The 69,635-nt window shown below is 44.7% G+C and overlaps 3 protein-coding genes across 15 annotated transcripts; all 3 read left to right on the plus strand.

The window, feature by feature from the left end:
• The first annotated feature begins 6,806 nt into the window (after positions 1–6,806).
• On the plus strand, positions 6,807–41,631 carry IREB2 (iron responsive element binding protein 2). The gene is made up of 22 exons (XM_074296467.1): positions 6,807–7,002; positions 8,683–8,772; positions 13,342–13,507; positions 14,808–14,945; positions 15,770–15,991; positions 19,495–19,564; positions 19,862–20,045; positions 20,489–20,628; positions 22,098–22,269; positions 24,659–24,759; positions 26,894–27,010; positions 27,497–27,656; positions 28,858–28,993; positions 30,859–30,943; positions 32,048–32,204; positions 32,481–32,605; positions 33,609–33,713; positions 33,813–33,955; positions 35,313–35,460; positions 35,545–35,667; positions 36,665–36,850; positions 38,433–41,631. Exons 1-22 carry the CDS (start codon positions 6,984–6,986, stop codon positions 38,541–38,543), a joined length of 2,898 nt encoding a protein of 965 aa, XP_074152568.1. The 5' UTR covers positions 6,807–6,983; the 3' UTR covers positions 38,544–41,631.
• A 4,838-nt stretch (positions 41,632–46,469) lies between these two features.
• On the plus strand, positions 46,470–56,963 carry HYKK (hydroxylysine kinase). The gene is made up of 5 exons (XM_074296468.1): positions 46,470–46,806; positions 49,107–49,442; positions 52,033–52,172; positions 54,035–54,218; positions 55,734–56,963. The coding sequence occupies exons 2-5, from the start codon at positions 49,112–49,114 to the stop codon at positions 56,189–56,191; spliced, it is 1,113 nt and encodes a 370-aa protein (XP_074152569.1). The 5' UTR covers positions 46,470–46,806; positions 49,107–49,111; the 3' UTR covers positions 56,192–56,963.
• Positions 56,964–57,611: 648 nt separating this feature from the next.
• On the plus strand, positions 57,612–66,039 carry PSMA4 (proteasome 20S subunit alpha 4). Of its 13 annotated transcripts, none has more exons than XM_074296471.1 (10): positions 57,612–57,881; positions 58,415–58,786; positions 60,339–60,364; positions 60,612–60,654; positions 60,914–61,076; positions 61,916–61,993; positions 62,807–62,895; positions 63,265–63,395; positions 63,659–63,782; positions 65,630–66,039. In XM_074296471.1, exons 3-10 carry the CDS (start codon positions 60,362–60,364, stop codon positions 65,782–65,784), a joined length of 786 nt encoding a protein of 261 aa, XP_074152572.1. In that variant the 5' UTR covers positions 57,612–57,881; positions 58,415–58,786; positions 60,339–60,361; the 3' UTR covers positions 65,785–66,039. The 13 variants fall into 13 exon arrangements, with proteins under 13 accessions (XP_074152572.1, XP_074152574.1, XP_074152579.1 ...); XM_074296473.1 differs by having other exon boundaries at positions 57,633–57,881; positions 58,443–58,786; XM_074296474.1 differs by lacking the exon at positions 57,612–57,881 and adding an exon at positions 58,148–58,208 and having other exon boundaries at positions 58,443–58,786.
• The last annotated feature ends 3,596 nt before the right edge of the window (positions 66,040–69,635 follow it).

Raw genomic sequence — 69,635 nt, forward strand, 5'->3', positions numbered from 1 at the left:
TTGTGTGTGTGTACATATTTGTTCAGTTATTTCAATCATGTCTGACTCGTCATGATCTCATTTGAGGTTTTCTTGGCAAAGATACTGGAGTGGTTTGCCATTTTCTTCTTTAACTCTTTTTTACAGATGAGGAAATTGAGGCAAACATGAGAGGCTAAAGAAGATTTTTAAAAAATAAAAGGAAAAATCTTCAGAGAGAGCAGAAACAAAAAAGAAATATGGAGGTTTTCTTCCCCACCAAAGTATGACTAGAAAGTAATAGGATTTCTTAGCAGATGTACCAGAACTTGTGCATGGACACAAAGGATATCTTTAAAAGCTGATTTCCTTGAGAGACTAGGCACTTATTCTATTAGTATTACCACTGCTCAAAATATTTGTAGAACTCCTCCCTTGGAACTTCATTGAGAGCCAGTAAATGAGCTGCTACCCAAAATAATCCACCTCATTACTGTAATCATGCCACACTTAACCTGAAACAATACACCCCAATTTGATCACCCATCTGCTTCCTCAAACTTGGCTCTGAATAAACTTTTGGTTTCTTCCAAAAATTAATTCCACCTTCTGAGGATGACTGCCAACTACTACAGCTTTTCAACAAAATGTGCTATAGATCCTGGACATGATTACCAAAAAGGAGTTTCAGCTTTTGAATTGACAAATGTTTATTAAGGTCCTACCATAAGCAAAACGTGTTTTCTTGAGGAAGATGCCAAAATTTAAGCGTAGCAATCCCACTCAAAAAAAATTCATGGCATATTAATATCACAAACTATCATGCAAAATAATACATAAGTGCTTGAAGAATATACAAAAAGGAAAAATGCTAAAAGTGATAGTAGTAGCAAGGTTGAAATAGGTGCACGTGACTTTCTGAGGTAACCATGAAAGAGATTATAAAGTTGAATGTTTTGGTCCTAGTATATTCATAAAGAAATCAGTTTCATCATTTTATAATTACATCTCATGTATCTACAAAGTTAAATCTGGGCCACTGTTTCTAATGTCATTAACAATGTTATTAACCGAGCAGAACCAGGAGATCATTATATACTTCAAGAATAGTATATGATGATCAATTCTGATGGACATGGCCCTATTCAACAATGAGAGGAATAAAATCAGTTCCAATTGTGCAATAATGAATAGAACCAGCTACACCCAGAGAAAGAACTCTGGGAAATGAGTGTGAACCACTACATAGAATTCCCAATCCCTCTATTTTTGTCTGCCTGCATTTTTGATTTCCTTCACAGGTTAATTGTACATTATTTCAAAGTCCGATTCTTCTTGTGCAGCAAAATAACTGTATGAATATGTATACATGTATTGTATTTAACATATACTTTAACATACTTAACATGTATTGGTCTACCTGCCATTTGGGGGAAAGGGTTAGGGGGAGGGGAAAAATTGGAACAAAAGGTTTTGCAATTGTCAATGCTGAAAAATTACCCATGCATATATCTTGTAAATAAAAAGCTATAATTTTTAAAAAATGTTATTAACCACTGATATTCAGTGCCTGTCCCTGGTTCACATATCTCATTTATAGTTTACATTTCCTGAAGGTACAATACCATGTTTTGCTGCCACATAGAGGCTGACATGGCAAACAACACACAAAAAACATAATATTGTATCCACTCTCATTTATCCTGGGATCTTTTTTTCTTGACTGTCATTTTTTTTTAAAAAAAACACAAAATTTTTCCCCACTATCCCTCTCCCTTTCTTCCCCGAGAGTCTTCCCTTACAACAAGTATTTTTAAAGACAAAAATAAAAAAGGGGAGGAACCCTAGCAAAATATCAATACATTGAAAAAACTTGAAAATGTTTAATGTCCTATATTCATGGACAATCTACTTTGGTAAAGAGATAGGGAGGGGGTGTCTTTTCACATTTCTTCAGATTAATGTTTATTCCTTGTAACTTTGCAACTTTCACTTTGGGGTTTTTTGTGGTAGTTCTGCTTCTCTGTATCCATAATTTCTTATAAGATGTTAATTTTCTATTGCACACATTCATGGAGCACCATTTTTTTTAGCCATTCCCCAATAAATGGATATGCACTTTACTTCCAACTCTTTGCCTTCACAAAAAGTACTGTTATTCTGGTATGTGCATGAGGACTCTCATCAGTGTCCTCCTAGGGAGCATTAGACTAGCAGTAGAATCTAGGTCAAAGAATATGATTTTTTTAGCCTTGCATGCTACTGATACAAGTTTAGATTAGCATGGTGCTTGGCATATAGTAAGTGCTTAATAAATGCTTGTTAAAATGAAGCTTTCTTTTATTTTCTTTTATTAAAGTCTTTTATTAAGATTGGTCTTCATAATTATATGGGAAGAACCCTTAGAAAACAGTGTTTCTTAAATGTTATTTTATCTAAACTCAAATCTACTCCTTAGTATTGTTCTTTGAGGGTTCAGGGTCCTATTGGCTCTGCCCTCCTTAGGCATGGACTCTTGGATTCCTGTGTTGGAGGCAGAACCATTGTGGTGGAGTAGAGGCCGCAACCCAGCTGGACTCTCCCAATATTCCCCTCCACACAACCGTAAAATAACACCTCAAATCAAATTTTGGAGCAGCAGAGCCAACAAAAGAGATCAGTGGGACCTTTTTTCCAGCCTAAGACACCCTGTAGGGTGGGGCTGGCTTGTGTGCAGTGGGAGCATCTGTGGTGGGCCTTGGAAGCATGGTGACAGCAGCTTCAGCTTTCAGCCGGGAGACAGAAAGAGTTGGACATCTGGCCAGAGACAGTATAGCACTGTCCCTGTGGGCATCAGACCCAGCTTGGGGTCTCTATTCCAAGAAGGAGAGGAGGAAGGAGGGTGGTTTGGGGGAAGCAGTTCTCCTGCTCCAAGAGGAGCACTAGCACTTGCCACTGCAGAACAGAGGACCTGATCACAGTTCCAAGTCTGGGAGAAGCACTAGTACTTGTGACTGCAGGGAAGGAGGAGCCATTCACAGTTAAAGGAGTACAGCCCAGAAAAAAGAGAGTGACTACATCATGTCCTTTGGGAAGCATCAAAAACTTAAGATTCCCCCAGAACTAACTTTGAAAACAGCAGCACACAAAAAAAAAAATTTAAAAAAATGCCTGAAGCTTAGAACAGTGCTTTCTCTCACTCAGGTGAGCAGAAGCCAAGAATTATAGATGGAAAAATGAGTAAACATCAAAAACCTGATCATAAAAAGCCACTATGGAGATAGGGCAGACAACTCGAAAGACAGCTCAACTTAAAAGACAACACTATGGAAAGTTACAAGCAAAGCATCAAAAAAAGTACAAATTTGATACAAGCCAAAAATATAATTTTTAGAAGAGCTAACGAAAGGAAAATGGTAGACGAAAAAATGGAGAAAGAACTGACGATGATACAAAAAAAATTATTAAAAGAGAATTAAACAGCTTTGTTAAAAAAAAAAAAGCATATTTAGTACCTTAAAAAACAGAATTGGTCAAATGGTAAAAGAGACACAGAAAATAATTGAAGAAAAGAACTATTTAAAAAGCTGAATTGGCAAGTTGGCCAAATTCCTTAAAAATCAGACCTGGACAAAGTGGAAGCTAGTGACTCCATGAGACATTAATAAAATAAAGTCAAAAGCCTGAAATAATATAAATTGTGAGTTATCTCATTGGAAAAACTGGCATGGAAAATAAATTGAAAAGAGATAGTTAAAATTATTGAACTATTTAAAAGCCATGTTTAAAAAAGGAGCTTTGATACTACAGTATGGACCTGTATCCCAAATAGATCATAAAAAAGGGAAAAGGACTCACATGTCATCCTTTTTGTAGAAAGAAAGAACTGGAAAGTGAGAGGATGCCCATCTGTTAGAGGATGAGTGAACAAGTTATAGTATAGGAATGTTATGGAATATTATTGTTCTATAAGAAATGGTCAGCAGGAGGATTTCAGAGAGGCCTGGAGAGACTGACGTGAACTGATACTAAATAAAGTGAGCAGAACCAGGAGATTGTTGTGCACGGCAATAAGATTACACAATGCTCAATTCTGGCAGACAAGGCTCTTTTCAACATTGAGCTGATTCTGGCCAGTTCCAATGGACTTGTGATGGAGAGAGTCACCTGCCCCTAGAGAGAGGCCTGTGGAGACTGAATGTGCATCACAACGTACATTTCCATTTTTTGTTATTTTCTTTCTCATTTTTTTCCTTTTTGATCCAATTTCTCTTATGTAGCAAGATAATTGTGGAACTAGGTATAGAAGAATTGTGCATGTTAAACCATTATTGGATTATTTACCATCTGGGTAAGAGGGTAGGGTGAAGAGAGGGAGGAAAACGCTTGGAACAAAATTTTTGAAAGGGCGAATTTTAAAAATTAAGCATATATTTTGAAAATAGTTTTTTAAAGAGGCTAATATATTTCAAAAAATTATTAAGGAAACATCTCCAATATCTTAGATCCAGAGGGCAAATTAAGATATTGAAAGAATTCATCAATCACCTCCTAAAAGAGATCCCATAACAACAACTTCTAGGAATATCATAAATTCCAGAGCTTCCAGGTCAAGGAGAAAATATTTTAAGCAGCTTGGAAAAAAGTCATTTAAATGTCATGAAGCCACAGTCAAGCAACTTTCATGTTAAAGAAGCTGACGGCTTGGGTGTAAAAATCTATTTTATCCAACTAGGAAGTATGAGTGGGAAAGAGTAAGATAAAGAGGGTGGGGAGGGAAGATGATAAGACAGATTCAGAAAGGCGGTGGTCAGAAGTGAATTCGTGTATCATTTTGCTTGACTGTCCTATTACTAAAAAGTAACTTACTACAAATGCTTAGCTCTCGGCTAAAAAAAAAAAAAATCTCATGACATGAAATGTGCCCCATTTTGGTTCCGTGATTCCGGTAATACGCATTTCCTCTCCCCTCACACGCCACCTGTATTCCACCGGGTCTTTTCATTTGGAGTCCACAGCCTTTCAAACTTCCCCAAAGAAGATCTATCCCGGCCAGTAAAACTCAGTGCGGATTGCGGACACTTCATGCTAACCAGTCGGTTTTGTTAGTTGCAGTAGCCGTGAAAGTTCACCCCCTAGTGGTCAATCTTGTGGTGGCGTCACTAGATAAACTAAATAATCAGAAGTTCAATTTAGGTGTTTTTGCTGTTCTGGGGGAGGGGAGGAAAGTCAAAACCGACGGGCAGAGGAAGCTCATAAGCTAATAACAGGGACAACAAATAATTCCATTTTAGGCTTCAGTGAGAGGCAGTGTCCGTAACTTGGTCATGTGCCACGGCAGGTGTTAGGAAAGGTGGAGCGTGTTCAAAAGCTAATCCAGGAACAAATAGCCAAATTCCCGAGCTCCCAGGTCAAGGAGAGAATACTTCAAGCAGCCAGAAACAAACCCATTCGGATGGCATGAAGCCACAGGGAAAGGAGCTGAGGGCTTGGAATACGATATGCAGGAAAGCCACAGAGCTAGGGTTAGGTAACCGAGGAGCGGTAACCATGCCCGCGGGGGTGTTAGGAAAGGTAGAGCATGGTCCAAGGGAGGGACTAGAACCGTGGGGAAGCAGAGGCTTCTCTAGGAAGACTTAAGGAATCCCATGGGGAGAAGGAAGCTGTCCAAGGTATCACTCCCGGCCGCCTCCAATGCGGTCTCCGCATTCCCACTCTCCGAATCAGCTTTCCCATGGATACAGTTCTAACCCTCTAGATCCTTCTCCTCCTCGGCTCAGTTCGGCGGGACGACTTCCCATCCCGCGTGGCCCAACGCCGGGTCCGTGCAGGAGGTTCTGTCTACACCTGTTTCCCCATTCTCCCGGTTGCTGAAATGACGAATCGGTTCCAGGTGCACATTCCCATCCACGCGGGGCACTTCCCACCCGGAAGGGGCAGGCGTCCTTCCAGTTTTGTTTTTCCGCCCCCCCCCCCCAGAACAGCACGCACAAAGCAGGCTTGTGGTAAATGTCTCAGATTTGGGGGAGGGTCTCTCCCCTATTTCACCAGAATTGAGCTCAGCTAATGTGAGCAGGGAGCAAGAGCCGATGGGCGGGGTTTCTTATCTGGTTCTCGGACCCCTGCCCAGTCATCCTTTCTGTCTGGAACTAGAGACGCCCCCTTTCTTCGAGCCGACCCCTCCCCCCCTCAGGTCCTGGCTCCCACTGCCTCCAGGCCGAAATGACGACCCTCCCAGGGATATGAAGGCCTTTCCTAAGTTAGCAACGCCGCGCAGTGGGCTGCGCCTCCTAAGCCCGAGCTTTAGCCTGCACGGGGCCAAGTCCGCACTGCACCCCCTCCCATCTTCTCTCAGTGCCCCTCCCCCGGGCCAGCCAGTACCCACGGGGGTCAGCGAGTCCTCCCGCCCCTGCTTAGGGTTTTCTCGAGGACAGCCACAGTTTGGGGTTTGTCTGTTTTCCCAGCATTTAGCTCGGGGCCTGGCGCACAGAAGGCGCTTAATTAAGTGGCGGCCTTCGGCCTCCGAAGGGAGCTTGGGGGATGAGTAGGAGTCCCGTTACCGCTCCGCCCCTCAAGGCCGCCATTTCACCAGCTGAAAAGAGGCAGGGCCCCAGGTGGCAACGCCCTTAGCGGCCCCTGAGGGGATGGCAACTAGCCCGCCCCTACGGGGCACTGCCTTCGGCGCCGCCGGGGAGGGACGAGGGACTTCGCTACGGGTCGCTCCCGGAGCCACGCTTCCTCGAAAGAGCGCATGCGTGCTCGATCCCAGCCTCTTAGATCGCTCGCGAGATTACAGCCGCGGCACTTCTCGCGAGCTTTCCCCTCCTCCTTCGCTCGCCCGCTCGCTTCTCTTTCTTTGTTCCCACGTCTGGAGGGTCTCGCGGGAGCCTAGCGCGGGGGGGAGCGCGAGGGGGCCGTGGCCGTGGCTGTAGCCGTGGCGGCAGCTCTCGCGGTGTTTGCGCGGCCCTCCCCCTGCCCTCCGGGATCCCCCCTCCCCCCAGCTCCGCTCGCTTCCCCTCCCCGCAGGGAGAATATGGTCGCCGGCGATGGACACCCCCAGTGCAGGTCAGTCCGCGCCGGCCCCGGCCCCGGCCCCGCGTCCTTCGGCGGGCCCTGCCCGGCGCGGGCCCCGCCTCGAGCCGCCCCCGGGCCCCGGCCTCGGGCCGCGCTCCCCTCTGCGAGCCGGGCTGGGGCCGGAGTCATGTCCGTCTCCGGGCCCCGGGGCCTCGCAGGCCGCGCTGGGCCCGACTCTTCCTGCCCGGGCCGAGGACCCTCAGGGAGGTAACCCGGGCCTTGCCTTCGGGCGGCGCATAGGTCACCGAGCAAGCTCCGGTCTTCCTCCGCTCCTCCCCCTCCAAGCACTTAGACAGCACCGGGGGTTTGCCCGGACCTGCCTGCCCGGGGGAGGGGGGGAGTGCCCAGAGAGGAGCGACCTTCCTTCACCCCGCAGCCCGTGTTTGGGCCCTTCTTTATCTTGGGCCTCGGGGCACCAGGGGCATCTCGCCATCCTTAGCCCATTGAACAGATGGGGAAACTGAGACTGGGAGCAGCGCCCTCCTCCCCATTCCTCTGACTTCCTTGTTGCTCCCTGTGGAGGGTGAGCTTCCCTGGGCCCCTTGTCCCTGCACACAGTAGTCGATTAATAAATGCAGGTTCTGAATCGCCACCATGACAGCTCCCTCTGTCTCTTTTTCCAGCCACCAAAAAAGCGCCCCTTCATTTCGGGCCTTAGCCACACACACTAATTAAGCACCGACTGCTGCGGAGCGGGGTACCAGGAACAGCCCGCCCCGTCTGCGGCCTGCCCCCAGCATTCCTTAAGCCCTTGCGGCTTCCCCCCAAGGGCCCTCACCTACGAAGGCGGGGTCGTGCATGTAGTAGGCGCCTAATGTTGGTGGATCTGAACCTCTGCCCCCTTCAGTGGCTCCGGTGAGCCTCAGCCCTGGGCGGAGTGACCCAGCGGTGGGGGGTGGGGGTCCGGAGAGCCGAGCTCTGGCCTGGGGGATCGGGCTGGTCGGGGAGCATCCTCCGCACCGGTCTGGAGAAAGCTGCGGGTCCTGGGGCAGCTGGTGCGTCCTAGGAGGTGAGGTGGGCCAGGAGCACCGCCTGAGCGTGGGACCCCCGTGGTGGATGGGGGCTTGGGAGGACGGCTCTGTCCCGGGGAGTCCGGTACTGCCCTGGGGGCCACCCTGCGCTGGGTCTGTGGAAGGCTAAGGGGCCCGGGTGGGACCCCCACGGGCTGTCTGCCTGAGCTCTGGGGGGCCGCCCTGCGCTGGTCTGCAGGGGCCTGGGTGGGCCCCCCACGGGGCTGTCTGCCTGAGCTCGGGGGGCCGCCCTGGGGCCTGGGTGGGACCCCCACGGGGCTGTCTGCCTGAGCTCTGGGGGCCACCCTGGGGCCTGGGTGGGGACCCCCACGGGGCTGTCTGCCTGAGCTCTGGGGGCCGCCCTGGGGCCTGGGTGGGACCCCCACGGGGCTGTCTGCCTGAGCTCTGGGGGCCGCCCTGGGGCCTGGGTGGGGACCCCCACGGGGCTGTCTGCCTGAGCTCTGGGGGCCGCCCTGCGCTGGGCTGCAGGGGCCTGGGTACAGAACCCCCGAGCGGTGATGGTAGGTCAGGGGTCCCAGAGCCCCGGCCTGAGCTCTGGGGGAGGGGGCGTTGGCCTGTGCTGCCCCACTCCCCCGCTGGCCTGGGGGGCGGGGCCCAGACCTGTACCTGTACGGAGTTGCTGACTTTTCCTCTCCCCCAGGAAGCGCCTTTGAGGACTTTCTCGAAGCCCTGCCCGAGCGCCCCGCCGGCCGGTTCTTCAACCTCCCCAAGCTCGGAGGCACCCAGTATGGTAATGTCTCCGGGGCCGGGGGGCGCCACGGGTCTCTTGCTTGATGTTCGGGTGCCACTTTTGAAGTCTGAATGGGCCCGTGGGATGTTGTGTTATTAGAGGAATGTTTTCGGTTTTTTCAGGGACAAGTATTTTAACACTTTGTCCTTTGGTGCTTTCTGTGTGAAGGTGACACTAGTGGCTCCTCATGACTCCCCCTCCCCCCCATTTCTGGGTCTTTCAAAGCCTGGTTCAGATGCCGCCTCCTCCTGAAAGCCTTCCTGCCCTCCTCTCCCCTGGAGCCAGTGTTCATGTTCCCAGGGCCTAATGTAATCCTTTGTACACAGCAGGCACTTAATAAATGGCTGCTAATTGAAGACTGCCTTCTCTTTCCCCAGTGGGTCATGGCTTTGGGATGATGTCGCCTCTCCTTTCCTCAATCCCCCTGGCACCAGTGGGCCACACTCGCAGGGCACCTGGGGGGGGTGACAGGTATCATCTGTGGCCACAGAACTCCGGGAGGCTAAGTGGGTCACCGGAGCCCGGTAGTTTCCTAGGCAGGGGACAGAAGTCCTAGAGGGGGAGGATTTCCATGCCCGGGCTGGTGTGGAGCCGGAGGAGACAGTGGCCGGCGGCCTGATTTCTGGTGCGTTGGCAGGTGGCCACCGAGGGATGCCCCTCCCCTTTGTTCTTGTGATTAACTAAATTAACAGAATTGTTTGTGTGATCTGTGGAGGTTATATTGGGTTTAAATCCCCGACTCTGATTGATTCACTTATGCGGCATCATCCTGGCAGAGGGACTCTGGCGCTTTATGAGAGGATTTAAATATTGAGGCATTTTGTGAGATCTCCCATTTGGAGAGAAGATCAAAGGGAGGGTTCAGCGCGGGGTCTCGCACAAGGCTGTCCTGGGCCGTGGTTTCCTCCGCCGCAAATTGAAGGAGTTGTTCTACGGTCCTTTCAGCTCCACATCTGTGACCTTTGCTCAGTCTGTCATTTTAACAGGATCCATTGTAAAGTGTTGCACCCAACAAACAGGATCTCACCTCGCATCTTAATAGCACCGATTTGTGTATGATGTTCATCGTCATCATCTGTAGTGAAGGGACACGAGCGCATTTCACACAAAAAGTCTGTAGCAGTCACATCATCTGAAGTTTTTTGTTTTTTCTGCTTTGCTGTGAACAATTTAATTTGTGCCAGAAAGTGGAAGAAGGGTTTTCTTTCAAAATATTCTAATTGACTGGAAACACAAAAGACTTTTGATTCCCCTGTACATGAGCAGCTGAACAAAGTATGAAAGCTGGGTTTTTGTTTGTTTGTTTTTTAACCAAAATTGTCTAACCTAACAGGTATTTTAAAACTGCCCATGTATCGAATTAAACGAGGATCATTTGAGTCATTTGGTTCTTCTCTATGTTAAAAGCTTCAGTCTCTTGCAGTTTTGTGAAGATGTGCCCATTGACGGGCTGTCTTTGCACATTCCTGAGATTATTCGGTGTCATTGAAAACCAACAGACATGGCAACATACTCAGTAACTATCTATTCAATCAGTAAGAGTGTTCAAATCCCCCCAAAAGGCGCCTAGACATGTTTAAAAAATGTGAGAAATGGTGGCTTAGTTTACCTGCCCAAAATCACAATGAAAAAGATGGACTCTCACAAAATACTGCTTTTGTCCTTCTGTGGATAGCTTAGTTTTTCTTAATGACAAGGGAATGTTCAGTTTAATATAGCATGGAATGGGGAGTCTGTGTCTAGAAGTTAATGTCAGAAGAACAAGGTATCAACAAAACTTATAAAATGTAAATGTAGAAATTTTTTTTTTTTACAAATAAAGTAAATATTTTTTAGTAAGTAATGATTAAAATGCAGACTTTTACCTAACTGGAATTGTAGTTTCTGTAATAGAGTTTATATTAGATTAAGACAAAAAGATTATTTAGACGCCTTTAAGGAGGAGAAAATTTCCAAATACAAAGCTAAGCTGTAAGGAAGACTTTATTAGATCTTGCTATGTAATAGCATGAAGAAACGGAGAGATGAATGAGGGGAACAGTATTTGGCAGGGAAATTAGATAAGTGCGAAGAAAGAATAGGGCAGCCAGGAGGAAGCTGGGGAGAGGAACACCTTGGTTAGAAGTGAGGACTAGTAAGACTAGGAATCAGATTGATTATTTAAAAAACAAAACAAAACAAACAAACAAAAAAACTGTAAGCTGAAAGCCATCATATAAAAGTGAATTATTGCTTTTTTTTTTTTTCTAAATTAGAAAATCCATGTAAAGTTAAATTGGAAAAAATTGTACACCGCTGACTTTAAAAATCATAAATGAATGGTATTTGTGTTCTATATTTATTTTGTTAAAACGTTTTTCATTGCATTTTAATTTGGTTTGAACTTGGGAATTTTGCAGCTGAGAGTCTGGCGCCTCAGCACACTATTTCGGAACCCCCTTTCAGAAGAGGATACAGAACTGGTAAAATGACTTACTTGCCTGAGATGGAACATTATCATTAGGCAGAATTGTGCTTAGATTTGAGCCCCCTTTTCATCCATCAGCCATGATGATGTGTGTCATGTGTCTGTATCACGGTTTGAAATGTTATGTGGAAAAGGATGAAAGCCTGTGGCATTGGGGGAGAGGCTGGACTTTGAGTCAAGGAGAGATCTGGGTGCAAATCTTACTTTCCAGTACTTGCAAGCTGGAAGCATTTATATTAGACACTTCTTAAGTTTTTTGAGCCAGTTTTCATATAAAATGAGATAATATTACCTTTAACATCTACTTCCCAGTGATAAGTAGATAGTCTAGGGCTTTAAGATACTAAATAGATACCAGTTATTCTTGTGGTAATAGATTAAGTATGGTAGGGAAGTGATAAGATCTTTGACTGTCCTTGCCTGGTTTTTTTTTTTGTTTGTTTGTTTGGTTTGGTTTTTTGGGTTTTTTTAGTGCTGTCTTGAGGGGAGTAAAGAAAGGAAGGGCAGCCTAGGAGTAGAATGACATCATTTGTCATCAGTGCTCTCTAGATAGCCATCCTTCCCTGAAAATCAAACATGTTAAAGTTGGTTGAGAACCTGGCCGCATCTTCCTATGTATATTGGCCTTGATTAGTCTTGAGTCTTTGACTTGACAGTCAGCTGGGAGTTGGAACCAGATATTGAAGGTGGAATGAGGAAGGAAGGGAATTTAAGAAAGGGCTAAAAGAATACCTCTCAGGTTGATGGAAGACAGAAAATGGGGGGAAAAAATGACATGGAAGAAAAATGGGAGAGCAGAGGGAAAAAATGTTTAAAGGTAGTATTTTACAATATTCATTGCAATCAGACCTTTAGCATTCACTGTATTAAGAAATGAAATAAGGTTGTAGCATTAGTCCATTTAGTAAGCTTTAGTATTAAACTCCCTCATTAGCATATTGTAATTAGTTCTTTCTCAATGAAAATATCTCAACTTAAAAGCATTGTATCTCTCCGTATGCTTCAAAAACCTGAAGAAAAGAGCTATGCTGTTTTATATATTCCCTTTTTTGTTTTTTGTTTAAATATAATAATTTATTCTTCCTCTTTTAACCTCCTCTGTGCTCAAAATCTACTCTTAGGATTTTTCTTCCTAGAGCACTGAGTGTCTGGCTTCCATCAGGGTCTCCCTAAATCCTTATTAAAATTTATACACAGATTGAGATTTAAGGGAAAATAGCAGACTCTATTATAAAAATAAATCAAATTTGAAGGGTTTTTTTTTTTTTTCTGAGACTGGGGTTAAGTGACTTGCCCAGGGTCACACAGCTAGGAAGTGTTAAGTGTCTGAGACCAGATTTGAACTTGGGTCCTCCTGACTTAAGGGCTGGTGCTCTACCCACTGTGCCACCTAGCTGCCCCAAATTTGAGCTAATTTTTGAAAATAGTGAAACTTCTTATAGAAGCATTTCTTGGATTGCTAGTGACTAAGGTGTTCTACCTAAGTGATTTGTTCAGCTAATTGAAGCTTACCTTTAGAAAATTTTTAAAAATTTGATCAATTTGGGAGTGTTGATCTTTAAAAAATTTTTTTTTAACTTATACTATTCCTTGACAAAATGCTGAATGTAAAAATTGATTTTTTTTTTTAAAGAACTGTTCTATGCCATTTTTAAGAACATGTATTATACACCATTAATTGTATTCTTTAGTAATAAGGTTCTCTGTTTTTGGGTCTCTACATTCATTTTCACTTTGTTTCATTAAGCTTCCTTTTACACTCTAGCATCAACACTTTTTGAATTGTTACTTTTAATCAGTTGTGGGTTGAGAAACCAGATAACCAAGCTTTTTAAAAACTATCAGTTAAATTTAGTTAATGAGGTTGCAAGAGAAAAGCTTAATAAAAAAGGATTAAATTTAAAAGCTTTAGAACCCAAGCTTTTGTGGCAGCTGAATTTGGGTGTCCTTTTTGGAGAGACCACAAAGAGTTTTCTTTAGTAAGACAGTCACCCTGTGGGTGATAATATTTTCCAGGGTTTCTTACTTTAAAACAAAACAAAACAGAAACACAGCGAAGATAGTCTCTCTTTAGTTAATTAAGTGATTTTCTCTAACCCCAGATGCTCTGCCTTACTCCATACGGGTACTGCTGGAAGCTGCTGTTCGAAATTGTGATGGCTTCGTAGTAAAAAAGGAAGATGTTGTGAATATTTTAGATTGGAAAAATAAACAAAACAATGTTGAAGTGCCCTTTCTCCCTGCCCGGGTTCTCCTTCAAGATTTTACGTAAGTGTTTGTATACTCTTGACTAATATATATTATAAAAATGTATTCTGTTTAGGATCATTGATGTACCTTTTTTCCTTTCTTTCTCTTGGCCTGTAAACAATAAAATTGCATTTTCTGAACTGAAACATTTCTTTAAAATCAGATTTATTCCTCTTACATTTTGGCATAAATACTCTATACTGCCAGTGTTGAGAATGGAAATATGAAAACATTGCAAATTCATTAACAGTGTTAGGATGTGTAGATTTGTTAACTGTGAGATGATCTGCAGCAAAAACAAAAACGAAATAAAACAAAACTTTGACTTACAGACTCCATAGAATAGCTCCGTCGTCTGAGGCAAGAGGAGTCACTTGGTAGCCCAGCTCTTTCCTTTATAGTTTAGAAGTTTGAGGTTCCTGAGGGGAGACACCCCCCCACAACTCCCACTCCAGAAGATAACATCTGTTTTAATGCATCAGCAGCTTTCTTCTATATTGGTTATGGTTATAATATATATGGTTATAATAATAACCATATTATATTATGGTTGTTGTTGTAATCATTATCATTTTTATTGAGAGGCAACTAGGGTTAAGGAATTTGCCCCGATTTTACTAGCTATTAAGTGTTAAATGTCTGAAGCTGAATTTGAACTCAGGTCCTCCTGACTCCAGGACCAGTGCTCTCTCCCCTGCATCACCTGCCCCCTCTCCTATATAATTTTAGAGGGAATAGAACATTTTAATGTTGGGAGTTCTGAAATAATTTTGAAATTTGGGATGAGAGGTATCATAATATCACAATCATTGACTGAACAACTCTGGAGGCATCAGGTACTGAAGTACTGAAAGATAGGAATGCGATGAGTGCCAGCCTTCGGTGTGTGAGAGATTTGACTTGTATTCTAACATGTGAAAAACTACACTTTACAGAATAGAATCCTAACTGGAAGGGAAATCTATTTCCAGCCTGTGGTTAGATGGATGAGATGGAAGATAGGTAATTTGTTTAAGGTTACATTATGAAAACTGCAGTTCAAACCCAGGTCTTCTCATTCCAAATCTTGTGTGCTCAATACTATGCCATGGAATCAAGCAAAAAAAAATCTCTTTGTATAACCAGTGAGTCTTTGATTCAAAATGAATGCCCAATAAAAAGATACTTTAAAGCTGAAAATGTAAGAACAGACACATTTTAAAGATTTTTATTCATGCATAAAAGGATATTTTGCTTGATAATTTGTAATATCTTATTGTTTTATTTTCTTCCTTATTTTAACTATAGTTGAACACGTGATCTTTTTTTTTTTTTATAGGGGGATACCAGCAATGGTGGATTTTGCTGCTATGAGAGAAGCAGTGAAGACTCTTGGGGGAGATCCTAAGAATGTCCATCCTGCCTGCCCTACAGATCTCACTGTTGACCATTCGTTGCAAATTGACTTCAGTAAATGGTATTTGTCTGGAGCTGTAATCATTAAAACAATATTGCAAATAACTAGTTATCCACTTTCTGAGAGATAAACTGTGATATTGTAACCTTGTGAAAGGTTTTATTATATGTTGTTTTGAAAGAAAAGGAGTAAAGTTGGTAGGCTGGTGAATTTTTGTTCTGGTAAAGATTTTGTTAGTGTTTATCCTGTATTTCAAGTTTGAACATTGCTATTGACTTACATAAGAATATATATATTAAGTTTTTAAGGAAACTACCTTGTCAAAGTAAACTCAAAAATTCATTTGTAATTTCCTTTTTCTTCCAAAATTATTGTTATGGGTCATGTATGTGTGTGTGTGTGTATATATATATATAGCTGGAGGCGATGGATGAAGGGTTGTCTATTCGGTTTATCTTTGATGTCCTGAACAACAGATTCATATAACCATGAGAGAGATTATTATCCTACAATCTAGATTAAAGCAAGGGCTAAGGAACTGGCTTTAAAATTGGTATTATTTAATAAGAAAAAGGCCAGTCCTAGAATTTAAAAAATGCTTCATTATTTAAACATAATATAACTTAAATCATGATTTCATTTGGGTGATTATTTAGAAATGTAATTCCATTTTATATATCAAATTCCTGTTTGTTTTTTGTAGTCAGGATGTTGCTTGTTTTATGTCACGTATTTTTATTTTATCTTTATTTCCCTTCAGAAAAGCTCCTGAATCCATTTTGAAGTCTTGTCTTAAACTGCATGTCTTATTTTGTCAAGCTAAACTTATTCCACTTTTATAACGATCTCTCCTTATAGAATTCTTTTTCTCTTTGGAATAACAGTGCAATACAGAATGCTCCAAATCCTGGAGGTGGTGAGCTGCAGAAAACAACAGGCAAACTTTCTCCACTTAAAGTCCAGCCTCGAAAAGTCTCTTGCAGAGGTCAAACTACTTGCCGAGGGCCATGTGATGGTGGAGAACTGGGCCGCAACTCAGGAAAATTTTCTGCGCAGATTGAGAACACGCCTATCCTGTGTCCTTTTCATTTACAACCAGTGCCTGAGTATGAACCAATTTTCATTGGCATTTACTAGTGCTATATTTTTTTTTTCCCAGTTGAAATTATATCTTCTTTTTTTCCCCCAAAGCAAAACACAATTAACATTAAGGTTACTAGTCTGTATTAGTGATAGTATTAAATGATCTTGCATATTTGAAATGACCTTTCAATAACATTTTTATTTTTCTTGGTGATCACAGTTTAAAGAGTCAAGGAAACAGATTGTTATCAAAGTAGTCAAATTTGTTACCAATGTTAACTACCCAAAAGCTCCAAGGAAACTGTATTCTGTTGATTTTTACTGAAGCAAACTGTTTCACTCCCCTTCCCTAGCGCATATTCAAGGAAAGATAGTTGAAGAACTTGGAAACTATATGTAAATCTTAGTGAAAAATTAACTTCCCCTAAACAGTGGGGTTCAAAAGCTAGTCTTGGAGGATGCTATCACATGGAGTTAGAGAACTTCAGGGTATTTGTCAACTGGTGGTGTTAGATTGGACTAGAGGTCCAGGCAACCAGGAAGTGGTCTCCATTCTCAGAGCTAGGAAGCATTCGGTTCTTTGTTTTTCCAGTTTTTAAGCAAACCATATGAGTGAATTTGGGCTGCCATAGTATTGGAGAGCTAGATAATCCATTTGGAGCGACTATGCTTTGGTGGGAAGAAAACCAACTGGCTGATCCTGAGCCCTCCACTTGCCCCCTCAGAGATGTAGTTCTCCTATTTTTACATGAGATTAACTCCAAGGGCCCACCAGCTCCAGAATTTTTTAATAATTTCAAAGTGCTCACTGAAATGGCTTATTGCCCTCTAGAAAGGAAGTGAGCATGAGCTCAATTTGGAAGAAACACTTGGTGTAAATTCAGTTTGTGAATTAGAGTAAATATAAGAATTGTTATTTACTGCAGAAAATAGATGTCCCTTTTTTGTGGGCAATCACTGGGAGCTAGTGGGCTGCTGCAACAGGCTCGGCTTTAATTGTGGAAGCTTGCTTCCATCAAGGACATCAACAGAGGGCTGGTTTTAGAAAACATTTTCTTCAGAACCACTGTTAGATGAGAAAACTAAGTGATAACAAAGTTATCAAGTTGACCAGAGTCCCTAGGAGTAGGTGCTAGGGCTAGAATTAGAAACCAGCTTCAGGACTGGGACACCATTGTCGAAATCCTCCTTGGGCTTAGCTTTCCAGACTTTTGATTATAAGTATTTTGGTTTGTGTTTTCATGGGAAATAATTTTTAGGGTGCTAAAAATTGCATCATTCAAATCCCATAAATCCTTCCAAGGAGAGGTTATTGTTTTGATTAATAGAAGTGTTAGAAGCACTGTTAGACTTATATTCTTTCCGGGTAGTTTTACTCTTTGTTGTCTTCAAGTTTGTCATTTTTCAAAGCAAGTCTTGGGCATGGATCCCTGGTTAATTCTGATGTTATCCTAACTAAAGCATGAAAATGCTCTTTAAGACAAGAAAATAATTGTACTAAAAATGATGAAAATAAAGTAGTATTCCTTTTAGTGATTAGTATAGCTATTATCTTGCTTAAGAGTCTGAATTTCTTTCCTTTGAAGATTTTTTTTTTAATTTGAAGATAAAACACTTAAAAACAATTCCAAGAGGATTCAACCAACCTAAGCATTTCCCTCTAGCTTGATTTCCCGTAGCATCTTGATTTGTTAACATTTCTTCCTAGTTTGCATATGACAAAAGAGGCCTCTTTCCCAGAATTCCACATAACCTCAAGTCTTTTAGCATTAATTTAATTTTGTAGCACCCAGTTTTTTGCTACTCAGTCATCCTGACTGATAGGTGGCAGTCAACTTTGAAATTTAACTTGTCTTCCTATACAGAAGCTAATCTAAAAGGAATGATATATTAGCACAAGAATGTATTTTTTCTTTTTCTTTTTTTTTTTTTTTTTTTTTGCTAATACTCTAAATTCATTCTCTTCAAATATGGCAAAATATGAAATCTTTTTCTAGTAATGAGAAGAGAATTGTTTGCTATTTTTAATTACTAGGCTTTTCTACTTAAATGATAGAACTCAAAAAGAGTTACAGTTCCATGAAAGCAGGGATAGTATCTTACATATATCTTTATGAATATAAGAAGAGTCAGCCACAACAATTTATTTTTACAATTTCACTTTGGAATAAAAATTTTCTAACTATCTCTATTTTCTTTATCTTGGGGGGAAGGGGAATTACCATATCAATTGATGTAGCCTGAATACTCCAAGATTTCAGCCCTTTTTATGTTAATGAATTTGTATGATAGAGACATTTGATAGAATCAAACAAATAGTAAGAAAATTATATGAACTTACCACATATAGTCACTTTTGCCTATTTTAAAGAAAAAAATTTTCATTCACACATTTATTACAGAGTAAGTCACTGTAAATTTGAGTGTCTGGAAATATTATCTATTCCCTACAAGTCTCTTCAGTAGTCTTAGAGAAACTGCTCCAGAAATACTGAAAACTTGTGTGGGTTCAAGTGATTATTGGTCGATGGCATTGTTTAGAGAAGTCAGGTTGGGAAAAAATTGTTTAAAACTGATACTGCCTTGAGGATTATATAGTTTATCATTAAGGATCTAGTCACCAATTAATTATTTGCTGGCAACTAAAAATACATTTTTTTCCTAATCTCACCTTGATTGAAAAAAACTTCAAATAATAACCATTAAATAAAATATTTACAATCATGATAGTAGTGGGGAAGAAAACCATTTCTAACAATTTCTTTGTTAGGACTCAAGAAGTTAGCACTTTTATATAACATGCTATTTGGACCTTTTAAAATACAGGCATTTCCTGCCTGAAGTCATTATATTGGTTCTGTGAAAATGCTAAATGCATCTGACTCTATCATTAATTGGAGACCCAGGGATTCACACACTACCTGGGGCTAAGTATTATTCCAGCTAGATTTTATGGCAGGATTTAGTTCTAATGTGTTTATTGGTGTTACTATGAAATGATTATTTGAAGTATATTTGTAAATTCCTGTGGCATAAAAGCTGATAGAGGAGCAGCTGGAGAAACTATTTTGGATGAGTCCATTTCTTCACTCCTGTTCAAGTGGTTGGAAATGTAATGACACTTAATAGGTATTAAATAAGTGTTTGTTTGTTTATTGATTGGTTGATTTCTTTCTAAGCAAAGCCCACCAAAGATTCTTGCATGCTTTTATATTGGCTTCATTTAAAACACCAAACAGATAAAAGCGGATTTACTAAAATTTCTCCCAGTGTTATGTTTTGAGGGCCTAGCAAGAACATGAGCAAATAACAATAATAGTTAATTGCCAAAGGATTTAACATTTGCTAGCTCATTTGATATTGCAGGGCAACAAAATCCCCCTTGTCTGGCTTAAGGAGGATGTTTCTTTGTGGTTGGAAAATAAAATCATCTGATTCTGAGAAGTCCAGTAAAGTGTATGGGTTTCTGGATTGTGTATGACAATGTGTAATTAGTAAATTTAATATTAACTGTTTTCTCTTTTAGGCCTGAAACAGTGTTAAAAAACCAAGAGGTAGAATTTGGCCGAAATCGAGAGAGGCTACAATTTTTCAAGGTATATAAATTGTTGGAGGAATTAAAACTCCTATATGGAGACTTGTAAAATAATAAAAGATTTCAAACAGCAGGAATATTAAAAATGTTTGCTTTTTCTAGTGGTCTGTTGGAAGTTATTTTTTTTTTCTTTAAAATTTATTTTGTAAAGTTAACATTTTCATATTTTGTTGTCTTGCATAGACCTTAGAGCATTAATTCCAGTATTTTAAATGCTCATTTATGCATGATTATGAAACAATCACAAATTGCTATAAATAGGAACTAACTTTCCTTTTTGTGTTTGTAAACAATATAGTGGAGTTCAAAAGTTTTTAAGAATGTGACTCTAATCCCCCCTGGAACTGGAATGGCTCATCAAGTGAATTTGGAGTATTTGTCAAGAGTGGTGTTTGAAGGAGAGAAGTTATTCTTCCCAGACAGCGTGGTGGGAACAGATTCCCATATCACCATGGTGAACGGCTTGGGCATCCTGGGCTGGGGTAAGTGACGACCACGGCCTATTTCTCGCAGTTAGCTTTGGGCCTGCCCTTACTTCTTATAGAGTCATTATGTTAAGGGGAAAAACAGCCCCGTGATCCCTGCCCCAGGCAGATGGGGAGGACCCCATGACACCTCCTGACTCCGAGCCCCTTGACCCCTGCCTCCATGGCGTTCAAGGACTCCGCCATTCTCTTTCATCTTGCTTGGGAGGGGCTATGCCGCAGCTTCCTATCTTCCGAAAAATCCTGTCAGATTTCGAAGCCTTAATGGACTGCCTGAAGGGAAGCCGCAATGGGGCTGGACCTTGGCCCCCACCTGCCCAGCGCCCCCTACAGAAAGTGTCATCTCTGAAGACCCTGTGTGTGTGAGGTGATTCAGAGACAGCTTAGCCTGGAGGGGTCCTGAGCCTCAGGCTGACAAAGGCCCTTTTGTCTCTTGGCAGGAGTCGGTGGCATCGAGACCGAGGCGGTCATGTTGGGTCTTCCAGTCTCTCTGACACTGCCAGAGGTGGTTGGCTGTGAATTGATTGGGTCATCAGGTCCTTTGGCCACATCCATAGATGTGGTTCTTGGTATTACAAAGGTAAGTGAAAGTCCTATTTCAGTAGATGACCTTAATAACCTTGTTTTTAGGAGAATCTTGTCAGATGCTTTTTTCCAATGGAGGTAACTTGGTTCTTGAAAGACGAGCCAGTGGTATGTGAACCGACCTGTCCTACTGACCTGGACAGGCATGTTAAGGGACTGAGGAACGGCTTCTTCACTGGGATGGTCACAAAGGGATGAATTTTTTAGCCAAAGCAACTCTGGGAACCACAGTTTGAGTAGGAGGATCCCTGCTAGTATATGTCAGCTCAGGGCCATGAGAAAGTTATTAGCTTACTCTTAATGCTTTATTAGTTATAAATGCTTTTATAGATAAAAGGCTTAATTAGGTTGTTAATACCTAATTTAATAATGTGCCCTTTCCTTTTATTTAGACAGGGAATGGTGGGTAGAACTGGCTTTAGGTCAAAGTCTCCTTTGTCATGTGTGGCTGTGTGATCCTGGTGGTAATTTGACCTCTCTGAGACCAGTACAGAGCAGAACCAATCCATCATGGCTCACAGGGAGCCTCATCCATGTCAGAGGCTTTGGGACCCTCTCCTTTTATACACCAGAAAGCTTGTAACTGGTCCGAGTTCTCCCAAGGAGACAGGGCAGTACTGGTCCCCTGCACTCGGACCGGGCCCCACAGCTCACAGCCCGCCTCAGATACTCTTTTTGGGGTTTTTGTATATGTGGGTGTGTTTCACATTGGGCATTTGCCTCTCCTTATAAATTCAAAATTGATAAATGAACAGGACGAGGTTGCTTCCTTCTAGCTTTCAATTGTCATTACCTTTTTAACTGAACCTTTGGGAACTTTTGAAAGTTCCCAAAGTACTGGTTTGGCAATGCTGCCTGCTCTTATCCTTTGGCAACTATCCCTGGGAATGCCTTCAGGGTAATTTCTCTACAGTCTTGCCCTGGTCCTTAATTAGCTGAGAGGTTGACAAGTTAGAGAAACGTTTGATAAAGCTCCAGGTCTCAAAAGATAATAGAGACCAAACTGAGGCTTGTGAGGCCATTTCTCCTAGAAAAGGAGGGATCCACTCATTAGGTTTTAGAGAAAGTCTAAGGTATTATTCCTCACCCTTCCCTCCCTCTCTCTTTATCCAACTCTAAAAGGAATTGTTTGTTTTTTGCAACATTTTTTTTTATTTGGTTCTGATAGTTCAGTTACATCATTGGGATGAGTGCCGGAGTGATTGCTTTGCTTGTCTCCATTGACTTCTGTAACTCGGGAAGTAATTGGATCTTTAAGATTTGAATTGCTACGTTAGAAGATGTTTTTGTGCTCATGGTCTTATAACCCGTACTGGCTAAAATGCTCTTAGATTGTTGGTTACCCACCTCAGGTCCCTGTTTCCTGGTACTGGGAGCCTGAAGTAATGCCTCTGTGGATGCTGGCTGGTTTGGGGCAAGTACCATGGCCAAGGCAGTAACCGATCCTTGTCTTCCTCCATGCAGCACCTCAGACAAGCCGGAGTGGCTGGAAAGTTTGTCGAGTTCTTTGGGAATGGAGTTGCTCAGCTGTCTGTGACTGACCGAACCACGATAGCAAATATGTGTCCGGAATATGGTGCTATTCTGAGCTTTTTCCCTGTTGATAATGTGACTTTAATGCACTTAGAACACACAGGTAAGAGGGCTTGCAGGTGAGCTCACAGTGGTGCTTGAAGGACACTGTCTGGGACGAGTACTGGGGGCCGGGGGTGGGGGTGGGGAGTTTAAGGGCCAGCTGCGTCCCCATGCCCAGGGGAGCCAGATCTCAAGCAGCGGGCTCTTCTCAGCACTCTGGAGGGAGAGCACGAGCCCGCCAGGTGTCATAGAAGCTGCTGCCAGGGTCTCATACCTCTGCTTCTCTCTGCTACCCCTCTTCCCCTTATGAGCACATTTATTAAATGCCTATGCAACCAAGACACTAGATGGGACACCCCACTCTGGGGACATAAGGCTCTGGCCCGGCCCGGGAACACTTCAATCTGAAGGACCATGGAAAAAGGCTGGAGGAAGTCCAGGATCCTGCCTGTGAGAACCTCTGGTCAATCAGGGACCTCTCTCTAAGGCTCCACCCGCCCTCGCTGCCCAATGGATGTCTCACACTAGGCACATCCCCCACACCTCCCTCCTCCTGGTTCCTCTGTCCTTGGCTGCTCCCTCAGGCCCAGAGCCTCCATGAGTTCATCTTAGGCATCTCAGCCCCTCCCCCTCCAGGTGACCCTGGAGCCCCAGACTGGGCTCCTTGCTTCAGCCTCCAGGGCCCTTGGGACCTATGGCTCTGGCCACCTCTATCTCCTAGTGCTGAGTGCAGGGCCTGGTACACACAGTAGGTACTTAATAAATGCTCACCAAAGAACTGGCTTTTCTCCTCACATCCCAGTGACCAACCCCCTTTCCTTCCTCTGTTCTGAGGTATTTAGTCTTCCATTGTGCGATTCCCCCGAATCCAGCCCCTCCTCAGAGGCCTAGGAGCCCTTCTTTTTGCCAGGTTTAAGGCTTTTGCCCTCACTCACCCACTTGTGCCTCTCCTACCATTCATCATAGCCACCTTTGCCCTCTCTCTGCTTCCATCCTTGCAATGGCACTGCTGACTGGGGAGACTGATGTCCGCTGGCTGCCCCATGGCCAAGTTTCAGCTGCACTGCTCAGTGGAGGGTGCTCCTCCCCGTTGGCATTCTTTCTGGCCTCTGCTCAGCATTGGAGACCGCGATCTGATCTTCTTCCTGGCTGCCACAGCTGTGGCCTCCATGGCGAGGCACTCTGGGCCTGCCTGTCATAGCGGCCACCTTTGGTCCCTGTGCCCATCCTGCCTGCTCGCTCATCGAGTTCCCATGGAGGCTCCCACCCTCCTGGATAGTTGGCAGTTACCGAGCCACCCCTAGCTCAGGCCGTTGTAGAGCTTTTTTTAGCTGCTTTTTCTTCCCACTTAGACCATTAAAATATCATCCGCAGATCAGTGTCATATTGGGTAGGGCCTTAGGCCTGTGGTCACGAAGACCTCCGATAGAATCTGACTTTAAACATCCACTTTGTGACCCTACCTATGTCATTTAACCTCTTTTGTCTCAGTTTCTTCAGCTATAAAATGGGAATAACAACTACCTTGCAAGGTTATTGTGCAAATCAAATGAGATAATAATTGTTTAAAAAAAAAAAAAAGCAAACAAAAAACAAAAGCCACTTAGTCCAGTGCTTGGCACATAGTAGGTGCTTAATTAATGCCTGTTATCCCCCCTTTTCAGTAGGCTTCCTTGCTTCTAACCTTATCTACACAGGTTTAAGATCAGTCATCTTCCAAAGGTACTAGTCTGCCCTTGTCACTCTCCAGCTCCCCACAGACTCCTCAGCCGGATTGTCCAGAATCAAATTCAGACCTTTCTCTTCTTCTCTTCATCAGTTCTGTCTTCAGCTGAGCTTTTCATCAAAATTGATGGTGGTCACCATCTTTCTCCTTGTTTTCACACAGCCCACTTACCATGTGTGAATGGGAATCCCTCTGCTTCTCACCTTCCTTCTCTTGAGTCAGCACCTGGATGCCACCTCCCTGTAACCTCCAGGGGCCATCTCTTCTTGTCCCTCCCCCTGTATTGTGTTGTCCTGGGAACAGGTCAACTTCTAGGGGGCTGGCCTCTGACCCCCTGCATGGTGCTCAGCGCTCAGCACATGCTGAATCCTTGTTAATTAAGGGTGATTGATCTGAAGCTCATAGGAGCCAACAGCATCCCTCGGGTAGAGAATCCCAGGAAGCGAGCTCATTGCAGACCCATCAAGGACTGATTGTCCTGCAAATAAAGTACTGCCCTCTTTCCTGTTTTAGTATTATGTTTCTGAACTGGCAAGATAATGGAAAGAATACTGATGTTTTTGATGACATGTGTGGGGAATTTTTGTGAAGTACACAATTTTTATCCAGTGTCAGGACTCTGTCAAGAAATGAGTTGTAGAAAATTCAGTGTTGTGGTTTCATTTTAGTTATAAGTTATCTCCTTCTCAGCCTAAAACAATTGTTCCTTTTTTTTTCCTATCAGGTTTTGACAAAGACAAGCTTGCGTCCATGGAAACATACCTTAAAGCTGTGAAGTTGTTTAGAAGTGACCAGGATTCTCCAGTGGAGCCCGAGTATTCCCAGGTACACCCAAACAATTGGTGGTTTATGTTTGATGTCCCCAGTGCTAAACCCAAAACTGAGACCAAGACAGTACTTAGGGAATTTGGTGCTTGTTGCTGAGGGCCTCCTACTTCACATTGCCCTGCTGTGTTTTGTAGCTTGGCATATCAGTTTTTTGCATTTGATTAAAAAGTTTGATTATAAGTGATTTCTTTTAGAGAGTTAGTTCTTTTTATGTGTTATGTAGTAGAGAGAAATATATGTTGACTTTTCTTGTCTTAAAAACCACCATTTATTAGGAGAAAAGTTACTTGTTTGAGATATGAAAGGTTTTTGACAGCATCCAACTTTAATTTTCCTAAATCAAAACTAGTGCAGGTATAGATTTAATTAAACCACGTCAACTGTGCCATAATTTGGCCATAGTTTTCCTTACATTGGAATATTGAGCGCATCCGGGGGCCTCTAGAGGGTCACATCACCCCTTTGCTTCCCTTCTTTCCCACCACAAGATCATAAGTATCTGAAGAACTATAAGAGAATTAAACAATCGGGTTATCTGTTCTCTTCTGTCTTAAAGCTTCCAAAATTCTCATTTCTCCTACTCTACTAATAAGTTATATACAGTCCAAATTAAGAAATAAATAAATCAGTTCCTGCAGAACTTCCAGGACTTAAATAAATGGTTGTTTTTCATGTGAGAGAAGGGTAAAACAGCTTTGTGATCAAGAAGAAGCATGAGCGGAATGGTATAGTTAAGTATCCCCATACCAACAGAATGTTGACTAATGGCTCCACATTAATTGGAAGCGTGTATCCTAATAGAATTCTACAGACCACTATCCAAACTTGTCCACTTTTTCTCAACAACTAATAAAAGACCTGGAAGGATATGTTTACCATATGTATAGTTAAATAAAGCTGAGGTTATTGATTATCAGAGTTCAAAAAGGTCTTGATAAGCTAACACTAACATGATAGAAATTTAAGTCACGCATATTATTCATTTGTTGTAAAAAATCAATTATGTGAGTACGAGATAGGGTAACTTGGATTGATGGCAATTACTGTAGAAAAAGGTCCCAGGATTTTCTTGACTTCAAGCTATATGTTAGCTATTAGTGAGTGCCGAAAGAAGCTGATGCATTTGGAAAACATCAAATTATCTTCTCTGCATGAGTCATGGTATATTTAGTTCTAGGTACCACGACTGAGCACTGAGTCTGGTAACCAGGCCATTAAAGGATGGAAACTTAGGTCTTGTGAGGAACAGTTGAAAGAAGTGAGAGCAGTTAGCCTCAAGAAGAGGAAACTTGGATTGGACATGACGCATGGCTTCCAGCATTTGAAAGGCTGTCATATCAATGAGAAGTTTAGAGTCAGGGTAGTTCCAAAGGGCAGAACCACACAATCCTTCCAGTCCCAACATCATGGTTATTCTGATTGATGCTGTGTAAAGGTGAACTTTTTTAATAATAAAGATGTCCGACAATGACCTGAGCTACTCTGTGTGGCAAGAACCTTATCTCTGGATGTATTCAAGTGGTCAGAGTTGATCTGAAAAGGAGACTTCCTCATGGGGTAGGAAATGGTGCTAGATGGCCTAATTGATTGTCTGAACTCTCAGATCTTTTGTAGCTCTTCAGTTACTTGTGATCCTCTGGTGGAAAGGAAAGGAAATGAAGGGAAGGAGGTCCCCAGATAGACCCAAAGAATTATCAGTGACTAGAAACCTTTAAATTGCTCTCAATGTACCTATATAAGCACCATGGCTAATTTATGACACCTTTGGCTTTGCTAAATTAAATCTATCCTTGTATTTTAAAAATTTTATCCCAAAGGAAAAAATTAACGAAGCTAGTAGTTCTCAGGACTTTTCATATTGAATCCAAGGTTTCATCTATACAAAAACGGGAAGCTACTATCTTGAGTTGTCAGCAGAGGAACATCTGAACGTTGGGGTACTGACTCTAGATAGCTGCTCCTGGGGATGGTGCAGGACTCTTAATGGTTGCTTTTAGCACTATGAAAATTAATTAAAATTGGGCTCCTGCATTTTTTAAATGATCATATGGATGGACTCAGACTGCTAAAATAAATGGTACTCTACACTAGAGACTGAAACTCTGAATACTAATTCTTTTTCCTCTCCTAGATAATACAGATTAATTTGAACTCTATAATTCCATCTGTCAGTGGTCCAAAAAGGCCCCAGGATCGAGTAGCTGTGAGTGATATGAAAAGTGATTTCCAAGCTTGCCTAAATGAAAAGGTAAATCATTTCAGGGTTGTACCTTCTGTGCTCATTAGGGAGAGGTAATTATTACAAAGAGATACTCAGCATACAGTATCCTTGCCGCTTTCAGTAACCCAGCTAAGCTGTTTCTTTTGATCAGCTGTCCCAGCCTTGCAGGGAGAGTGGGTTCACTGGGGCTTGGTATTTGGTACACTGTCCCTGATGATTTTCTAGCCCTACTCCACAGCCTCCTTTTGTTTAAGTCTTTATGACTGCTTTGAGATTGCCATGATGGAAGGCTTCTATGGGTGTCTTCTATGCCCTTGGTTTGGTAAAATGGAGGCAGTTGTGCTGGGTAAGCTTAGCAAGGATAATCTGGAAACTGACTCATTTGTAGAAAGAAATCTCCTTCCAGTCCTGCAATCTTAGTATTGGTTAAATGGTGAGGGAACAGTGGGAGAGAAAACTACAGTGTTACAGGAAGGGCAGAGGAAGCTAATGGATTTGTACAATTTTGTGCAGGTTGGATTTAAAGGCTTTCAAATTGCCGCTGAAAAACAAAATGATGTCGTGCCTATTCAGTATGAAGGAATTGAATACAAATTGTCTCATGGGTCTGTTGTCATTGCTGCAGTGATCAGTTGTACCAATAACTGCAATCCATCCGTCATGCTTGCTGCAGGTATGCCTTAGGTTTCGGCCAGGTGCCATCTTTGGTCATCCAGCTACCCATCACTACCTGGGACATGATGCAGAAGCATCACCACCAGCAGATACTTCATCCCTCACATGGCACCTCACACCCAAGAGGCTTTTTTACAGGTTTTAATTGGATTCAGGATGTTTTTGGACAGTTGGTTATAGACTTAGCTTCATTATGTGGAAACAGAGTTCTGGTGATTCCCCACCTGTTTGTTGAGAAATAGGTGACTATGTAAGCCTTAGGCTTTTCTTATTATTGCATGTTTGAGTCTAGAGTCATGGTAATCAGTTGTGAGTCTTCCTCTTTTTTCTATCCCTAGTGCTATGAAGGTGTTTAAAAGAAGCATCAGAAATGATGTCTGTGTCTGAGAAGTTTAAAAGACCAAACAAATAGAAAGCAATTAGTGAATATATTTATGTATAATTGAGTGTAAAACTTTAATTGTTATTATTTTTGAGAATTTTTTAATGTCTATGTATGTATGTATTTATATGTATGTGTGTGTGTGTGTGTGTTTAAATTATAAATGATGCAGAAAGCAGGAATTTACCACATTGTAGGTTATTTTAGTGGAAAAAGTTGACCTTCCAGAGCAGCTGGTCTGGCATATTTTAAGGCTTCGTGATTTCATTGGTGTGGATAGTTCCCTCCGCCAGGACAGCTCTCAGTCCTTCTGTGACTTGGTGATAGGCAGTCTTCAACAGGTTGCTGTCATACTAAAATAAATTACCTTAAAGCCAGCCTGTGGATGAGCCTTTCTAAGCTTAGGAAGGCTGGTCTTTGATGGGCAAATAGTCTGTCTAAAACCTTTCTGACTTGGGGAAGACCTTGTTGGAAGTTGTGCTGCTTTCCATGTGTGTCTTTCAGAAGCTCAGAGTCATTTCCATATCATGATGAAGTATAACAGTAGCATTTTAATAGAGGAAGAAGATGAAGTCTACAATAAAAAGGAGTCTTGGGTTCATTTTATACATAATAAAAAATATTGCCATGTCCTCTCCTCTCTGCCTTGAAGAGGAAGAGATGTTTGTCATCTCTTTTCAGAGATCATTTTATTACTCCAGTCTTGGGGCAGGAATTAATGCAGTTTTGAAATATCTTTTTTTTTTTTTTCTTTTTGGTCCTAAGGCTTATAATTATTTGAAAACTGGTGTTCAAGTAACATATTGACTTTTTGTAGGTCTGTTGGCAAAAAAAGCTGTTGAAGCTGGTCTCCGGGTTAAGCCTTATATCAGAACAACCTTATCTCCAGGCAGTGGGATGGTTACACATTACCTCAGTTCAAGTGGAGTGTTACCGTATCTCAGTAAGCTTGGGTAAGTGGCAGTTACTGCAATGCAGAGTAAGGCGCCCAGCCTCCAGAGAGGGAATGGGAGGGGAAGGCAATGATTCCCACACCAGCCTTGCTTACAAGTGAGAAAAGTACTTTGCAAACTCTGACATGGGGCATCAGATTTGGGCAGCTCTGATTTGGCCCATTCCAGTGCTAGACAACAGGTGAGCTGCTGGTGCTGGGCTGGTGACGTATAGAGATGCACCGACAAGCACCAAGCAGCCCCCACCCAGAGGATCTTCCCTTTGGGGGACAGCACCTCTAAGCACAGACAGAAGCCCAGGAATTAAGTCAGGTGAGCAGGAACAGCTGGAAGAAGCCAGCAAGGCTGAATCTGAGTTCTCGAGCTGGGAGAGAGGGGAGGGCCAGGTTTCATTACCACTCAGAGGAGTCTGTATTTGATCCTAGATGTGATAGGGAGCAACAGGAGCTGATGGAATGGATTAGGAAGTAGGACTACTGCTTTATCAGTTAGAAAAAGGCCTGTATGGTTAGAAAGGCCTAAGAAACCCAGAAACCAGTTAGGAAGTTGCTTTATTGGATCAGGGCCTATGAACTAGGTCCTGGAAGTGGAAAGAAGAGAGATGGGACATCAGTTATGCTGGTGGGCTTGACAAGTGATTGGGAGTGGGGGAGGTGAGGAAGTGGGCAGTCTTCCCTTTCCCTGAGGAAGAACATGAACGAGGAAGGACAAATTCATGCTTGTGAATCTTGATGGCGGTCCCCCTAACAGAAATAGTGACATTTAGAAAATGGCACCTTTGGGAGAAAAGTGAATGGGTTCTCTATGAGACATGATGAGCTTGAGATACCTCTGAGGTGTTTACTTAGAAAGGTTCAGAAAGCAGAACAAACACAGACAGGTCGATTGATCCAAGATATTCACTTTGATAAAGATGATCATTGAGCCCATAAAGATGATGAGAGGAACTAGAGGAGGAAGCAGAGGAAAGCCCGAGGCAGAGCTTCACTGGGTAGTGTGACACTGTAATGGTAGAGTTGCCATCCGATAGAGCGAAGGAGGAGCCATATAGATTTAGGTAATGAAAGCCCAAAGGAGTAAGGGTGGTCAGTAATGTCCAGTGCTGTGTAAAGGTTCAGAAAGATGAGGCTTAAGGAAAAGAACTTGAGGTTTGACACTTTGGATCTGTTTGATCATTTTGCAGAGACTGGTTTCAGTGGAGTTAGGAACTTGGAAGCCAAGTTGCCAGGGTTGAAAAAGTAATGAGAAGAGAAATAGAAGAATGAATAGATGGTAGCTAAGAGCAAGTAGAGGCAAGAGAGGCCTTTTGAAGGATTGGGAGACTTGTCAGCAGATGGCAGTGAACTGGCAATAAGAAGATGAAGATGATGAAGGCAGGATGGTGGGAGGGGCTAGTTTGGAGGATGATGTGCCTGAGGAGCCAGAGGTAAAGGAGACTAAGAGTACAAGCAAAGGAGTTCCTTCTTCCTCAACAATTACAGGAAATTCTGTGGGCTTCAAGTCAAGGGACTCTGGTATTTATTTGAGATTAGGTATTTGGTGAGATTATACAGATGAAAAAACCTAATGAAACCCATGCCTGATGTGTGGCAGATTAAGTGACTTCACTTAATTTGTTTAACAAATATCCATAATGGGGCAGAGATTGTGGGGAAAGGAGGGAAATGCATCTACTCTTTCCTGGTATTAAATGTTCTATAATAATGGGGCAGAGATTGTGGGGAAAGGAGGGAAATGCATCTACTCTTTCCTGGTATTAAATGTTCTATAATAATGGGGCAGAGATTGTGGGAAAAGGAGGGAAATGCATCTACTCTTTCCTGGTGTTAAATGTTCTATAATAATTTTTCTCTTTTTTAATGTAGATTTGAAGTAGTTGGTTATGGATGTTCCACCTGTGTTGGAAATACAGCTCCCTTGCCAGAAGCTGTTCTGAATGCAATAAAAGAGGTAATGTTTATAGATTAGCAAAGACAGTTTGAAAGATGCTCCTAGAATTTTCTTAATCAGTTCCTAGTTATTAAGTCCGTGATTAACTTCACAATCTTGAAAGAATTTTGCAATCTTCTTTAGAGTCACTGCTGTCATAGAAACAAGAAGTGGAGACAATGAGGGTAGACAGCTTTTGCAAGGAGTGAAAAGATAGCTGGAGGGGAAGTCAAATTTCCAAGTTAGGAGGGACCAAGAAGGGGTTCTGGTCCAGTCTCTGACTGGAATGGAAATTCCCCCTTTAACCTGGCTTATAAGTGATTACCTTATCAGGAGGTCCACCTTCAGCAATGGAGGCCTCCTCTCTGAGTTGCCCATTGGAATCATTACTGCAGAATCGGGGCGTTGCAACAGTCTTGAAATTTGTCTTCAAGTCTGGAGTTTGTCAGACTACCTGAAAAGAATTCCCTCCGCCACATCCCCAGTGAGAGGTCAGCCAGCTTTGGCATGAAGGTCTCCCAACAGAGAGCAGCCTTTACTCTCAGAAATTTTTTGCTTATATCACAGCTCAGTCTGCTCTGTAGATCTATCTGTTGTTGCAATTTCTGCCCTCTGGGGACAAGCAGAATTATTTTAATAACTCTTTTTGCATAGTGGCCCTTCAGATAACTTGAAGACAGTAATAAGATCATGTCATCCATGCTGGCAGGCCTTGTCTTCTGCCACTTAAATGTTCCCACCCTTTAATCAGTTCGCTTGTGTCATGGCTTCCATCCCTCTCAGCATCCTGGTTGCTGCTCCTTCCTTGTTCCATAAGAGAAGTATTGGGGCCATGAAATAAGTACTAAGTTTAAATATCTATCTTCTCTTCATCTGCTTTGTTGAGATCAGAGAGAATGGGGGGCTGTGAGTCCAGAAATCTGCAGAAGGAAGATCTTTTCTCCTTGGTTCCTTCAGCTATAAAATGAAAGGATGGACTGAATCATTCCCAAGGTTCCTTTTTAAGCAGTAATTATATGTTCCTAGTAATAGAACCTGTTTTTGGTTATCTTGTTCCTTCTCACTTGTGCTTATATATGTAAGATCTTTCTTCTCTTGAAATGAAGTTCTCTCCCCCTTTTTTAGGGTGACTTAGTTGCCTGTGGGGTGTTATCTGGCAACAAGAATTTTGAAGGTCGTCTTTGTGATTGTGTCCGTGCCAATTACCTTGCTTCACCACCTCTAGTAGTAGCTTATGCCATTGCAGGAACAGTGAATATTGATTTCCAGACTGAACCTTTAGGTAACTTGATTTCTTAATATATAGTCTTTTTGATAATGGGGTTTATTCTGTAAAATAGTATCATTTTTATTAGGGATAAAAATTACTAGTATACTTATTTTCTTTCTATTTATATATCTGTTAACACAGATACTATAGCATATACATTCTATTGCTTGATCTGAAGTAACCTATAGTAAATTATTTACTTGGGTAATGATTAATAGCTTTGAAAAGCAATAAGCTTTTTATCATTCTTTGCTTACATTGAACATATTTTAAAACCTTTTAAAATAGGCACTGATCCGCAAGGCAAAAACATCTACCTACATGATATTTGGCCTAATCGAGAAGAGCTTCATAAAGTAGAAGAAGAACATGTGATATTCTCTATGTTTAAAGAATTAAACGAAAAAATGGAGGTGAGGATGCATTCTTAAATAGTGGAGCATAACTGCATTGTTGTGCCTTACACGTGGATTTATGAATGTCATAAGGCATTTTACTTAGAAAATGTCCATTGGAAATGAATTGTTTTCAGTGTCAGATTTGACATGGCTTCGTCTCTTTTATGACTCCCTTTAAAATAATTCAAGGCTCTCAGAAAGGAATCTGATCACCTTTAGTTAACGAAAAGAACTGCCATTATTTGGGTAGGTGAAGAACAATGGCATAGAGAGGCTCAATTTACTGAATTAAAGAAAGTACCATGGACTTGCATGGGGCATGGAGGATTGAGAGATCCAGGATCTTGGGACCATGGGGCAAAACTCTGGTGTTGGATCCTTTCCTGATATTTTGGCGCACTGCCAGGGACCATATATAATGAACTTGGAGTAAATAAGAGAGAGGAGAGAAGGAAGCATTAGGTCAAGGGTTCTCAAACTACGGCCCGCGGGCTGAGGTCATTTATGCGGCCCACCAGGTTATGGCAAATAGACCGAGGGGCAGAGACAGAGTGTGAGCTTTTGTTTTTACTATAGTCCGGCCCTCCAACAGTCTGAGGGACAGTGAACAGGCCCCCTATTTAAAAAGTTTGAGGACCACTGCATTAGGTTATGTGAAAGTAGCTTTAGGTAGACTGTAATAGTTACCTTGGAAGGTAGTCCTCTGTTCTTATCTCCTAGTAAAGATCTGGTAAGGATGCTCCTCCCTTTGAAGGTTTGTAGGTTTATGTATGTTCCCCTTCGGCCTCCGTATCAGACAGAAGTCAGCCTTGTCTTGGATCTGACCTCGTGGACAAACATTCTGAAAAGTAGAAGTCCTATCAGTACCTTTCCCAGTAGCTTTCCTTTCCATCTGAATTGTGCTAAAGCTGCCTGATCTCCCCATGGCATCCCAGCTTTCTGGGGCACTGTCTTTGGGGCTGCACAAGGAAAAGCCTTCCATAAATTTCCTATTTATTAATGTAGTTTTTCTTCACAGAAGGGAAATAAGCGGTGGAATTCCTTAGACGCACCAGATTCTGTTTTGTTCCCATGGGATTCGAAATCCACTTATATCAGATGTCCATCCTTTTTTGATAAACTTGTAAGTATTCAGTTACACACTTTTAAAACGCAGTGCTGTTACTCTAGTGGGAGTTATGCCATTTGTGACCTTTCAACATCTTCATTGCTTATCTTATAGGCCAAAGAGCCAGTTGCACTGCAGCCCATTGAAAATGCCCACGCCTTGCTCTATTTGGGAGACTCTGTCACAACAGATCATATCTCACCTGCTGGAAGCATTTCCAGGAGTAGCGCTGCTGCTAAGTATCTGACAAACAGAGGGTGTGTATCTGAAAGGGTTTGATCTGAAGGGGATCTTTTCCAACCAGCCCTGAGGTTGCTTCCTACTGAGACCACTCACATTTATGCTGCTTCTCAGAAGTCATACATGTCTGCTTGTGGGTGCGCTTGGCTCAAAGCAGAGCTAGACCACTAGTCCTTTGACTTTGGAGCTTTACATTCAAGTAGACAGCAGCTCAGGAAAAAAAAATAGCAATTTCCCTTTTTTCTTTCTAAATCTTGTTCATTTAAGAGACTAGTTTAATGTGCCCTGCCAGAATAAAGACTGATCATTTAGATCCTATTACACGCCCATTCAGAGAAATGCATGGAATTGTATACTGTGTTTACTTGGATCATGACATACAAGCTTGGAGTCAGTTGGTCACAAGCACCCTGGAATAGATGACATACAACAATGATAGCCCTCTGCATCCTGATAAATGCTTGGGAATTTACAGTGAAAATAACCGTTAATTCATGAGATAATAATCTGAGGGTAGGTAGATATTATTTCACTTTTTAATGATTAATAAGACGTTACCTGGTTACTTAATAGGTACCATGACACCATGGTGAAAATGTGCACAGAACTCTTTGCAGAGCTCTCTTCTGGCTAGTTTAAGAAGGATTTAATGGCCATTGAAAGAATTTATTGAAAATGCCATGTGAAAAGTAAATAACTATTCTGTAGAAAGACCACTTTATTATCATTTTCCCCAGAAAAAGACTTCTTTCTTAAAATACTTATTTCTTTAGGTCTTAGAGAAACAATTTTTAAAGAAAACTATAAGTGAATATTTTTAGAATAGACACTCTTAAATCTAGGATCTTTTCTATGAAGAAAATTTGGGATTTTTTTGGAGATTTCTAATATTGTAACAATGAGAACTAAAATTTTATATATGTTTAGGATGATCTCCACTCTGGCAAAAGTTCAGAAGTATTTTGAGAAAGCCTTCATCCCATTTTCTCTCAACTCTAAACTGTAGAAATAAAACCAACAATTTTGTTAAATTTTTACTTGTTACAATTTTGTGTATCTAGCTCTTTGTCTTATGGACAGATTTAATCTATAGAGTTTATAGTCTCTCTTTCAAGAAGCACTGGAAGTCATAGTTCATCCTCATCTAATTGATGAGGAAACTGTGGCCCAAGGAGATCAAATGACTTTTGCTGTGAAAACATAAAGCAAAATCAACTTAAATGTTTACTGTAAACATTCTAGTAATCAATAGTGATTTCTCCTTTATCTCAATCTTGGGGTTAGAGGTGGAGGAGAGGGGAGTAGGTTGTATCTTTTTTTTTTTTTTTTTTTCCTATCCAGTTTGGAATCTGAGATTTGTATCTTGTTTTATAGCCTTACACCTCGTGAATTCAATTCTTATGGAGCCCGAAGGGGTAATGATGCTGTGATGACAAGAGGAACCTTTGCAAATATCAAGCTCCTAAATAAGTTTATTGGAAAACCAGCTCCCAAAACAATCCATTTTCCATCAGGTCAAACGGTGAGGATAGATTCACACCGAACTATTTATTATTTACTAGTTTGCTGACTTAATGGCTAATTTTTGTTTGTTTTTACTCTCTAGCTGGATGTATTTGAGGCTGCAGAATTATACCAGAGAGAAGGTATTCCATTGATTATTTTAGCAGGGAAGAAATATGGCTCTGGAAATTCAAGAGACTGGGCTGCCAAAGGACCATATTTGATGGTATTTTATACTTTTATACAACTGTTCTTGAAGAATTGAGAGGTGGGAGTATAAATTACTTTAAATCCATTTGCAGCTTTTTAAATATGAAATGTCATCTAGACATTTGTGTGATATTTGCCTTTGGTTAGTTGTTCATTTTGATTTTTTTAGAAGATTGTGGTTACATTTTTATGTTCTCTTACAAATGTTGACTAGAACCAGAGGAGCATTTTTTTTTTCTTTAAATCTTAATGTACTTATAAAGTTGGAGCCAGGGATTTTGTTATTTTTAGCAAAGAAGGAAAGAAAGATAAATAGATAGATAGACAGAAAGATAGATAAATCATGTCAGTCATTGTGCCCTCCCATCAGCTTACTTTTTCATACTCAGAAGGATTGTCAAATCTTTATTCATTTTGTGTCTAGAGAAAGACCAACTTGTGATGACCTATAGGTAGAACAGCATTGAGGACAGTTTGGGAGATCATGCTCTAAAATCTTTTTTTTTAATTTTGACTGCCATGCCCAACTTTTCAAATAGGTTGATTTTACTACCTCTCATTTGGGCCACTGTTATTTAGTTCTTTTAGGTCCCTTCTATTTTTGTTGCGTTTTTTCGATCATAGATCCACTTTTTATATGCAGATTTTCCCAGGGAATAATAAGAGGGAATAAGTAGACTTAACTACCATCACGGTTTCATCTAGTGCCTGGCCTGGGAAAAAATGTCATAGTTTATGTAAAAGCCATTGATTGCCACGCTTTCTTCTACAATTAATCTCAGTAGTGCTGAGAAGAATATTTTCATGTGGTGGGGAAATGGTTTAGAACATCTAGAAAACACCTTTGACATGCCAGTCCCAGGAGGGGAGAAGTTGTCTCATCTCTGTTTCACAACACAGAAGACTCTTCTAGGGAGTTTTAGAGAAATCACTGGAGAATCTTCTTGTAGCATATGCCATATATCATTTCTCTTTTCTTAGAATTTGAAGGAAATAAAAATTTTTTATTATAGGGTGTGAAAGCTGTGATAGCTGAGAGTTATGAAAAGATTCACAAAGACCACTTGATTGGAATCGGCATCGCTCCACTGCAGTTTCTTCCAGGAGAAAATGCCAGTTCCTTGGGCCTCTCTGGCAGAGAGCAGTTTTCTTTTTCATTCCCTGAAGATTTGTCACCGGGAGTCACCTTAAATATAAAGGTATCTGCAAGATTAAGTCTGTGTCTGTGTACCTTCCAGAGCAGCACCCTGCTCACAGATAGCCACACTTATCCTTAGTGGCTGTCAGGGGCATTGTGGGTTACTTTTTTAATTCCTGTGACATCTCTACATTCTGACAGCCTCATCTACATAAAGCATGCCCAAGGTGCCAGCAAGGGGGCAAAGCAAGTCAAAAGCGATGCTGTGGAGTGTAGCCATTTTACTCTTTTAAAAGCCAGCTGGCTGTCCTAGAACCCGGTATCATTCACACCCATATCTGATGAGCTCAGATGTCCCGCCCCATTAAAAGGCTCACAACTGATTAATACACATAGAAGGGGCAGGCTTTACAGAAGATAGACCTCACAGCATAGCGAGGCCTGGCTGTCCCACCACCTGTCTGGTGGCCATCCAGAAACATTAAGCTTTTGGGTATTCTGCTAATTTCACCAGACTGCTAAAGACTGCTCTGGTCTTTATTTTATTGAGGAGGAGAGTCTGTCTACAAACTTGACAAAACCTGGAAATCCAGTCTGTGAACAGTCAGGTGGCTGGCAAGAATCCTGGCTTTCTCACCCTTGTTCTTAACTGTTTTCAAACTCTGCTTGTTTCCTAGTTTCCAGATCTTTATTTCTAATTATAAGCTGTTTATACCACCATTAAATCCAGTCCTGAGACTGGATTGAGGAGAAGATCCGATTTTAGCTCCTCCCTAAAAGTAAAAGTTAACTAGCACATTTGTAGTAAATAATAAATTCCAGTTGATTATACCAATAACTGACATTACAAGGTCCTTGGAAGTTTGCAAAAATCCTCTTCCTGTGTTATCTCATAGAATCTTCTGTGCTACCTGGAGGAGGAAATTCCCATAGTTCTATCGTCCCACAACTGGGGAGTGGGGGGGTGGGATGGGGACCCACTAGGCAGAGTAGACTTCTTCATTCCATCCACAGCCAAACCAAGCCCTCCCCTGGTCCCCACCTTTCTCATGATGGAGCTTCCCCACAATTAGCTGGATTGGCTCTTTGTGGATGGCACGGTCTGTTGCCATATCCATACCCACAAAGCTGTCGTCTTGGCTAAGACCTGCCAGGTGTGACGCGCTTTGGCAATGGCACAGCCTGTGGGAGTCCAGGATCACCTCCACGCTGCTCGAAGCCTTCACTAAGCATCTGTACTTGGGTTTAATAGCTCCTCTTTTAGAATAGAAAAGGCTTCTCATGCCCGCTTGTAATTAAAAGATTTGTGGGAGACGTCTGATCGAGAAAAGTTAAGGTGGTAAGAAGCACTGCCCGGCAACCTTGACAATTGGCCCGTGATCCATGCAGAGCTCTATTACAGAGACCTGTGCTCAGTGTGGAAGGACTCGCCCGGCCCCTGCCCTAGTGGGATTTATTCTGGCAGGAGAATAGACTAACAATGCATAAGAAGTCAGTTGTGACCAAGAACCTTGTCATCTCCCAGGGAGAGAATCACTTTTTATAGGCTGAGGGTGGGGATGGAGAAGGGCCAAAGATGCTTTATTTAGGAGGAATGACAGTATGATCTTACTGGCTGCCATTTGTTTTGTTTCTTTTTAAAGACAAGCACTGGAAAAGTATTCAGCGTGAGTGCTTCATTTGAAAATGATGTGGAAATAACATTATACAAACATGGCGGATTATTAAACTATGTGGCTCGAAAATTCTCCTAGTATCTACTGAACATGGATCCCTTCCGTAATTGGTAGCTGCCAATGCCTTGTGTGATGGACCTAGGAATCCATACCATGGAGCTCCAAACAGTGCTGTATGCTCAGTTATCTCATCCAAGGGTGTAAATGATTGTGAATCATCGTAGTGACCACAATGAGATCTTTCTTGATTTTAAATACTATACGAATGGTGCTATTAACATTGCTAAAATCAGCCTAAGTGTGTTGTGGAAGAGAGCTGTAAGTATGGGGGGTGGGGGGGATATTTTATCAAACCATTTTGTAAATAAACAAGGCGGAGTTTGAACTTGAATTGTGGTGAAGACTATTATGTAAGAGCAGCCTTCCTGCAGTTGTTTTTTTTAGTTTTGCACCTTTAAAACTGGGTACTACTGTTTGTTGGTTTAAGAGTAACAGATTGACTTAGGAGAAGCTAAATCAGATGATCGAATTCTGGAAGCTGAGAAACTGGGTTCTGAATGGACTTTTATTCTGTAGCCTTAGAATTGAGGTAAGCAAAGCTGGTGTACTTAGGTAGGTGTCTGCTTTAGTTTGGAAATAGAGGCCAGAGAGATGCAAGGGATGTGGTCTTGAGAAATAGAGTTTTGTGTACGTGAAGATGGGCCTTTCCAGACTGGGGCCTGCTTTTATCCAGGAGGAAGGGGAGACTAGCCTATTCCAGAGCAGTCTAGCATGTTACCTGTAAGATGTAAGTTGCAGGTAAAGCTGTGAGGGATGATAACAGAACCACAGATGAAACAAGTTATTTGCTTTCATGGGAGACTTACTTCCAAGTATACATCATTGACTAAAAACTCACCTTTTACTTGTTCAAGATCTGAGAAAGGAACTATTTATTTAACTAGACAACTCTAAAAATGATCTTCTCCAAGCTTTTAGAGATGGCCTGAAATTATATCAGATGTTCAGTCTAAATGATTAGGTGTGAAGTGGCTGAGCAGTCTAGGTAGTTTTAATTTTAGTATTTTAAACACATTTTGAATGATTTAAAAACATTTTCTGGTGCTTTGAGTCATCCGTTTTATTTCTTTGGATCAGTTTTCATGCTAATTGTGTTACCCCCTATGTGAGGGCAGTGATGTTTAATCTGTTCTGAACACTCTTGTCTTGCAAGCATACATTTTTGCTTACCAGAATGAATTCCTTGATATAACCCAAAGAAGCTGGACCACTCTTCTATTACCCAAGGGCTTAGATGGATATTTCTGAAGCTTTTTATAAGTTATTTTCAATTTAAGGAATTTCATTTTAAGAAGTAAAAGTGAGTGAAAGGAAAGGTAATGTAGTATTCACTTTGAAATATTATTACAATTTTAAATCAATTTAGCGTTGCATATAATAGGAATCATAAAACCCTTCCAATTATTTAAACCAGTGGACAGGGACCACTGAGTAACTATTGCACAGAATTCCCAGTGTGAGAGTTTACAGATAAGTCATAAATATATATTAGGATGATAAAATGTACTAGATTGAAGCTAAATGACTTTTCCTCTCCCTTCCCTTTCCTTCCCCTACCCCCATCATGTGCACTAAAATTCTTGTCTTATATTATTTGTTTCCTATCACTTTTAAACCATATTGTTTTTTCGATACTTTATCATGCTTTTATGTATCCTTGTCAGTGTATTTTTTTAATTTACATGGAAACATGTTAGAGTTGGAATTGTTTCATTCTAAATGTTAAAATGGCCACGGTGATTTTGAAAAGGAAATGCTTGACTTCAATAATTTGAAACCATGTGAAAAAAAAATCTTTATCCACTTGGGGCCATCTGAAGCCTCCAGATAGAGCTGCAAACATGAACAGATCAACTGTTTGGCCCTGATGAGGCCATTTTGAACTCTCCACCAGGAATAAAACCTTTATAGGCATTTAATGTCTAGTCGGTTCAGGAGCCATTGTTGTGGTTAGTGAGCCTTAATGTGTTGTCTAATCCTAGTTACCCTTGATCTCCTGTTTGTATATTGCAAGTAGAGTTTTCTTTCCTGGGAGCTGGCTAGTTGGGGCTTCTCAGAACTGCTGTTGACCAAGAGTTGTTACAAGAGGGGAATCCTGGCATTCAGTGCCGAATCTGCTGTGTGTCTCTTTAGTTTGTCACCCTTTTATGCATAGAAGATGTCTCTTGCACACTGAAACCAGAAGAAATAAAACTGTTTAAGGAAAGGAAATCCTGTGGATATATCACAAAAGCACCTCGGGGTTTGTGAATTCAAGTATAGTTGTAAAAGCCCATCATCACCTGAAGTATTTGGGTTTTTTTTAAAACTTTAACAATAAATTGTTAAGTGGAACATCCAATTTCATGACTTACAGTTCTGCTGCTCTTTGATATGAAATTGGTGAAAAAGGTCTCTCATTCACCAGCTCTCTGATAGCTAGAGTTGTTTTATTCTGTGACTGACTGACTTCTGAAGAGAAGGAAATGAGCTGCATCCCCTGGGCTTTGAAGGGAGGAGTGTGGTCCCTTAGTCACCTTAGATGAGTGAGGAGGGGGGGACAGTCCTATGGAAATGAAGCCCAGACAGCCCAGCCACTGCCTAAGCTATCTGGAAGATTTCCCTTTTTGTCAGTCCAAGCGTTGCCAGCATCGTTTGCACCTACCTGTAGTAGGGTGGAGAGAATTTCTTTGGCCACTGTGGGAGTTGTGGTCCCAATTAAAAGGCAACTTTTTTCTTTTGGCATTTAATTTATCTTTGAGGATGGCAGAGGGAACAAAATGGACACCCTGAGCCTTCCTTGGTTTGTTTGATTTGGGAAAACAAAATAAAAAAAGATATTTGGGCTTTGGAGATGTTTATTCCCCAAATTGTGATAGTGTTGCTGTTTCTATCCATTTGACATCTAGTATATGGCTATAGAACCATATGTATAGTAATCACATTTGAATAATTGCAAATCAATGTCTACTGTTTAAAGCCAACAAAACAGTATAACAGTTTTAAGTTCAACAATGTTAAGTATTGTATAGAAATATATCTGGAGGCAAAGTTCAATTGATGACAATTGTGCATATAATGTTACCAATGTTGTAAATTATTTTTAATAAAGAAAATTGTATTATCACTGATTTGGTTTTTTCTGTTTAAAAATACTTAAGATTTAAAGAAATCCAACTTTGATAAAATCAAACTAAAAAGAGTTTTAAGATTGGAGATTTCTTACACAGCCTTTTTTGTAGTCTCATTCACTTGTTCATAAGGATCCTCAGATTCTAAGGACAATATGGAGAGATCACTTAGTCTTAAATCACTCATTTCTATATGAGGATGTTGAAGGCCAGAGAGATGACTTGGGTTTGAGGAGCAGTGAGTGACCATCACTGCAAAGGGTTGATTTTGAAGTCATCAGACCAAGGTTTTAGGCAAGCAGCTTTCCCATCTTGGCCTTCTTCCAACAAACGGAAGCATTACACTTAGCTCTTGAAGAGCTCTGAGTTCTAAATCCTGTGATTCTGAGTGGCATTCTTCCCATTATGCCACAGAGAGCCATAATTATTCGTTACTCGTTTATTTGACCAATTGAGAAGGTGTGTAGTTCTCCAAGGACAAGAACAGTTTATTTTTTAAATCATAAACTTAATAATAGCCAAAAAGGTGTGTGAAGCACTAAGTGCAAGTTTCCTGTGTGATAATAAACCAAATGGGATTGCCTGTCATCTAGGGGAGGGAGTAGAGGGAGGGGATAATTTGGAAAAATGATTACAAGGGATAATGTTATTAAAAAAAATTACTCATGCATATATACTGTCAAAAATGTATAATTATAAAATAAAAAATAAAATAAACCCTATGAGATCTGTACTACAGATCTCTTGAATCCTCATTTTAATGAGAGGGAATGTCAAAAGTGGGATTCAGATCCAGGTATCAATCACTCCAAATCCTATTGGCTATCAGGCTTTTTCTTTAGATAATCATCAGCAAGGAAGTCCCTGAGAAAGCTAAAGCATATAATGGGATGGAGTATGCTAAAAATATATATATATGCAGTAAATATGGGAGTGTGTCTGAAATGATGGAGGATAAAATCTCCATGCAAAATGACTGTGGTGATATAAAATTACTAAGGGCCAAAGGCGAGACAAGACAAAAAACTTAACCGTCAGATATAACTGATTCAGCAGCACCTACTGTGTACTAGCCTCTGTGTGCTGGGAATGCAGATAAAAGGCACTCACTGGAACGTGTTCTGGAGACCAGATAAGGATAAAAGCAGGAAGTCACTAGAATGGGACGTTCTCACATGCTGGCATTCACACGCACACAGGTCTGTGTGTTTGCAGATGTCATAGGGGATGTTTTTGCTTCGTTGGGTTTCATCAAGGAGATTAACAGGATCAAAGAAATGTAAATTTAAAAAAAAATTTTTTTTAAGTATTAACAAAATCACTTAGAATACAGGAGAAAAAAGAGTAGAATGAAAACAAATTCCAAACAAGTCATCACCGAGATGCCTTTGTTCTTTCTCCTATCTGAAATTCTGACATCTCCCATGGGGGCCACTCAAGGCCATCAGAGGCTCTGCTGGTGCATATGGATTTAGGAAGCCATAGTGAATATACAGAAATACACTTTTCTGCTGGTTTTGTCTACTTTGCTGCCCCTCATTTTTTGTTTCACATTTATCATGTTTTATGCCACTTAATATTCACTACATTAATGTCACTTAATCTATTAAATACTTTGGGTTGATTCTCCTAGAGTCAGAATCTCCATTCCAGGCCTTGGGTTTTAGAGCCTTCACACAATGTGGCCAGCCTCTTCCCCAGAGAACCCTGGGTTCTTAGGGAAGCCAAATCCTTCTAAATTAGTGAAATTACAGACTCAAACCTTTAAGCTGCCAGGTCCTGAATAATTCTATTTAGTACATGAAGTGTCAAGTGGTCATTGGGCCTTTGCTTTATTACCTCCAGTAACATGAAGCAAGCCCAGTTTACTAATGGGTAACTAATGTTAGGAAGTTTCCTTACATCAAGCCAAAATTTTCTGCTTGGTCCCCCGATTCTGCCCTCTCTGGTACCAAGCATAACAGGAAGCCCTTGTTAGTTCAGTGTCCCTCTAATCATCTCTTATCAGACGATGCATAAAAGAGGCAGATAAAGCGTTCTCTCCAAGTGTGAGTCACTGCCATGGAGAAGATCCAGCGGAGCACAAACTGAAGGGGGCTCTCTCTTCCTGATGCTGCTGTTCCTTGATGCCGTAGAACCTGTGTCATCAAGCCTAGGAATATTGCAGAACCACTCAAAAAAACCCAGCCTAGGCACTCTCACCAGATGGCCCAATCGATTAGCAACCATTAATAAGTGTTCTGCAATTCTTTTTTTGATCAAAGCATTTAGTTCATATCATCAAAAGGGGAGAGACACTCAAATTTATCATCTCTTCCCAAGTGAGAACAAACCTTGAGAAGACATCTCTGTGGAGGGAGGGACAAGGTGAAGTAGTAAATGGAAGTTAAATTAATCTCCAGTAAGTTATGCAAGAAGTTATTGTTGGGGTTTAGGGGGGTGGAGGTGGAGAGAAGGCTAGTCTGAGAAAAAGCTTCCGCACTAACAGATGATTGATTACAACAGGTTGAGCAAGTTAGTTTTTAGTGTTTTGCCTAGAGACTCTCAAGTTTCTCATGGGAAAAACAATTTCGCAAAGACCTTCAAGATAGCAATATCTAACTGAGACCCTATGCAGTAATGCAGTAATGGGAGAATCACCATAGAATAATCAAGTATCACAGTGCCCGCTATATTGAGATTACAAAACCTGATTGGTTAAACAAATCCTGCCCTCAAGTAGTTTACGCTTTTTTTTTTTAGTAGAATTTTCTTTCCAATTACATGTAAAGATATAGTTTTGGACATTTCATCTTTGTAAAATTTTGAGCTCTAAGTTTTTCTCCCTTTACCCTTTTCTTCTCCCTCCACAAGATATTAAGCCATCTGATATAGATTATACAGGTCCAATCATGTTAAAATATTTCCACTAAGTCGTGAAAGAAGATTCATAACAAAAGGGGAGAACCATGAGAAGGGGGAAAAAGGGGGGGGGGATGGTGTGCTTTGGTTTGCATTCAGACTAATTATTTCTCAGGAGAGGGATAGCATTTTCCATCAAGAGTCTTTTGGACCTGCCTTGGATCATTGTATTGCTGAAAACAGTCGGTCAAAGCTGGTCATCACACAATGTTGTCACTGTGTACAATGTCCTGGTTTTACTCCTTTCATTTCGCATGAGTTTATGTAAATCCTACCAGGTTTTTCTGAAATCCACATGTTCGTGGTTTCTTTTAGAACAACGGTATTCCCTTACATTCACTTATCATAGATGGTTCATTCCTCCACTGAAGGCTCTCTCCTCATTTTCCAATTCTGTGCCACCACAACAAAGAGCTGCTATAAATACTTATGTACGTGGGATGCTCCCCCCCACACACCTTTTTTTCTTTTTTTTCTCAGTAATATTTTATTTTTCCAAATATTGAAAAGATAGTTTTCAACATTCATTTCTATAAGTTTGTGTTCCAAATGTTTATCTTCCCCCCACCGAAGAGCAAGCAATCCAATGTAGGTTAAACATGCACAATCCTTCTAGATGATGTCATTATCTGTCATGTTGTGCAAGAAAAAAATCAGACTAAAAGGGGAAAACCCGCGAGAAAGAAAAGTGAATGGATTCTTTATAACCAAAAAGCGAATAAAACTCCTTTATGATCTCCGGGATGCAGGCCCGCAGAGACCCTGCGGGATGAAGAGTAAGCACACTTTGTGCCCCTTAGGCCAGAGGCCCAAACTGCTCTCGCAGTGGTTGGATCACCTCACCACCGCACCAATGCCTCCGTGTTCCGATTTCCCGCGTCGCAAACGCTTACTCTTCTTTTCTGCCATCTTAGCCCGTCTGGTGGGTGTAAGGGGGAATCTCAGGGCTGCTTTAACAGTTTAGAGCAGTTTTTCCGCGAGTTTATGAAATGTGTTCATTTCTTCGGTTTTCTCCGGCACTAGGTGGCCAGCCGCTGACTGCTGTGTCCCTGAGCTCTCCCGTTTCTTCGCCCACACCAGCAGTTCCGAGGGTCGCCGATGACGCACGGCCGGGCCCCTTCCTCGGCGTTTCCCACGAATTCCCTCGCAGTTCTTCCGACGGGTTTAGCTGGCGGTTCTTTAGAGGAGACTGCGCGCGCGCGCGCGGTTAAATGCCCGTACGAGCCACTCCGGCTGGGGCGGAGGCACCGCTGCTGGAGGGGACCCAGAAAGACAAGGCCGGGGGGGGGGGAGGGGGGGAAGTTAGCAGCGAGGCCGGTGTGGGCGGTGGGTGAAGGGGAGCGGAGCGCCAGCCGGGCCGGGGCCGGAGCCAGGCGGGGAAGCGCTTCGAGCGCCAGGAGAGCGGTGCAGAGCCGCGCGGGACGGAGACTGCTTCAGCGGCCGCGGCCAGCGGTCTTTGCGGGGGAGGGTGTCTCAGACGCGGGGCTTCTCAGTCAGAGGCACGGGGCCTGGAGCGGCCCGAGCCAGAGCCAAAGGGACGGCCTGGGCATCCGGGAGGGGCGGGCGAGTGCGGGCCGCCTGCCCCTGGCCCCCTGCGCGCTGTCACGTGAGGCGGAGGAGGCCCGCCAGCCAGGGAGCCGGCCAGACGAGGAAGGGCTGCGTCCCAGGGAGCCGGAGCCCAAAGCGCATCTTTGCCTCTCCCAGGCTGAAAGTGACTCAAAGCTCGCGGAGGCTCCGCTTCTTCCTGTGATTGGAGGGGGGAGGAACACCCCCTCAAAAATAAGCCAATCGAGCGTTCGGATTTCCCTTTAGGGGCAGGGTCTCCCAAAGAGAAATTGGGGCGGAAACTCAGAAGGACCAATGGGGAATGGGACTCCTACCTTGGGAACCGAGGGAAACGGAATTTTAACCAATCAGAATCTCGCTCTCTTACAAAACACGGACGGGAGGAGAGGAAGTAGCCATCCAGGAGTTGGTCTAAGCGCGTGGGCCCGTCCCTGCTCCTCCGCCCCGCCCTCGGACTTACTCGGACCTATCCAGAAGCGGAATCAGGAAGGGCCCCGCCCCCTGCATGGCGGCCCGCCCCGGGGTCCCGGGAGCCTCTGTCAGTGCTATCTGGCCCTAGGCCCGGAGCGGAGAGCTGCAGGAAGGCTGCCTGTGCTTACGTGGCTCCGCCGAGGGTCCCCAGCTCCCGGCGGCCGGGGGTGTAGTGGGTCCCCCCGAGCTGGAGTCCGACTTTGGGGCTCAGGTTCCCTTCCCACGCCCCGGAGGTAGGTGCTCTTCTCAGCCCCATTCGACATCCGAGGGAGCCGAGGCAGGGGCTGACTTGCCCTGGACCCTGCGGCTGGTTTAGGGTTTGAGGGAGGATTTGAACTCGGGTCAGGGGCCTCATCTCCTCTCACCGCCGGGGCTGCCGGCCCCTTTCACTGAGCAGGAACTGAGGCAGGAGAGGCGCACTGACCGGGATCACCGGGGCCATCCATCACCCTCGCTTGGTGCCTGTTTCCTCCCTTCTGGTCCTGGGATCCTCCCGGCGGCCACGCGTGGGTCCGACTTAGGGGGCGGGGAGTCTGGCCCTTCCACGGGAGGGAAGCGGAGCCTCCCCCAGCCCCCCCCCCCCCCCATTTACAGACGAGAAGCCACAATCCAGCCAGGGAGGCTCAGGAGCCCACCCTCCTGGGGCAGCGCTGACCCCCCCCCCCCCATTTCCTGGGTTATCTTCTGAGCCCCGAAGTTCACAGAGAAAGGCCCAGGGCGTTAATCGGTGCTTAGCACTCCCTCTGAGTCCAGAAGAGGCGGTCTGGGTGGGGGGCATGGACCCCCCTCCCCCGGCTCAGGCAGGGTGACCATCCCTCCCCCGCTATGCTTTCCCGTCCCCTGCAGCCCAGCTCTCCCTCTAGGTCCTGCTCCCAGGAAGCTTCGTGTCCCCTCCTCTCTTTTTAAGGCATTTGTTGAACTGCATGACTTGGGGCTGGCGGCAGGCAGGAAGCGGCCTCCCCACGAGCAGAATGGGGGCAAGGTACAAAGTCTGGACTCTGAAAACTGGCCGGAATCCCAGCGCCTCCTGCTGGGGAGGGGCCGAGGGGGAGAGTGCCTGAGTCCTGGCCCAAGTCCGTCCTGGGGATGGTTCAGTAACCTCAGGCGTCTGGCTGCTCCAGGAAGGGACGAGGCTCCTAAGCCTGCGCCCCCCAGTGCAGACGCCAGCAGGTGCTGCCAGGCTGGGAAGAACCCAAGAAACGTTTATTAAACACCTAATGTGTGCAGAGTCCTGTGCTCAGGGCCCAGCCAGACAAGGTCAAATCTGGCAGGAATTTGATACCTAATACTACATAGGTATGATTTTGTAATTATTAGATTAAAAAAAAAAAAAGTAGTCTGAGAAAGGAGAAATCTTTACCCAGTTTGGAGGTGAACACGAGCGAGAAAGGGAAGTTTTGGGAAGTCAGCGGCATCCGGCCTGGCCTTTAAAAGAACAGGCCAAAACGGGGAGGAAGTCCCAGACGTGACGCTTTATAAAGCTTCAGAGGAAGAATTCTGGGACGTGTGTTAGGGCTTACAGCACAGGGATGGGGACAGGATCAGCAGCACTGGGGCTTTCAGCAGATGAAGGTTCACGATAAAGGAATCTTGGATCCGTTGTTTTCACAGGATAACTAACACCTGTCAGCAGAAGATGCAGGAAGGTTTTAGTTCTGCTTGCCAGAAAAGGACGGATCCAGCCCCATGCACATATTAGGTTTTTAGGTCTGCTGCACAGTGCTAACAGTCTCGTGGTTTGGAAGTTGTCCACAAAGCGTAGTGGCAATTTCAGTGGATTTTTTCATGAGGTACCAAGCGCCTGTTGCTGAAAGCATTTGGGCCAAAGCTTGGAGAGGCTGGACCAGAGGCTCTCTGAGGGGCCTTTCCATTCTCACGAATCTCATTCAGACCCATTCAGAAGACTGAAGGATGTCTCCAGGAAAAGAATCCCAGAGTTAAATTTTGATTTTGTTGGATTCTGTGAAAACTGGCTCTGCTCCCTTCCAACGCCTGTCCCTTGATAGAAGGCTAAACTATTTGCCAAGACTTGAAGGGTCTTAGCATATTCAAAGGCAAGGAACACTTTAATCTCCACCAAGCTTCTTTATTCTGTTTTGGGACTAATCAAAAGGGAGATTATTTAGCTCATTTCTGACAAAAGAAAAACCTCTGGTCAAGATGTAAACAAGGAACCTGTTTTTAGTAGTGCCTAAGAAAAGGGAATGGATCCCCACTCCTTAACAATGCCTCGGGCAGTCTCAGGGGCATGTGGGAAAGACCTTGATGTTCCCACCGGTCTCTCTCACACCTGTAACTGGGCCCCGAAATTCTACCTGCCAGCCTTCACTTCCTTCAGTTCATGTTTTTAACTCCTGACAATGGGAATCAATCACTTTGGGAAAGGCCACCGGTAATCTCATGGTAGTCTTTCCTAACTTAGTATAGTGAAGGGTCAGATCGGGGAGCAAGGAAACCCCAGAGAGCTTGGGATAAAGGGTGGCCAGTCTCTCATAGCCCCCTTCTTTCAGCCTCCTTCTCTGTCTGCCTCCAGGCGCCATGTCAGGCCAGGAACCAGAGCAGTCCCAGGCCCTCACCAAGCCGGCCTTCAGCGAGCTCCAAGCCTCCGCCTTGGTGGAGTCAGTGTTCGGGTTCAAGGTGGCCAAGATCCAGCCTCTGCCCAGCTACGATGACCAGAACTTCCACGTGCACATTCCAAGTGGCGGCGCCCGTGAGTATGTCCTCAAAGTGAACAACACAGAATCCAGCAAGAACACAGACCTGATTGAGGTGCAGAGCTGCGTCATGATGTTCCTGAAGGCGGAGGGCTTTCCCACAGCCACTGTGCACCTCACCAAAGGAGGCAGCCTGACCTCCCTGATGTCCATCGGTGAGTCTCTGGCCCAGCACCTCGCTCCCCTTGCAGGAGCTCCGGGGGCCCGGCTTGAGGCCTCTGCTTCAGACAGTCAGGGCCGGGGATTCTGGTGACCAGGAAATGCTTTCTGGGAGTCGGGGGAGCAGCTGGACGCGGGTTCCTCAGGGAGCTTCGAGTCTGGCAGGAGAAGAAGCCCCTAAGCGGGCACCAGGTGGCGTGCTGTCTCTCCACGCTGGGAGCAAAGCACTCTGTGAAGGCCCCGGCGGGCCTTCCTGCTGGTCAGCCATTGCTAACCTGCCGCCCTGGTTAGTTCTCCATCAACTGCATAAAATGACTTCCTCACCCTGATCTTTATGGCAGGAAGTCAAACTAAGAGCCCCACTGCTCCCCCATTTTGCCAATCTTGCATTAAGCTTTGTGTCCTTATAACCACTGTGCCTTCCCCGGGTGAGGAGCAGGACACTCTGGAGTTAGGGCCTCCTCGGCCCACAAGACAGGGCCGCTCTCAGGACTGGGTGCAGGGTGGGGAACCTTTGGCCCAAGACTGAGGGGGTCATGCTGCCCTCCTGCTATCAGGCCTCGAAGGGCAGGGCTGCAGCAGTGGAGGGAGGGAGGGAGCTGCCAAGGGGAGGACTGAGGCGAGCAGTGGGTGCCCTGAGAGGACAGGGAGCTCCTGCCATCAGTATTTAAGAGGAGGGAGGGGCCCTTGTCAGGGTGGGGTAGATGCCTCAGTCTGGCCAGGATCACGGAGCCCGCCTCCCTTGGGTTCTGTGACTGGTGGGACCATTTTTAAAAATCGTTCTGTGTAAAGTCGTTTCAGCCCCGATACTTCCTAAGGGTGCTTCGGTGCTTCCCCAGAGAGGGGGCACTGGGGAGGTCAGGTTACACTGAAGGGGCTGTCGGACAACCCAGAGTGAGGCTGTCTGCTTCTAGGACTCGCTTAGACCCAGGCGAGGCTTCTCGGGAGGAGGAAGGGGCCAGCAGGAAGCCTCCTGCCTGCCAGAGCCCCCAGTGTTGCTAACAAGCTCAGAAGCCACTAGGGGACGGATCAGGGCAGTCACATGGTCAGATTGATGCCTGAGCAAAGTACTTTGATGGGAGATGGGAAAGGGGCCTGAGTTTGGGGATCCCTGAGGGATGGAGACCCAACCACGAGGCTGCTGCGTGACTGACAGCCTCCTGCTGTCAGAGCCTGGAGGAAGGCGGGGACAGAGGTGATACCAGTGAGCCCAGGGAGGAACAAGGGGGAGAAATGGGAGTTTGGCTCCAGGGAGGCAGCAAAGTCTCTTCTCGAGGGGATAAGGACCTGGAGGCTCCCTGGCTTCCCACTCCTCATCAATGGTCATTTCTGTTAGAATGTGCATCAGGCACAATTCAGGGGCAACTGTAGACTGGCTGATGCTTTGTATGACCTATTCCAAACTTAATAACTGTCCACAGAATTTTGAAACAGGAATAGGAAGATAAAACAACCACAGATGAAATGGGAAACTCAGTTATTTACTTGTAGTTTAAAAACCATGTCTTCTGGAAAGGCCATTTGCTTCAGGTCCCCTTCTGTGCGGCCAGAGACGCAGTTTTGAAAAGATGCATTTTTAAGTGTTTTTCAAAAAAGGAAAGATGCCAAATAATTGAGGGGCAGTGCACTAATTATATTTATCCATTACCTTTCCCCCAAAAGGGTAATCTGGAGCAGGACTTCTTAAACTTTTCCCACTTACAATCCCTTTTCACCAGAGAAATTTTTACATGACTCTGAGTATATAGATAAATAAAACATATATAAATCAAGCATTTACTGAAAACAAATCATAATTCAGTTAAGAGACTCCAGTTGCCACCCACAGTTAAAGGAGCTTTGATCTAAAGAATACCTGCAATTCCCTTTCCCTTCTATCTGTCCCACCTTAAATCTGAGAGGAGAGCTTGTTTCCACAGCACTGGGTGGAGACAGTGAGAACTTCTGTGTCCACTGTTCTGTGCTCTCTGTTGAGGCTGAGGCAGCTTATCTTAGGCTCTTATCCTGAGAGAATGGACAGGTCTCCTCCCTGCAGAAAAAAGATCCCACCAGCATCCTTGAGAGAGGGGAATAGGAGCAAAATGGTCCGGCCTAGTCTGAACCAGAGAATGGAGCTGTTGTCCTGGAGCATCCAGGAGCAGGAGGAAAGAGGCCCTGGAGGCGGCCTGAGGGGAGAGCCGTCTTTCCACCTTGGGGGCTGTGAAGGTAAAGCTGTTGGGGCAGGCTGGTTTAGACATTACACAGTTCCTGGACATACACACACCATCAGTCTTTGTCTTCAGGAATGACAGTGGATGTATTGCTGTATATTCCAGCCTTTCCCTCCCCCATCACTTGTACCCTTTGCACATAGTCCTGAGAGTGAAAGAATTGTCTTAATGAACAGTAGTAGATAACGATCATATAATGCTTCATGATGCATTAAGTTATTCTCCTTGTGTAGGGTCTGTAAGGTGGATGGTATACACTACCTGTTTTGCAGGTGAGGAGACTCTCAGCATTGTAGGCATTGGTGACTTATGCTCAAGGTACCTAGGAAACCATTATGGTCAGAGTCTTGATCCTCTGTTTGTCTCCATGCACTAGACAGTGGCTCCGAGAACAAAAGTTATCTGCTGAGGCTGTTTACGTACCTGCCAGGAAGACCCATAGCCCAGGTTCCCGTCACTCCGAAGCTCTTATACGAGGTTGGCAAACTGGCAGCCCAGATGGACAGAAGCCTGGAGGTAGGGGCTTCCACTTGAGGGTGGGCGCTTATCCTTGGCTGTTCATTCACTCACCAGACGATCTGAGTCCCTGCTGTTTGTTAGATAGCCAGGGCAGGAGCATCCATCTAGAGGAAAAATAACACACATAAACAGAAGTGATAATGTAAGGTGTAAGAGAAAATGGTAGCACTGAGTGGGAGCTGTCTCATCAGTGAGGCGGGCCTGCTGGAGGTGGAGTGGGGAGGAAGGTCCCAAAACCCCAAACCTAGAAAACCTGGGGCATATTTGGACCTGGTCTGACTGCTCTTGGAGGAGTTATGCTCTGAAGGAGAAAGCTTCAGAAAGGCCCTAAGGTGGATGTAAGGAGGAGGAACTTCCCAACCAGCAGAGTTGTCCAAAAGGGAAATGGGGTTCTTCACACAAAGGCTGGGTGACACTTGGCCACTTGTCGTAGGAGGGGCTCCCCAGGAACTTGAGTGGGACTGGCGGCTGCTGAGGTCTTTCCCACTCTGAAAACTTTCCCTATCATGTATTAATGATCATTTCTCACCCTTTAGATTAGGCCCAATAGCCTAATCAGCACTCAGACAACAAATGTTTAGTAACAAATATTTAGCCCTGTGTGCCATGTGTCGAAGGGGCAGATACAGTGGACAGAACACTCTCTATGAGCCAGGAGTAAAGATTAATATTTAAGTTCTGTATAACTATACACAGATATAAACAAATACAAAGTAGGTAAGTAAAGGACAGTTGGAGATGGGGTGGACAGAAAAGTGGTCCTTGGGATGCATCTTGCAGGAAGCAGAGGTGCAGAGGAAAGATGTTCCAGGTGCTCCAAGGCTCAGCGATGAGATCCCATGGGTATCAGGGAGGCAAGCTTGGCTACCACATAGAGTCCGAGGGAAACTAGTGTCCAGGGAGGCTGGAAAGACCAGGCTGCCCCCTGAGCTTTTTTCTAAGTCACTGACAAAAATGTTATGTCACCAAAGGCTCCAGACCAATGGTCACTCACTCTGGGAAAGCCTCCTTCCAGGTTGAACCACAAATTTCTCCTTGGGTTCAGCCATTGAAGAGGCTTCAGATGGACCTAAGGAGACATCTCTTGGCCCACACCTCTGCCATTTGCCCACAAACAGATGCAAATCTAGGTGTATGCATCTGTAGCATTCTCCAGAGGGACCCAATTTCTCTGTCAAATGAGGTCAGTCTGGTCTAACTTGTGCCAATGAAACCATTCTGGCTTTCGGTGATTGCAGCTTCCCTTTCTAAATAATTGTAACTTAAATTTGCATAGTGCCCATATGTATATATGGCGAACCTCAGGCTCTGAGAGACCCCAGGGAAGGATTTGTCCAAGGCCTGTTGCTTGCAAGTCCGCTGCTCTGCCAGCTGCCAGTGTGCTTCCTCCCCAACCTCTCTTTTCATCATGCACTCTCACCTGCTGAAGCATCAGAGGCCCAGCTCACTGGCCTCTGGTGTGTCCACTTCTCCCCTTTCTCTTCCTGCCATCCCCTCTCACTCCCTGTGGTGATGTTGGCCTCGGTGCTGTTGGACACAGTCTGTCTGTGGCCGGTGTCCACAAACCATCCTTCTTCTGTGCAGACCTGGGTTCAGACGGCAGTTCTGCTCTTGGTTCCCACCACACAGATCACCTCACCCAAGAACGAGCTCTCCCTCTGATTTTCCTTGAGAACTATGGGCCTCTTTTATCTCCATCAACTTTGTATCACACACAAGAGTCCGAGTGTTTCCTGCCTCCGCCCCGAGGAGACCACAAAGTCCTTGAGGTCTTGGAGCGCTCTCATTGGAGCTCTTTTCATTGCGGGTACATGGGCTTCTCATTATGTTCCATGATTGGTCCTTTGGTTTTTCCTTAGAAATTCCGCCATCCAAAGATAGGCAGCCTGCATCGGGGGGACTTCATCTGGAACCTGAGAAATGTTCCTCTTCTAGAAAAATATATTCATGCCTTGGGCCCGGGCAAAAACCGAGAGATGGTAGAGCAGGTGCTCCAACGCTTCAAGGATGAGATCATGACAAAGTTAAGCCATTTTCGAGAATGTGAGTATTCCCTGCTGTCAGAGGAGACTTCCCCTCCCAGAAATGACCCTCATCTCTGGCTAGGGCAGGAAGGGGCTGCCTCCCAACCCGTGGCAAGCTCTTGGATTCTGGGAGACCCTGAAACAAGACACACAAGGTCTGCCCAAAGAGCTTCTCTTTGCCAAAATCCCCTTGTGGGTCTGCAGACTCATGGTCTTTCTTCTTCCTTCCATCTACCAGTTCAGAGTGTGGCCCCTTCCCTCTCCCTCCTCTGTATGTAATGTTCCCAACCAGGAATCACTGGTTTCTGCAGGCACATGCCCACTCACTCGCTGCCTGCTGGTGGAAACCACGAAAACCCCCACAGGAAAGTGAATGTCTGCAGCTTTGGGATGCCCCCTTGCACCTTCCCCAGGGAGTTAAAAGGATCCAGGACACTGTGGTCAGAGCCATTGTCTGTGGCCAAGCCTTTATGAATTTCCCTTGGCTTCCCTGCCATCATGGACACTGCCAGGTTCTGCCAGGACCACCCTGAGAGCCTTTCTTACTTAGCAGCTGGCAGGACACAAGCTTTGTGGGTAAGGCCTTTGAGAAGTGAGAGGTGTCTCCGTGTTATGGTGAGGCACTGAAGCAGGACTTTGGGGGGCAGGTGGAAGGTGCAGCATTCCTTCTTCAGGCCTGCACACCTCCTCTGGTCAGATGGCAACCCCTCAGTAACTGAGGAGATGGTTCTGAAGAGGGGCTCTGGCTGAGAAAGATATCCTCCTGGTGATGGGCCTGTTTGGAGTTAGTGAGGGTCTCCATTGCTGCCCCCCCAGACTGCTTTCCATTGTCCTAGGACCAGCCTGCTCCTCCATCACTTCCACCTTTTCAATAACGTTTTATAAGGACATTATGTTATTAGGTAGCAGTCATGGGGAGGGAGAGGAAGATGGAATACCTTTTATTCCTTAATGTAAAAGCAAGTAATGCGAAAGGCCAAAGTGACTGTCAGGGAGGTCTTCAGTGCAATCCAGTGCCCCCAGAACCTGAGGATTTTGTCATCTTGCTGTGCTCAAAGCACAATTCTGATTCTGGAGGTGCTCTCCATTCCCTTCACCACTGTCAGTCAGTATTTTGCCCCTGGGAGGAGTGATGAGATTTGGGAGTGAAGAATCTCTCGTCTTAATTTCCTCTGTGGGTTTTGAATTTGAGTCTGTTCTTTATTCAAATAAAACTCTCTGTGACAGGTTATTTTTTCCCTTTGCTCTTTCAGTGGTTGCTCAGATCACCCACACTCCTCTGGTGCCCATCTTTTTGCTTCACAAAGGCTGAAAGCAGAGAAATCTGCCTCTGTTCTTACAGAATTCAGGCCTGTGATTTTGTGTGAAGCAGAGATGCCTTAGAGAGTTTGGGGCCATTTTATTTTTTGCTGACTTTTCCAATAAATGGTGTGAATGACCTTGGTGACAAAACCAGTGATGGGGGAGGGGAGGGCTTTACCCCCTTTCTGTCGCCCCTGCCTCATCTCCACTGGTTTCCCTGCTCTCCTTTCAGGCATAAATCATGGAGACCTAAATGGCTACAACATCTTGGTGGAGGCCAGTGGGGAGGCTTCTGGAGACCCAGCATATCGGGTGTCTGGCATCTTGGACTTTGAGGACATGAGCCACGGCTACTATGTGTTCGAGATAGCCATCACCATCATGTACATGATGATGGAGAGCAAGGACTCCCTGGCTGCAGGGGGCCACGTTCTGGCCGGCTTCGAGAACGTCATCCCACTGACCACCGAAGAAAGGGGGGCCCTCTTTTTATTGGTGACCAGCCGGTTTTCTCAGTCACTTGTGATGTCTGCCTATACGAGCCAGCTCTACCCGGAGAACAAGGACTACCTCATGATCACTGCCAAAACAGGCTGGAGACACTTGCAGAACCTGCTCGAAACGGGTCAGAAGGCCGTGGAGGACATCTGGTTTGAGACCGCCAAGGCCTACAGAGCGGGAGCGCCGTAGAGCCGGGCATGGCGCCCCATGGAAGGAGACCGGGGATGGGACGGCTGCCGAAAGCCTCCGCAGGCGCCCCCTCAGGCCACTCGTGAGCCGTCTCTGAGACTAGTCACCGCGGGGAGAGCTCACGTTTCTACGGGGTAAACGACTGGGAATGATCTGAGGGAGCCTCGTGTTTCCACGCACTGTGAGACCTGAACTAAGTGAAGGGCCTACCTTGTATGTGAATAACAATGCTGCTGAGCACATATCTATGGAATTCTCCATAATCCCATTCTCCTGAGACTGGCGCTAGAAAACATGAAGGAGGGAGCTCGAGCCTGGCAGCCGCCTCTCCCTAAAACACTACTTTGATCATAGATTCCCCCGTTCAAAAATCTCCGTCAGCTCCAAAATCCCGATGGTCCAAGCCCTTCCCAGCTGGACCTCGGATGGCTCATTCACGGTCTCCATTTCTGCCTTGAAGAACCATCCACTTGCTCTTGTGAACGGCTTTCTTCAGAGGACACTTCACTGAGACGTGTGAGAAGACCCTTCCTCTTTATCTGAAGATACCCCAGAGGTGGGGTGCCAGGGATGGGAACAATAGTGTTCTCTGGGTGTGGAACAGTGAATATAAAATCCACTTTTTTCAATATATTAGTGAATTTTGATGAATTTTTCTTTTCTTCCTTTTTTAAAAAAAATCTTTGTCATCATTAATTTCTTTATAAACCTGAAAGCCCTAAATAAATCCTCTGTATTAATACTAAAAAATAAATAAATAAAGCCACTCCAAGATTTAGGACTTAAAGAGTTTTTGTGACTGGGAAAAAAAAAAAAAAAAAAAACAAAGTTCCAGCAACTGACCTGTCCATGAAAAGACCATGATGTTGTTGGAAACTGCAACTATTAAGTGTTCAGTGTTTGCCTTCACACCTCAGAAATCCACAAACGCTACAAAGCAGGGCGAATTTATTCTACCCTCTGGCCTTAAGTAAAGGAGAAAATGTTAACAGTGCTCATAAACTTAAATGTAGACGTTTTTTTAGGAGGGAGAGCCAGTTGTTAAACATTTACCAACAATCAATTACCGAGCGGCTCTGCCCGGACTCCTTGGCTTCCTTAAAGTCCCAACTAAAATTCTGCCTTTCTCCGGGAAACCTTCCTCACCCCCCTTGTGCACTCCAGCGCCTTCTCTTTCCCATTCACTATTTATCTTTCCGGGAGTTTTAGGTCTCTCCCCAGCAGCCCGGAAGTTCCTGGGGCGGGGGCCGCCTTTTGCTTCGCAGACCACTTGCACAGTGCCGGTCTACAGTGGGTGCCTATTTCACCCTAACTGACTGACTGACTGACAGTTTGTTACAGACCCCCTACTGTGGCCGCCCCGAGGAAGGGCCTCCAGGCCCTGGGGTTGTGGGCGGGGCCTCTGGGGCCCTGGCACTCCGAATGATGACGAAGGCTTCGCTGGGAGTCAGCAGGCCTTCCCTCCCAGAGGGGCACCGCTGCCTCCGGCTTCTCCCCCTCCCCCAGGATCTAGCGCTGACCCCGCGGTGTGAAGCCCTCTTGACGGCCCTGGGCGAGGCCTCGTTACACACGGACCACTTCAGGGCCCATTCGGGCCGCCTCAGTTAAGTCGACACGGAAGCCCCAGGGGCGGGGCTCACTGAGGACTGCGGACGCCCGCCATTCAGAAAGCCCGGGTAGTGGCGTTAAGGTGCGGCGCACACTGGGGACTCCGCGGATTAACACCTGTCCGACTAAAGCGCGAAGACTACGGGCGGGGCTGGGCAGTCTCGCCGCAGGGCTCGCGCTCGCGCGTCCCGGCAGTCCCTGAGGAGGGGGCGCGCTCCGTCCCCGTGCGCGCTCCCGCGCCTCGCCCGCAGCTGGGCCTTCGCACAGCGTGGCCGTAGCACCTCTGGCAGGAAGCTGTGCCATGGCCGTGCCCTTCTCGGGCTCCGCTCTGGACGGAGGGACGGGAGGGGGAGGGGAAGGGGGGGCGCCCTGGGCACAAGCGAGCCTCCTCTCGGGGGCCCGGTAAGAAGTGAGGGCGCGACCTGTGCCTCTCCGCCCCTCCCGGCCCCACTTGGCTTCCTGGGGTCTTGCGCGCGGCACGATGACGGTGCAGACGCCGCCGCCGCCCCCGGGCCTGACGTAACTGTCCCTTGGCGGCCACCGTCCGGCTTGCGCTGGGGGGAGGGGGAGCCGAGGCGGTCTGCCCTCAGTTTCCTCCTACGGACTCCCGGGCAGGAGCCGTGGTCTTTAACCTTTGTTACAGCCCCGCGCGGGAGCCCGTGGGGTCTCTACATCTGCTGGAGAACGGTCAGAAGGTAGAAGGCCACAAGGCGTCCTAGATGGAGGAAACAAACCTAACGAAGCAGTGAAGGGAAAGGAGAGCCACCGGGCATCACCGGGCTGCCGTCGGGAAGACCGACGAGGGATCGGACCGGTCCCCACATGCTGAGGGCCCCGGCACTCTGCGCAGGCGCGGCCCCGCCCCCTACCCCGGCAGTGCGCAGGCGCGAGCGGCCATTTGTAGCAGCGGAACTCGGCCGGTGGCTCGCGGAGGCACGTCCCCCACCCGGCGGAGCGACCAGCGGCGACCCCCCGGCACCCTCGGAGGTGAGTATCCGCCGCCCCCCAGGGCCGGGCGCGACCGGTGCCTCTCCGCCCCTCCCGGCCCCACTTGGCTTCCTGGGGTCTTGCGCGCGGCACGATGACGGTGCAGACGCCGCCGCCGCCCCCGGGCCTGACGTAAGTGTCCCTTGGCGGCCACCGTCCGGCTTGCGCTGGGGGGAGGGGGAGCCGAGGCGGTCTGCCCTCAGTTTCCTCCTCCGGACTCCCGGGCAGGAGCCGTGGTCTTTAACCTTTGTCACAGCCCCGCGCGGGAGCCCGTGGGGAACCTTCTCGAGTCCGGAGTGCCCGGGGCATGGGAGATCCCGGAGGCCCTCCTGGCCGGGACCCCGCGCCATCCCGAGGGGGAGCGACTCGGGCGCCTGGTCTGCTTCCGAGCTTCGGTTTCCCCGTCTGTCAGATAGAGCTCAGCAAGCTCGCGCCCCCCCCCCCGCTTCCTCCCCCCGCCTCGTACTGAGCTCCCCGGCCGTGGCTCTTGCAGCCGTCCCAGCGTATCCCTCGGAGCCCAGTCCCGTCCCGGGGTTCCGGTGACTACTGCGGCCCCCACCCTCCCTTCCCGGGGGCTCGGCGCGGGCCGCTGCCTCCCCCTCCCCCATCCTCCCGAACCTTCACTTTCACTTTGTTGTATTCTGCTGACACACCCGAGGGACCTTGGGAGTGCGGGGGGGGGGGGGACGTGTGTGGGGCCGGAGAGGTGGGATTGGGGTCACCCCCCGAGCGCTGCTCCGCGCGGAAGGGGCTCTCAGGCGCTGGGGGGCGGGGCGGGAGCAGGTGATCCTCAGCTCTAGCAATTAGGGCTTCGATTTCCACCAACTTAATCACGTGGGAAGATTTGGGTGAGCTTTAGTGGTGTTTGGGACCAAACCGGACCACGGTCGCCGCTCCCGTTCTTCCTTAGCATCTGGGGAAGCTTTTCCTCCTTTTGCGCGGGAGGAGACGGTCTGGGAGGGGCTTGCGGAGTTGTGGGCACTCGAGGGGCAGCGCCTCACCTGCTCCCCCGGAGAAGCTCCCAGTTTTTTCTTCCCAGAAGATTGTAAGTGGGAGGTTGGCTGACGGGGGAAATGGGGGTCAGAATCTGAGAATCAGAATGCAGAGTCCCAGCAGAAAACGAGGGGGGGGGGGCGCAGGGACGGAGCCGGTCAGGGAGCTCTGTCTCCCGGAGTCGGTGTGGGACCTGGCGGGCCACTTCACCCTGTTTGCCAGAGTCCCCAACTCTAAAATGAGGGTAACAATAGCACCCGCCCCCGGGAGGCCGTGGGGGTCACGTGAACGGTTCCTCTCTCCTTCCACTGCTAATTTCTTAAGACTCCTCCCAGTTTGGGTCAGTAATATCTTTTGATAAAATTGCTGCACTTTTTTTTTTCCCTTGTAATGTTTTTAAATGAAAAAAAGACATTTGTTATCAATTACTGTCATTAAAAAAACTCCTGTAACATAGTTTTAAAATGTCTGGAAAGCTGCTGCAATGTTTTTTCCTCTTACTAATAGATTTGTTGTCATAATGTTTTCTCTTAGTAATAGACTTGTTTTATTTTTCCAGGACTAATATAAAATACAGGAAACATGGTAAGTTACGGACGCGCCGTAGTAGCTTCACAGTGGTATTAGTAACAAAGAGCCTGTCTGTCATGTAGAAGCATGTTCTAGAGCACGGGTACAAAGAAGTTGGGAGAAGTCACCCTGAGGTTTCTAAACTATTAACTTTTCATCAGTAGCACAGAATACTTGGGTCTGGTGGGGCGGCTTAGGGTGTTTGCAAGTTCACACACACACTTTTGGAAAAGCAAAATTTCACTGTGTATTTCTTTCATAGTCTCGAAGATATGACTCGAGGACCACTATCTTTTCACCAGAAGGTAAGTAGAAATTCTTTAGCTTTTCTAAAATCATAGTGAGGAAGAACTGTTCGCTGTTCTTTTAAAAACTGTTTAACACACTTACAAATATCTAAACTCTCTGTCAGACATAGAACTTTCTGGTAACATGTTTTCCAGATGTATATTCTGCATAGAAAAGCCAAGGCATCATCCATAACTTGGTGGCGTTACTGACCCCGTGGTCTCTCGTGTCTCTGAGCAGTGACAGGAAAGTTTCCTTGTTGGTTCTGTTTTACAGGTCGCTTGTATCAGGTGGAATATGCCATGGAAGCTATCGGACACGCAGGCACCTGCTTGGGAATTTTAGCCAACGACGGAGTTTTGTTAGCTGCAGAGAGACGGAACATTCACAAGCTTCTGGACGAAGTCTTTTTTTCAGAGAAGATTTACAAACTCAATGAGTAAGTGAGCTCTGAGAAGGGGAGGGACAGTGTGCCCCTCCTTATGCTGCTCTTACTGGTTTTTATCCAGAATTAAGGCCAGGTTCTAGTCTGTTGAGCTCATTCTTCAGCACTAACAGACACTTAATAAATATAATGATTTGTCCTTAATGATGATTCTCACTTCAGATAAAAAGCCAGTGGGAAGCTATTGTTAGGAATTTTTAGAAGCCTCCCCTCCCCCCTTATTTATGGTCAGGCTCTGATTTCATACATATGGGATCTCGTGGAGTGGAGTAAGATTGGCAGCTGGTGGTAACTGACAGGCTTAGAGTTGACGGGGGCTGTAGACGTTGTGTGATCCACAGCCATCCAGCCACTTCTGCCTCGGGCAGGACCTGTCCAGTGTCTTTGGTCCTCGGTCCAATATAGTCACACTGCCTTTCTTCTGTGAGATGAAGACTTTCTCTTTCCCTGTCCCGTGTGTCCCCAAGTGACAGCCTGAAAAGGAAGAAAAACTTGGGGCGGAACTGCCCGTGGTAAAGTGCTACTACCAGATGGTGACATAGCTGTGATGCAGGAGCAGGGAAGCCAAGTTTACTCTGACCTCACCCCAACCTAACTGTGGTGCACCGTGGGCCCTTTCCCTAAAATTCTCCCACTCTAAACACATTTTGGGTTACTAGAAATACATTAAAAAATAATAGGTGGCAATCAACTTTGTCATCAGAGTTAAGTAAAGCTAAAATGCTGTATGACATCCACAGATATTTAGTGTTTAATAATTTCATATATTCTCTCTAGGAATTTTCACCAAATATCTGTGATAAAACCTTTTTTTTTTTTTTTTTCCCCTTCAGGGATATGGCTTGCAGTGTGGCAGGCATAACTTCTGATGCTAATGTTTTAACCAACGAGCTGAGGCTCATTGCTCAAAGGTAAGTTCATAGGTTCCTCAAAGGAGGAGAACACCGAGGGAGAACTCATCCATGGCCCAGGGTGGGTGGGTGTCATTGAAAGTCACTGAAGAGATCTTCCCTTCAAAAAAAAGCTGTTTCTGCCACTTTAGAAACTTATGGATCTTGCTGAATTCTGATCAGTTAAAACAAACAGACCATTGACAATCGCAGAACTGTATAGAAGATTCATCATTTCCTCATTGGATATGCACAGACCAAAGCCAATCCAGTGCTTGTGTGTGTGTGTGTGAAGAAATAATAGTATTATTTATATCACAAAAGGACCATTGTGATACATGTGGTATATACTGGATGTTTTCTCCTGTTAATGGTGTCTAACATTATATAGCACTTTAAGGTTTAAAAAGTCATTTGTTATTTATTTTAACAACAACCTTAAAAAGTAGGGAACATTATTAATCCTCATTTTATGGATGAGGAAAGAGAGGCAAAGTGAATTCCCCAGGCTCACATAGCAGGTGTGACAGAGTATCTGAATTCAGGTCTTCTTGAACCCCAGTCCCTGCTCTCTCCATGACACCATCTATATGGGTGCCTTAATCTAACAGCAAGTTTGTGTATCTCAGTGGTAAATAATCCTATTTCTTTACATCTCTCTTCACTGGCCATTTCTTCCTTTAATATACAATTGTAATATTTGGAAACATGTTAGGAACGCCTCTGCTGACTTGATTCCTCCATATTACCATTGACTTCTGCAATATGTCTCCGTGCAGTAGAGCTAAGTGGTTTTGTTTAAAGTAGTAATATGTCCATTTCTTTGCATTCTAGGTATCTATTGCAGTATCAAGAGCCTATTCCTTGTGAGCAACTGGTTACGGCACTGTGTGATATCAAACAAGCTTATACACAATTTGGAGGTACTGATTACTGATCACTTGAAAGCTACCTAAAAATATTAAAACATAAAAGTTTATGAATAAGAAACTACTTTTTAGACAGTAAAAGAAGTTGTAAATTATGTATATTAACATCTCAGGTAGTCTTGTTTTTTAACCTGCCTCTTACAGGAAGAGAATTCTAGTTTATATTCACATAATAATGCCACTTAAAACCTTTGTATCTTTATTCTGTTTTGTAACTATGTAGTTGGAAAAAAGTATTATTTATGGTGGAGCTGATCAACAGTTTAGGAAAATTTTAGTTTGCAGTAAAGGGTTTAATAATGAGTTTAATGACCACTATGTGAATTCTACTTTACTTTGCTAATACTTATCTATTTCCCATAGGAAAACGCCCTTTTGGTGTTTCACTGCTGTACATTGGCTGGGATAAACATTATGGTTTCCAGTTATATCAGAGTGACCCCAGTGGAAATTACGGAGGCTGGAAAGCCACTTGCATTGGGAACAACAGTGCGGTAAGTGCTTCTAATTGGGGAGATGTAGAACTCCACCCAGAGAAAGCAGCAGGGAGTCCTGGAAAGAAAGCTTGCCTTCTTGTTCCCTGTTGTAACCTGGGCTTAGTCTGGAGTCAGTGCCCCTCAGCTTCCTCTGTGGGGGATGAATCCCAAGGTCGTGGGGAGGAAGGTGCTCCTGCACTAGTGCTCATCCCCTAACGTGTACACTTCTCCAGAAGCTTCAGGGAATTCTGGGCAGTGATTGTTCCCTTTGTCTCTTCCAGGCAGCAGTGTCAATGTTAAAGCAAGACTACAAGGAAGGAGGGATGACTCTGAAGTCGGCCCTTGCATTAGCAATCAAAGTGCTAAACAAAACCATGGATGTTAGTAAACTTTCTGCTGAAAAAGGTATCCCGTGCTTGTCCTCTCCTTGTCCTCCGGGCTGAGTGTCTGCTGCTGACAGCAACCAACTCAGTTCAGAGGATTGAATGAGCTTGTTCTCTTGTGTAGTTAGGGGAAAACTGCTTGTTCTGGGCAGAACCACAATCCTGGGAGTTGTAAGGAGCCCAGCAGGAAGAGGGGGTTTCAGCAGTCAGGGCTAGGTACTGCCGTGTCTGTGGTCTAAAGGATTGTCATATCTTAACTAGTTCTTAGAAATAAAATTTAATGTGAGAGGTATAAGGTAAGGGTAATGTGAAGCTCAAGATCAGGTATGGTGTAGAGGAGGTAGGGGGAGGGGGCTTCACAGAAAATTGGAGTTGGATAAGAATTTAATAAGTGAAGAAAGAAGTTTTGTCAAGGTTGGTTTTGGCTTTAGCCTTTAAACCTGCAAAAAATTCCTTGGAAAATGGGGTGACTTCCTGGATTTTTGTCATTTACCATTATTTTTGTTAGGTTTTTGAAGGAAAATGGGGCAGTGAAAAGAGATGTGCATGTGATGGCAGGAGTTCTGGGTTCAGATCAGAACTTTGATAGCTGATGCTACGAATTTGGGCCAGTCTTGGCCTTCTTCAGTATGGAGCAGTGTTATAATAATTAGCCCATAGATCTAAATGTAACTTACTATGGATTTAAAACCATCACTAAAATCTACCATCACCATCTCATTGGGTCAGGGTGGTGCCCAGAAATCCTAAGACTATGAAAGAGAGAATGCAGTTTTATGGCAGTGAGGTGGTAAGGTACTGCAGTGGTTAGAGCACTGGGCCTGGAGTCAGGAAGACTTAATTTCCTGAATGCAAATCTTGCCTTAGATTCTGATTAGCCTTGTGGCTTCACCCTGTCTGCCTCAGTTTCCCCATCTATAAAATGAGCTGGAGAAGAACATGGCAAGCCACTCTTGCCTCTCTGCCATATGGGGTCATAGTCAGACACGACTGAAATAACTCAGCAACCACAACAAATAGAACCTTGGATGGGACCCCCAAGCTCGAAGGCTCTTGCTTCTATCTACAAGCCAGCCTTGTTGTTTCCCAGGGACGGGGTTTCTTGCCAGAGCAGCTCTTGAAGCCTCATAATGAGGAATTGGGATCGTGTCCCTTCAGTGAAATCACAAGCTCTTTGAAATACCAGTTAAAAAACAGCTTTTTTTCATACTTTTCTTGGTTCCATTAGATTAGAATTTAGCTTCTTGAGTTGTTAAATGTGCTGTATTATTCTTGTCTCCTTCCCCCCACTGTACATTCCCACCTTCATTTCCCAAGAAAGTAAATGAGAGTAAGAAGACCTTGATGTGAAAATAGGCCCAGAGAAGCCTTAATGCAGCTTGAGAGAGCAAGGAAGGAGCCCTGGCTACAATGGGGACCAGAAGGCCTGGATTCAGTCCCGGCCCTAGTTAACAGCCTCCTTCCTTAGTGCTAATGTGTATGTGCTCTTAGGTAAAAGTCCTTAAAGGTGTATGATCTCTTAGGTCACTTCTGGCTCCAAGTCTGAGATCCTTGGGGAAGTTCTGGTAGCCCTCATAGCCCAGCACATGGCAGAACATCTAGATCTGAGAGGACTCACTGGCTGGTCCACCCTGGATTGGCCCAGGTCATAGGAGGTTGCCTTCAAGAGCCTGGGCTCCCTAAGTTTGGGGGAGGGGAGTGGGTGGAGTACATAAGAGATCTTGTGTGGCCAGCACCCTGCGTAGACATGTGGAGAGGACATGAGGAGCAGAGCTCAAGTAGCCTTTACAGTGCTGGGAACTGCTTGGAGAGGGCAGTTTTGATGGTATTTTCTTGTTTTGGATAAACATTCTTTTATTTTGTTTATAGTTGAAATTGCAACATTAACAAGAGAAAATGGAAAGACGACAATAAGAGTTTTAAAACAGAAAGAAGTGGAACAGTTGATTAAGAAACACGAAGAAGAGGAAGCAAAAGCAGAACGGGAGAAGAAGGAAAAAGAACAGAAAGAAAAGGATAAATAAATAGAATCTGAAATCAGGATTTCTTTTTTAAATCAATAACCTTAGGGTTCCTTTTCAGCTTAAAAAGCTGCTCTTAAAATTCCACAAGGAAGAAGCCTCAGCCAGGTTTTTCTTAGTATCTTCGGTGAGGAAGTAGGACATTACTTACTGGATGGGGTCCTTGTCATTTCTGTGCTCCTCAGTACTTTACTGTAATGATGATTATTCCTCATGGACATCTTATGTCTGCTTTTCGAATAAAACTTGGAAATAATAGGAAGTGTGTGTTTATTCCAGCTTTTAGCTGAGAGCTGAGTGCCTTTAAGGGAGACCTCTCCATCTGCCTTCTGAAGAGTGTCAAGGTGGGAGAATACTGGGCTGGTTGCTGAGCACAGACCATTTATGTGCGTCTGGGTGGGAGCTGGTTTCAGGGCAATCACAGCAGGAATCCAGGAGAACTGGTGGGGCTGAAGATGGACAATGAGGCATGTCTGGTGTTAGGGTGGCTCGGCCACCAGCTAGTTGAGACGGGCCTGAGCTCTCAGGGTTCCGACCAGCTCTGTAGAACCCATTAAAAATCAGACTCCTTCCTTGTCCCTCAATCTACTCCTTGGAACTTGCCATCACCTCTAGTTTGTCACCTTGAAGTTGTCCCTGACTCCCCTCTCCTGTCCCTTGTGTCTGTTAAGGCTTTCCTAGCGTATTTAATTCAGGGGGTGACTATTGCCCTCCCCCAGGTGATCTTGTATAACACGGGGTCCTGCTGACTGGAGGCTGGAAGTTTTCCCATATGTTGAGTCCAGCTCTGTGATTCCAGCTTGCCTCGAATCCTAAATCTGCCTTTGGAAGGCTCTAACTACTGTGCGTGCTAGTTCTCCCATGGCTCAGGCCAGGACCTGTACCTCGGGCATAGCCCATGCCAGCCTGCAGGCCCTCGGCACTCCGGCCTGTTCTGCCCCAAGGTGCAGCCCGAGTCCCACCTCCCTGTGGTCTGGGGCATCCATCCTGATCACAGATGTGGGAGATTTGGAGCTAGAAGAAACCTCAGGTCAACAAGGTTATGGGTCATTCAGCTCAATCAGCTGGAAGCTCCACTGTGGCTCATGCTGGGGACAGGAAGGAGGGCCTGGCCTCTGGGGGCTTTTGTTTTGGCGTAGGAAATCTATACAAGTCATCTAGAGGGCAGAGGAGCCCGGGAAGGGTCCCAGGCAGGAGGGCCTGTTTGGCTAGGACATGAAGGACTATTGGGATTCCCAGAGGGAAGGTCTTTGAGGGGCAATCTGCAGGGAAGGCACAATGACAAGCAGAAATGTCGGACAATGAGGGGCTGGGGGACCCCTTGGTCAAGGGGACAGCATGGCGAACCTTTTTGGCAGTTTGTAGTAGTTTTTCTTTCACCTGGAAGCTCTGAGTTTTGACTATGACAGCCCTAGGGTTTTTTACTGGGGAACTAATCAATTCTTTCTACTTTCCCTTAGCCCTTTGGCTCTAAGAAATCTGGACACTTTTCCTTCATTATTTCTTGAAATATCATATCCAGATTTTTTTTTTTTTTCCGCTGAGACAATTGGGGTTGTGACTCACCCAGGGTCACACAGCTGGAAAGTGGGTGATTTGAACTCAGATCTTCCTACCACTGCACCAACTAGCTGTCCCTCAGACATTTTTTATAGTTATAATATTTAGGTATTCTTAAATGATCTTTTCTTGATTTGTTTTCCAGGTCAGTTGGTTTTGAAATGAATTTGTGATCTTGGGTTGCAAAGAAACCTTAGTTTCTCCTTCAATTTCTCACTCCCTATCACATGCAGGGCATTCTTCTGGGAACACTGTTGGGGTAATTATGGGGTCGGCTGAGTTGTGCTATCTCCCCTACTTGGTCATCTTAGCTTGTCTCCTCTCCATCACCCTCCACCTGGACTACTGCAATAATATCGCAACTGCTCTCATTGTTCCCCCTGCGTTGTCACTTTGTCCAATCTGTTCTCCCAAATTACTGGGAACTGGCTCCGGCACACACTAATAACCCCTCTTTGTTAGACAGAGGCCAGGTTCCTCTGGGAATGAACTCAGGCTGGATCCAGAGCAAGTGGGGCTCTCGGTGAGGGACGAAGTGGGCTCTGTGTCCCAGTATCCCGTGTCCAACAGCAATCTCACAATACGTCAAATTGTAAAATCAAAATAAAGAAGTTTGTTTTCTTGGGTTGAGCTTTCTTATTACTGGCTAGGATTTGGCATAAATTATTCTCCTCTTGTGATTTACTTGTTTTTTTCCCTCCCACAATTAGATTTCTCTAGCAATCACTAGATCTGTAATGGGAAACTTGGCAGCAATAAAGATTGAGCCTGTTTTTATTTCTGGTCATTTGCTGCAAGAGAGATTGTTGTTATTGCTCTAGAATGGCTTAGGGATGGCACGTGTGATGAACGGGTTCTGGGGCAGCTGGGTGATATACTTCACTGTCCAGAGATGCCATTGAACCTTATTTTGTGGGGCTGGGTTTTGTTATTGAAAACTAATAAAAAAAACAAATTAGCTTCCTTTCTTAGAGCTGTCCAGATGAAAATATTGGCAAGTTCTTTAACATTTTGATTGCTGTGGCCATTCCTATTGTAAAAACTCTACTGGGCTTTTTATAGGGCCTTTTGGATTGGAAAATTCTTCAAAAATATTCATTTCTTTGTTTCTTTGCTTGTGAAAAACTTTACATTCTTTTTTGCTTTGTAAGTATACACCTTTTATTCCTAGGAGCTTGAATGTCACCTAGCTATGCCCTCTCCTCTTTCAGAACTCTTTATCTGGCAAGGTCCACTCATAAATTGTGAACATACTAGACCTTCCTATAGGTCACACCATTGTATCAGGAGTAATGGAACATAGAGGCTGGTCATTTTTTGTCTCTCTCTCTCTCTCTCTGTCTCTCTGTCTCTCTCTCTCTCTCTGTCTCTCTGTCTCTCTCTCTCTCTCTCTCTCTCTGTGTTCTCTCTCTCTCTCTGTCTCTCTGTCTCTCTCTCTGTCTCTCTCTGTCTCTCTCTCTCTCTCTGTCTCTCTCTCTGTCTCTCTCTCTGTCTCTCTCTCTCTCTGTCTCTCTCTGTCTCTGTCTCTCTCTGTCTCCCTCTTCCTTCTCTCTCTCTCTCTCTCTCTCTTCTCTCTCTCTCTCTCTCTCTCTCTCTGTCTCCCTCTCTCTGTCTCCCTCTCTCCTTCTCTCTCTCTCTCTCTCTCTCTCTCTCTCTCTCTCTCTCTCTCTCTCTCTCTCTCTCTCTGTCTCCCTCTCTCTGTCTCCCCTCTCTCCTTCTCTCTCTCTCTCTCTCTCTCTCTCTCTCTCCTCTCTCTCTCTCTCTCTCTCTCTCTCTCTCTCTCTCTCTCTCTGTCTCTGTTCTCTCTCTCTCTGTCTCTCTGTCTCTCTGTCTCTCTCTGTCTCTCTCTCTCTCTGTCTCTCTCTCTCTGTCTCTGTCTCTGTCTCTGTCTCTCTCTGTCTCTCTCTGTCTCTGTCTCTCTCTGACTCTCTCTTTCTGTCTCTCTCTCTCTGTCTCTCTCTGTCTCTGTCTCTCTCTGTCTCTGTCTCTCTCTGTCTCCCTCGTCTCTGTCTCCCTCTCTCCTTCTCTCTCTCTCTCTCTCTCTCTCTCTCTCTCTCTCTCTCTCTCTCTCTCTCTCTCTCTCTCTCTCTCTCTCTCTCTCTCTTTTCTTTTCCTCCTTCCCCTCTCCCCAATTCTTCTCTTTCTCTCTTCTCCTTCTCCATCTCTATCTTTTGTTTCTATACCATCTTCATGTCCACATAGATTTTTCTTCTTCCATCCCCCTTGTTCTGCTCCTCTTTGTATCTGCTGATAAACTCTCTGCCGCTTCCTCTGGACTGCTCTGGTCCTGGCTT

The sequence above is a fragment of the Sminthopsis crassicaudata genome, chromosome 2 (genome assembly GCF_048593235.1).
Source record: "Sminthopsis crassicaudata isolate SCR6 chromosome 2, ASM4859323v1, whole genome shotgun sequence".
Classification (NCBI taxonomy): Eukaryota; Metazoa; Chordata; class Mammalia; order Dasyuromorphia; family Dasyuridae; genus Sminthopsis; species Sminthopsis crassicaudata.

What these genes read in the sequence shown, in the direction of transcription:
- IREB2 (XM_074296467.1), top strand. An exon ending in AGAGGCTACAATTTTTCAAG is followed by an intron (nt 19,565 to 19,861) that starts GTATATAAATTG and finishes TAAACAATATAG; the next exon opens with TGGAGTTCAAAAGTTTTTAA. An exon ending in TTTCCAGACTGAACCTTTAG is followed by an intron (nt 32,205 to 32,480) that starts GTAACTTGATTT and finishes CTTTTAAAATAG; the next exon opens with GCACTGATCCGCAAGGCAAA.
- HYKK (XM_074296468.1), top strand. Translation starts at nt 49,112, where the DNA reads ATGTCAGGCCAGGAACCAGAGCAGTCCCAGGCCCTCACCAAGCCGGCC. An exon ending in GACCTCCCTGATGTCCATCG is followed by an intron (nt 49,443 to 52,032) that starts GTGAGTCTCTGG and finishes TCCATGCACTAG; the next exon opens with ACAGTGGCTCCGAGAACAAA. An exon ending in GTTAAGCCATTTTCGAGAAT is followed by an intron (nt 54,219 to 55,733) that starts GTGAGTATTCCC and finishes CTCTCCTTTCAG; the next exon opens with GCATAAATCATGGAGACCTA.
- PSMA4 (XM_074296469.1), top strand. Translation starts at nt 58,622, where the DNA reads ATGCTGAGGGCCCCGGCACTCTGCGCAGGCGCGGCCCCGCCCCCTACC. An exon ending in CTGAGGCTCATTGCTCAAAG is followed by an intron (nt 61,994 to 62,806) that starts GTAAGTTCATAG and finishes TTTGCATTCTAG; the next exon opens with GTATCTATTGCAGTATCAAG. An exon ending in GCATTGGGAACAACAGTGCG is followed by an intron (nt 63,396 to 63,658) that starts GTAAGTGCTTCT and finishes TGTCTCTTCCAG; the next exon opens with GCAGCAGTGTCAATGTTAAA.